Source organism: Leucoraja erinacea, chromosome 6 (assembly GCF_028641065.1).
Source record: "Leucoraja erinacea ecotype New England chromosome 6, Leri_hhj_1, whole genome shotgun sequence".
In the NCBI taxonomy this organism is placed as follows: domain Eukaryota; kingdom Metazoa; phylum Chordata; class Chondrichthyes; order Rajiformes; family Rajidae; genus Leucoraja; species Leucoraja erinaceus.
This window is the reverse complement of record NC_073382.1, coordinates 71,396,856-71,448,018: the sequence shown is the minus strand read 5'-3', so window position 1 is coordinate 71,448,018 and position 51,163 is coordinate 71,396,856. Positions and strand designations below refer to the sequence as shown.

Below are 51,163 nucleotides of genomic sequence, written 5' to 3'. Positions count from 1 at the left end.
GTAAGTACCAGTTAATGGAAAACTGACCATCAAGCTGTGCCTCCCTGAGCAAAGTCTGGGAAAGTCTGCAGATAAAGGAATTCTTACCAGATATCCCCATGTGAGGAGATGAATATGAAGGTGAGAATAATGAACAACTCTGACAGACAAAGGGATGTAGTAACACACTAACCTCTGCAAATAGCAGGTCATCCTTCGCCACTCACGCCAGCCGTGATGGATTACACACCAGCGCCATCTTCCCTCCTTTCAGCTTTCCACGGGGACCATTCTCTCCATGACTCCTTAATCATCCCTTTCTCCCGTTATCTGGCACTTTCCACTGCTACCACAGGAGGTGCAACACTTGTCCCGATACTTTCTCCCTCACCATCACCTAAGGACCAGAACAGCCCTTCCGGATCCTTATTCCTCCAACAATTTTGCATTCGCTGCTTGCAATATGGCCTCTTCTACATTGGTGAAACCTAGCATAGACTAGCTGACAGTTCTGCAGATCACCTGCCCTGCTTCTGCAATGGCAATCCGAATTTCCGATTGCATTCCCCCTTCAAGTCTCTTTCCCATTTCAACACCACCTGTCTGTCTTCTGCCTTCTTCACTGCCATGATGAGGCTACACAGAACAGCACTTCATTTCCCACAAGGGTTAGCCCACAGTCCAGTAGCACAAACAATGAATTTTCTAATATAGGTAATCGAGTTCCCCTGTGTTCCGTTTCTACTCTCACCAGTTCATCCACGTTCTGTCTCCCTTTGTTCAACCTTTTCCATCTATCCCCCCCCCCCCCCACCACCCTTTCCCATCACCCACATACCTATCTATCTGGGTTACTTTCCCCCGTTTCAGCTTTCCTACCCCCTCCTCCACATGGTTTAATCTGCCTATCATTTGGTTCCTCCTATCATCAAGATGCCTCTCTCTTACCCCCCTCTCCCCATCAAATTTATATCGTCTCTCCACACCCTCAGTCCTGATCTGAAATGTCCACAGCTACGGCCCAGCCCGTTGAGTTCGTCCAGCAGTTAGTTTTTTGCTGCTTGTGTGACTTCTGCAGCTGCAAGTGCGAAGAGATTTTCACATCAATATGCTGTACTGCAATCAAATGGTATTCTATTTATTGTATCAAATTCACTCAAAAAAAATTACACCTAAAATATAGATTAACATGCATAATTTCTTAACCGCGCCTTCCGATACCTTATCGTAAATTTCAGGTAGTTTATAATAAATTACATAGGTGAAAAAACCTAATTAAGTGAACAAATCCTCCATCTTTCATGGTTATGTAGCTAAACTGTTCTTAGTTCATCACTGTAGATTGGTTATTGCATGTGAACCAATCATAGTAGAAATTGCATCATTAAGCCCATCTTACTGTATGATTTATACTAACACCCACTTCCTACACTGGTCGGTCTTGGAAGCCATAATGATGAACTAACAACTAACAACCTGCTGTACCGCTATAATATGTGTACAGATTAAAGATGATTTTGAACTCCAGAATGTACAGCCTGCTTATTTACAATCACCATGACAAGATGATGACCTAATGCTTGCTAAATAGTATCAGTATAATTTGCTTTAGTGCTCTTATTGAGAGCTTCCTCAATTTATTTATTTTTAATTAATGTGGACTATATTTTGTTTGTTGATGCAGTATTTTGAAGAAGTTGATTCATTATTGGTACTAGTGTAGATAACGGTGTGTGGGTTATAAGGTTGCAGGCACATTCAGCATGCCATGAGTACATCTTCTGTAATCTATTTGCCGACAATTTCATTATTTGCCGACTATAAAAATAGCCAGTTTACTTCCATGGAGTCAGTTAAACCCACATTTGGTGTAAAGAAACAGTGTTTTTTGTTCTAACACCGTTGTCACAGTTTTTTTTATTGTCACTCTTTGTTCAGCAATCATGTGGGATGACTTAGTCTGCCTCCCTTTTCCATACCCCAATTCTCTCAGTACAGCATCAACTATTGCCATCTTTCTCAATGCCTCTCACCAACATATCTATCTGTTTCTCCTATTTTTGGGCTTTGTTTCCATCCTTGTGTTTTCAGGCTCACATTCTGCTCACTTGATCTTTCCTGATCAACAGCCAGTGGGACCACACAGATTCTGAACTGCAGCAGGCAGATTGAAGGCTGCATACAAGACAGCATCTGACAACAAACCTTGAGTATTAGGGCATGCCAATTTGTTTCCTGCTTATCAAAAACAAAGATTAACATTTGTTTTTCAAGTCTGTAATTCTAGCTTTATTTTCTTAATACCATACCATAAACATGTGAGATAGTTCGCAAGGACACGCACTTACATCTCTATAGAATGTATACGGTTTTTTTCTTGTTAGTTCCCCAATAACATTTTACTCCTTTCATGTCACCAACCCTGAAATGATACTGTATATACTGCATTTAAAACAATTTGTAATTAATATCACTGATGTTAATGAGTCAGAATAAACCAGGGAAATGCTGATCAGTTAGCTTTATATCAGTGCTGGGAAGGTTATTGGAAGGGATTCTGAGGGACAAGATTTAGTTCCATTTGGAAAGGCAAGGCCTCGTTAGGGATAGTCAGCATGGCTTTGTTGTGTGGGAAATCATGTATCAAAAATTTAGTTTTTTAAAGAGATGACCAAGAGGATTAATGCGGGGTGAGTGGTAGATGCTGTCTACATGGACTTTAGCAATGTTTTTGGCTAGGCCCCATATGGTAGGCTGGTCCAGAAATTTAGAACACATGGGATCCAAGGTGAGCTAGACAACTAGATACAACATTGGCTTGGTGGCAGGAGTCAGAGGACATTAGTGGAGGGTTGTTTCTCAGATCAGAGGTCTGAGACCAGTGGTGCCACAGTAATCAGTGCTGGGATCTTTGTTATTTGTCTAGATCATGTTATTAATGATCTGGGTGTGAATGTAGGTGGCATGATTAGTAAATTTGCAGACGATACCAATCTTTATGCTATAATAGACAGTAAAGAAGGTTGACTAAGGTCACAACTGGATATAACTCAACTGAGAAAAGAAGCAAGGAATGGCAGATGGAAATGAACTCTACAAATATGGAATGATGCATTTTAGGAAGTTGAACCAGGGCAAGACATATACAATGAATAGCAGGAGCCTGGGAGTGTTGTTGAACAGTGACCTGTAGATACGTATAAATTTCCATGATAAAGGAGACAGGGTGGTGAAGAAGCATATCTTTTTGAGCTGAACATTGAGTATAAGTAGAACATTTAATTGAACGCCATATTGCAGTTATGTAAAACTGAAGTATTGTGAGCAACTCCAGCCACCACTCTATAGGAAGATGAATATAGGAAGTAAAAGGCTTTTGTTGCATGCTAACCAGCCAAGACAGATAGCCAGTGTCAGTTGTCCCTTGTAGAGGTGTCTAAAACTAGAGGGTATAGTTTTAAGATGGGAGGGAAGTTTAAGAGAATCTGAAGGGTACATTTTTCACACAAAGATTCGTTGGTATATGGAATGAACTGCAAGTGTTGGAGGCAGGAACAGGAACATCAATTAAGGGGCCTCTGGACAGCTACTTGAATGTTGGACTGTTATGCGCCTATGGACAGTTGAGTGAGTTGGAACAATACAGATATCTGGGTGTAGATGGTTGTGCTGCTGTACTCATCTTTCCTGACCCACTTAGGCAATCATACTGTGTTTTGTTCATATGTGTGGAAACTATCTTATCTCCTGGCAGCAGGCCACATATTGCCATGGTACTATAAGAATGATGCCCAGTTAGAGGTCATTGAATCAAGAGGTCATGTTGTTTTCTCTCTTTTTACACCTAATTTCTGAACCATCATAGTTGAGTTTGGAATTACTTTTAAAATGCTGGAGCTGAAATTGAGCTATTTTTATTGTCATCACATACATTCAACCTATTTCATTAATACAGTGGTTGGTTAGAAAACATCTTACAAATCATTAATAAAGCCTCTTGGTTTCCTACCTGTTATCAAACTAGTGTGGATTCAGTTCCAATATAAACTTTGCACTTCACTTAGTGTACATAAGCTTAGGCTGCACGGTGGCGCAGCGGTAAGTTGCTGCCTTACAGCGAATTCAGATCCCGGAGACCCAGGTTCGATCCTGACTATGGGTGCTGTCTGTAAGGAGTTTATACATTCTCCCCGTGACCTGCGTGGATTTTCTCCGAGATCTTCGGTTTCCTCCCACACTCCAAAGACGTACAGGTACGTAGGTTAATTGGCTTGGTAAATATAAAAATTGTCCATAATGGGTATAGGATAGTGTTAATGTGCGGGGATCGCTGGTTGGCGCGGACCCGGTGGGCTGCAAGGGCCTCTTTCCGTGCTGTATCTCTAAACTAAACTAAAGCAAACTTATTAAAATAAGGTTCAAAAATCTAAATTAATGCAGGCATGCAAAATTCACATCTATTTCTTATACCTTTATTAAGCAATAAATGCAAATTGATGTGATAACAAAGACACAAAATATATCAATCATGTTGAAAGTCTTGAAGAGTAAATCTGAGTTATATTTACATAATAAGAGCAGAAAAAATAGTTCCAGCATACCTATAATTACTAAAGTACAGTATTCCAGATTATATATTTTAAAAATTATTGTAAAAAACATGAAAAAAGATAGACTAAGAAAACTGGACAAAATTAACAACTGTGCTTGCAGGATTCTTTGAATGCGTTGTCACTTCACTTTACTGAAAATTCCAATTATAATTAGAAAGAATGAAAGTTTCAAATTTTGTAAAATTAATCCTTTGTTTTTCTACTCATACTACTGTCTTCTTAGAGCATCCTCAGCTAAATTATCAATCTGTACTCATATTTCACCAAAGGTACACCATTAATTGCAGAATAACCTTCCTCCAAAGCAGTGGTATAGTACATGTACATGACGCTTTATGGGATCCACGATCAAATAAGCAAAAGTCTGTTCATGCTTCTTGGTGGAAGGATAACATGTGCCATAATCATCCTATATTACAAAAACACAGGGGTGAGTAATTCGTATCCACATTTGTCACATATTATCAAATAAAAATAAGAAAACAGAGATATGCTGGAAGGCAGTATCAGTCCCAGAGTCATAAAGCATTCTGTATGGAAACATGCCTCATTCACAGAAGGGTCCCAACCCGACTCATCATATATCCATGTTCTCCAGAGATGTTGCCTGACTTTCTGTCCCATTTACAGTACATTTATTTAGTGCTGTCCCCTTGGCATTTAAGTGTTCATCTGTATATTTGAATCTTGTGAGCTAGTCTGCCTCAATCAATCCATTAGACATTGCATTCTAGATTCAGCTTTTGAGTGAGAATTTCTTCTCAGGTCCTCATTGCCTTTCTTGAATAAAGATACTAAATGTACTGTCCTCTAGTCATCTGGTACCTATCCTGTGACCCGTGAACATATAAAAATTACTGTCACCGCCCCCAGCAATCTCTCTTTGCAGTACAGGAAATATTGCTTTGAACTATACATCCAATGCACTTGCAAACAAATACAGATATCACTGCTTTCTTTAATGTTGGAAAAAGAAAACAAAAGAAGAAAATGAATCCTATTAGTTGGGATTACTGACAGACAAATTTAGAGATTAAGCCCAGTCTTTAATTAATTTTATTCTTCAATGAACCTGGAACATTTCTGTCATTTAAGGACAAGTAAGTGGAAGCAGCAAATTAAGTATAAACTTATGATCAAGTTCAAGGCTTCCCTCTTCTACATTGTTCAGTCATGCATGGAGGCAGTTCCACTACCATTTGTATGAAAATATGTTTCCCAATTTCACTTCTACCTGCTAAACCATTTTAGGAGAGTGCCCATTTGTTCTTGGATTACTCCGATTTCATTGGGTCTATTCTGTTGGAATCTATAATTTTAAACACTTCAATTAATCTCTGTTCCACCAGACAATCTTAATCAAACACAACTGAAAATTCATTATAATTCAACCCTTTGAGCACTGATATTACTCTTGTAAAATACATTGCGATTTTCCAGAAATAGTATAGCCTTCCTGAGACGTGGAGTAAAAGATGAATACAATAGCATTGACAGGTTCTGACTAAAGCTCTGTAATTAAAGTATATCCCCTTGCTTTCTAGCCCAATTAAAAGGAAAATATCAAGTATCAAAGGATATATCAATAGCATCTTTTGATTCTATAGTTTATTTTTAAGAAAGTATGCAGGTTTATCTGTCTTGTATCGAGACTGAATGATTTCTATCTGATGTAGTTCTGTAAATTCACTTAATCTTATGCCCTCATACACACTTTCTGATGCTCATATTAGTTGATGTATTTATTGCAGGACCAATAGTGAGTTTACATCAGAACTTATTTTAAAAGATCCAATTTGATATAGAGTGAATAATAATTTGCTGATAACAATATTGCACAGAGCAGAGTTGCATTTGATTCTTCTATCTGCAACTCTCAACCAAATATTAACACCACTACTTTAAATTAGTTTATATTTGCATTTAAAAAGCTGATGTGCATATATTCAATGTTCATCGTAAATGGTTCCAAGAAGTTCAACACTTACACTAGCAGTAACCTTCCACACTGTAGAGATGACACGTATTCCTTTAGTTTCAGGATCTTTCTGTACACTACAAAAGAACAGTTACAGTTAATCATTTGATCCTAACTTTAGATCTGACATGTTTATGAGATCCAATAACAAAATAATTAAAATGGAATATACCAAAGAAATCATTACATTTGTCTGAATGATTCTACTCAGCAACTTAACTTTCGCTTCTGTCTCCCTTGACTTAAATGAAAACTAAAACAGGAGCAGAAGTAATACAGTGCCAAAGGTAAATTAATCTTGCGAATATACAGTAGCTTGCAGGTCATAGTACAGGGCTGCCAACTCTCACGCTTTGAGCGTGAGACTCACGCCCTCAAGCAAACTCTCACGCCCTCACGCTGATCAGAAATTTCTCACGCTCAGTGGTGAGAAATTTTGTGATCAACGAAAATTTCAAAACTCGGATAAACTGCATGGTCCGCGGGTGTTGGAGAGCCGGGGCTGCGGGAGGGATGGGAGCAGAACCAGCAGCGGAAACAGATGCGGGGAGCCGGGACTGGCTGGCGCTGTTAAGTGTTTGCGGCGCTGTCGAGTGTTTGCGGCGCTGACGAGTCGCTCGCTGCAGCTCTGGCCATGGAGCGCTCTGGACAGTGCAAGTCCCGGGCCGTCGGAGGCGTCGGAGGCGTTGCGCCGCTGCCGCGAGAGTCTCTGTGCCGAAGGGACAGACTCTCAAAGGGAGGTGGAGAGAGAGAGAGAGGGGAAGGAGACAGGGAGACAGTGGGGAGAGGAGTGGGGGGGGGGGGAGGGGGGGGGAGAGAGGGGGGGGGGGAGGGATGGGGGAGAGAGAGGGGGGGGAGAGAGAGGTAGGGGAGAGAGAGGGGAGAGAGGGGGGGAGGGGAGAGAGAGGGGGAGAGGAGGGGTGAGAGGGAAGAAAGAGGGAAGAGAGAGGGGGTGGAGAGGGAGGAGAGGGTAGGAGAGAATGGGAGAGAGAGAGGGGGAAGAGAGAGGGGGAGATATGCTAGGGTGTGAGTGGGAAAGAAAGAGAGAGGCGAGAGAGAGAAGGAGAGAGAGAGAGAGGAGAGAGAGAGAGGAGAAAGAGAGAGGGAGAGAGAGAGAGAGAGAGAGAGAGAGAAAGCGCGAGAGAAATAGGGGAGAGAGGGAGAGAGAGAGAGAGAGAGAGAGAGGGGAGGGAGAGAGAGAGAGAGAGGGAGAGAGAGAGAGAGAGGAGAGAGAGGGAGAGGGGGAGAGAGGGAGAGATAGAGAGAGAGGAGAGAGAGAGAGAGAGAGAGAGAGAGGGGGGAGAGAGGGGGGGAAGAGAGAGAGAGAGAAGGGGAGAGAGAGAAGAGAGGGAGAGGGGGAGAGAGTTAGGGGAAAGACAGGGGAGAGAGAATTAGGGGAAAGAGAGAGAGAGAGAGAGAGAGGAAGAGAAGGGAGAGAGAGAGAGAGAGAGAGGGAGAGAGGGGATGAGAGAGGGGGAGAGTGAGGTGGGAGGGAGAGAGAGAGAGGGGGAGAGAGAGAGAGGGGGGAGGAGAGAGAGAGAGAGGGGGGGAGGGAGAGAGAGGGGGAGAGAGAGAGGGGGGAGAGAGAGAGAGGGGGAGAGAGGGGGAGAGAGAGGGGGAGGGAGAGAGAGAGGGGAGAGAAAGAGAGAGGGAGAGAGAGAGGGGAGAGAGAGAGAGAGAGAGAGAGAGAGGGAGAGAGAGAGAGAGGAGAGAGAGAGGAGAGAGAGAGAGGAGAGAGAGAGGAGAGAGAGAGAGGAGGGAAGAGGGAGAGGGGGGGATAGAGAGGCAGGGCTGCCAACTCCCATGCATTGAGCGTGAGAATCACGCATTTCACCAAATTCTCACGCTGATCACAAATTTCTCTCGCTCTGTTGTGAGAAATTCTGTGATCAACGAAAATTTCAAAACTCATATCAACTGCATGGGCCGCGGGTGTTGGAAGCAGAAGCAGCTGCGGGGACAGATGCGGACGATGAGTGGGGCTGGCGAGTCGCTCACTGCAGGTCCGGCCATGGAGCAGCCTCAGTGCAAGAGTCCCGGGCCGTCGGAGGTGTCGAAGCGTTGCGCCGCTGCCGTGAGAGTCTCTGGTGACTCAGGTGACCGGCATGGATCAGGCTGCGGTTCGGTGCATCCTGGAGGACAACCAGTGGCTTCTGGAAGTAAGTACCAAGCACTGGGTAGATACGGTGGAAGATAGTGGACTTCAAATGGGGGTGGTTTAAAGCATATATATTGCATTCAAGTGTAAGTTAAAAGACTCACTACAGTATGCACCATATTGCACAATTTCAATCTGAAAAATGCAAATGTTCCGTACCAATGGGAGGGAGACACCCTCCCCCCCCCCCCGGTCACTATGCTCCCTCGGGCTTGGTCACTCTCAATTTCTCACTCTCAACTCTCACCCAATGTTTTGCAGCCCTGTCATAGAGCCATTGGTAATTTCTCTTTCAGGAAAGCGGATGGCTAAATATGTTCTATAATAATTCACACAAGAAAGTTAGAGTGGTCGGAAGGCGCAGCGCCAAAGACCGGGTTCGATCCTGATGATGGGTGCTATCTGTACAGAGTTTGAGCATTTGCCCTATGACCACGTGGGTTTTCTCTGGATGCTCCGGTTTCCTCCCACACTCCAAAGGCATCCAGGTGTGTAGATTAAATGGCTTTGGTAAGAAAAAAAAAAAAATTCAGAGTCCCTAGTGTGTAGGATTGTGCTAGTGTATGGGGTTATTGCAGTACGGCGCAGTCACAGCGAGCCGAAGGGCCTGTTCCCGCGCTGTATCTCTAAAGCAGAGTAAAGTGAACTGAATGCTGGAGATGGAATACAATGAGGAAAGATGAGAAGGAATACTATATGTTCAGGGAAACAACCAACTGTGGTGGTTTATCATTGTAAAATACCAAGAAAATATACAGAGGCCTTAAAAGTGATATGATATAGTTTCAGTGTTAATGAAAGGAAGGATGTTCAACTGGATAAATAAGAACTCAACAAATTATTGACAGTGGAGCATGAGAAGAAAAAATGTTACCTTTTTATTTGGTAATTTTCATTGCAAAATATTTAAAAAAACTTGTACAAAAGTGACAGACAACACTTAAATATAGTAAACAAAAAAATTGTGAGGAATATCAAAGCAGCAAAAGTAATTCAACGGACAGGTGTGAAGAGGGATAAACAGAAATGAAAACTGGATCATCAATTTTTGGGAATGTGCAAATAATGTGAAATATAAGAGGAGGCAAATGTTCATTTGTTTGAACACGAGTAATAAGATGCAGAAAGTGAAGCCTGCTGTGGCAGTGTATTCCACCCTTGTGAAAATTAATTGAATCACGCTTACATTCGGTTGTATCAAGTCAATATTCATAGAAATATAGAAACATAGAAAATAGGTGCAGGAGTAGGCCATTCGGCACTTCAATATGATCATGGCCTATTCGATATGATCATGGCTGATCATCTAACTCAGTATCTCATCCCTGCCTTCTCTCCATACCCCCTGATCCCTTTAGCCACAAGGGCCACATCTAATTCCCTCTTATATATAGCCAATGAACTGGCCTCAACTAGCTTCTGTGGCAGAGAATTCAACAGGTTCACCACTCTCTGTATAAAAAATGATTTTCTCATCTCGGTCCTAAAAGACTTCCCTCATATCCTTAAACTGTGACCCCTAGTTCTGGATTTCCCCAACATCGGGAATAATCTTCTTGTATCTAGCCTGTCCAACCCCTTAAGAATGTTGTAAGTTTCTATAAGATCCCCCCTCAATCTTCTAAATTCTAGTGTGTACAAGCCGAGTCTATCCAGTCTTTCTTCATATGAAAGTCCTGCCATCCCAGGAATCAGTCTGGTGAACCTTCTCTGTACTCCCTCTATGGCAAGAATATCTTTCCTCAGGTTAGGAGACCAAAACTGTACACAATACTCCAGGTGTGGTCTCACCAAGACCCTGTACAACTGCAGTAGAACCTCCCTGCTCTTATACTCAAATCATTTTGCTATGAATGCTAACATACCATTTGCTTTCTTCACTGCCTGCTGCACCTGCATTCCTACTTTCAATGACTGGTGTACCATGACACTCAGGTCTCGTTGCATCTCCCCTTTTCCTAATCGGCCACAATTCAGATAATAGTCTACTTTCCTGTTTTTGCCACCAAAGTGGATAACCTCACATTTATCCACATTATACTGCATCTGCCATGCATTTGCCCACTCACCCAACCTATCCAAGTCACCTTGCAGCCTCCTAGCATCCTCCTCACAACTAACACTGCCCCCCAGCTTAATGTCATCCGCAAACTTGGAGATGTTGCATTCAATTCCCCTGTCAAAATCATTAATATACAGTATATTGTGAATAGCTGGGGTCCCAGCCTTGTGGTACCCCACTAGTCACTGCCTGCCTTTCTGAAAAGAACCCGTTTACTCCTATTCTTTGCTTCCTGTCTGCCAGCCAGTTCTCTATCCACATCAATACTGAACCCCCAATACCGTGTGCCTTAAGTTTGTATTCTAATCTCTTATGTGGGACCTTGTCGAAAGCCTTGTCGAAAGCCTTCTGAAAGTCCCGATATAACACATCCACTGGTTCTCCCTTATCCACTCTACTAGTAACATCCTCAAAAAATTCTATAAGATTCGTCAGACATGATTTACCTTTCAGAAATCCATTCTGACTTTGTCCAATGAATTCACCACTTTCCAAATGTGCTGCTATCCCATCTTTAATAACTGACTCCAGAATTTCCCCCACCACCGATGTTAGACTAACTGGTCTGTAATTCCCCGCTTTTTCTCTCCCTCCATTTTTAAAAAGTGGGGTTACATTAGCTACCCTCCAGTCCTCAGGAACTACTCCAGAATCTAAAGAGTTTTGAAAAATTATCACTAATGCATCCACTATTTCTGCAGCTACTTCCTTAAGTACTCTGCGATGCAACTTATCTGGCTCTGGGGATTTATCGGCCTTTAATCCATTCAATTTACCTAACATCACTTCCCGGCTAACCTGGATTTCACTCAGTTCCTCCATCTCATTTAACCCCCGGTCCCTTGCTATTTCCAGCAGATTATTTATGTCTTCCTTAGTGAAGACAGAACCAAAGTAGTTATTCAATTGGTCTGCCATGTCCTTGTTCCCCATGATCAATTCGGTTCATAATCTATTTTCCCTTTCCTAATTAAGCTTTTTGTCCTCCTCTGCTGGACTTTGAATTTCTCCCAGTCCTCTGTTAGGCTGCTTTTTCTGGCTAATTTGTACGCTTCATCTTTTGTTTTGATACTATCCCTGATTTCCCTTGTTATCCACGGATGCACTACCTTCCCTGATTTATTCTCTTGCCAAACTGGGATGAACAATTGTTGTAGTTCATCCATGCAGTCTTTAAATGCCTTCCATTGCATATTCACCGTCAACCCTTTAAGAATCATTTGCCAGTCTATCTTGGTCAATTCACGTCTCATACCCTCAAAGTCACCTTTCTTTAAGTTCAGGACCCTTGTTTCTGAATTAACATGGTTACTCTCCATCCTAATGAAGAACTCAACCATATTATGGTCACTCTTGCCCAAGGGGCCACGCACAACCAGACTGCTAACTAACCCTTCCTCATTACTCAATACCCAGTCTAGAATAGCCTGCTCTCTCATTGGTTCCTCTCTACATGTTGGTTTAGAAAACTATCCCGCATGCATTCCAAGAAATCCTCTTCCTCAGCACTCCTGCCAATTTGATTCACCCAATCTATATGTAGTTTGAAGTCACCCATTATAATAGTTTTTCCTTTGTTGCACGCATTTCTAATTTCCTGTTTGATGCCATCCCCAACTCCACTAGGTGGCCTGTACACAACTCCCACTAGCGTTTTCTGCCCCTTAGTGTTTCGCAGCTCTACCCATATCGATTCCACATCCTCCAAGCTAATGTCCTTCCTTTATATTGCGTTAATCTCCTCTCTAACCAGCAACGCTACCCCGCCTCCTTTTCCTTTCTGTCTATCCCTCCTGAATATTGAATATCCCTGGATGTTCAGCTCCCAGCCTTGGTCACCCTGGAGCCATGTCTCCGTGATCCCAACTATATCATATTCATGTTGGGGGGCTATATTTTAATCCTTGTTATTGCACCATTATGACTGGTACATTATATGTCCACCACGGTCCTTTAGCAAGTGTTTGATACAATTTGGCATGAAATTGACTGTTTGAGGATTTTTTCATTTCAATACTACAGCTGAATTATGGCCTCAATGAGCTTCTGTCTCCTGGTGCAGACCTTTCCTTTCAGTCTCTCCTTGATAATTGACCACAAATTCTCAATTGGATTCAACTCGGGTGTGTTACCAAGCCAGTCCAAGTCATGTATCCCTTCTCCTGGTAACATTAGGTCACCATCTTTGATGAGTGGCATGGTGCAAGGTCTTGTTAGAATCTCCCAGATCCCTCTGGAAAAGTATTTAGCGACTCTGGCACCATCTTCTCTGTAATACATCAATACATTGCAGTGATTTCAACAACCAGGTGCAGTGGACCGACAACATAGTAGCTGAAACATCAGGATGTTTGATGAACTGGTTGATGTGGCATTTTCTCACTGGTTCTCCAACTAATCTCCAAACATGTTGGTGACAATTGGTCTGAACAAGGAAATGGGTTTCGTCACTGAATAACACCTTTCTCCAATCCTCACATGTCCACCTTTATATTTTGTATTGCTTCTTGCATTTCATAATTAGAAGTTGCTTTTTCATTGTTTTTTTGACTCTGTGACTGGCTTCACTGGAAATGAATACCTGGAGCATGAAAAACCCCACACACCCTTCCCTTGGAAGAAGGTACATGAGCCTGAGAACTGTTGCCTCCAGATTTATAAAAACTATCCTCCCCCATTAACCATATGGCTCTTGAAACACCCTGCACAACCCTAGCCATCACCGTACCTCAGCACTGAACTATTATGGACTTTGTATAAGGTTCCACTACATACTTAGGCTTGCATTATTATGGCCTAGTTTACTTTGTATAATTGATATGTATATATTTCTTGTGTTGTTACATTGAATGTACCCGTATATCTGCAGCAAGTTGAACTTCATTGTTCTGGTCCTAGTGTAAATGACTCTTGACTTAGATGTTGGTACTAAGAATGGATAAGTAGATATGGCATAATTAAACTTTTTACATCACAAACTAAAATTCCTGCCCATAGCTCTGTTAATCTGCCAACTAGTGGCACTGAAAACAGCAAAGGCCAAATCTGTAAGGGTTAAGTTGAGTTACTAATATACTGGAAGGGTTAAGTTTAATTGCTAATATTGTTTTACAGTATATAACAGGTAATGCCAAAGATGAAGAGTTTAGTTTAGTTTAGAGATGCAGCACGGAAACAGGTCCCTCAGCCCAACGAGTCCGCACCGACCAGAGATAGATATAGAGATAGATAGATATGCCATTTATTGTCACTATACATGTACAGTGAAACTGAAAGCTGCTCGTACTCAGTGCATACATACAATTTAGCACAAAAAACAAATAAGAAAAACATGGGAAAACCCATGCGGTCACGGGGTGAACATCCAAACTCCATACAGACAGCAGAATGGGGTCGGGGGGGGGGGGGGGGGGAATAGGTGCTGTAATTCTGCGGCGCTACATACATATATACAGATGGGGGAAGTCCGTGTTGGGCGGAACTAGTCAGTGCTAATATGTGTGAATTTGAATTATAGTAGATATAATTCTCGGAAAGCAACTATTCGTAATACTGTTGGTCCTATATTTGATACACCTATAGCGCCTTCCAGAGGGCAGCAGGTCGAATAGTCGAAACGCAGGATGGGAGCTGTCTTTGATGATCTTCTTTGCCCTGCTAAGGCAGCGGGAGGTGTAGATGTCCATCAGGGAGGGGAGAGGGCAGCCATGATCCTCTGCGCTGTCCTGGTTACCCTCTGAAGCCTCTCCCTGTCTGCCATGGTGCAGCTGCCATACCATGCTGTAATGCAGTATGTCAGCAGGCTCTCGATGGACGAGCGGTAGAAGGTCAGCAGCAGGTTAGAGTCCAGGTTGTGCTTTGCCTGAGGACCCTCAGGAAGTGCAGCCGCTGCTGAGCCTTCTTGATGACCGCTGTCGTGTTGTCTGTCCAGGAGTAGTCAGCAGCGATATGGGCGCCGAGAAACCAGTAGGTGTTGACCCTCTCCACACACTCGCCGTTGATGTGTAGGGGGGCTAAGTCGGTGCTGTGCCTCCTGAAGTCGACAATGAGCTCTTTTGTTTTCCTGGTGTTCAGAGCCAGATTGTTTTCTGAGCACCAGGTTGTCAACTTCAGGACTTCCTCTCTGTAGGCTGCCTCGTCTCCCTTCGAAATAAGTCTGACCACAGTAGTGTCGTCAGCAAATTTGACTTGCGGTTGTTGTTGTGGGCCGGACTACAGTCGTAGGTGTAGAGACAGTATAAGAGGGGGCTTAGCACACAGCCCTGTGGGGAACCGGTACTCAACCTGCGAGTGGAGGAGAGGTGGGGGCAGAGTCTCACAGTCTGGGGCCGGTTGGTGAGGAAATCCTTTATCCAGGCACATGTGACAGTGAGGAGGCCGAGAGTGACCAGTTTACCAATGAGAATGTCCGGAATGATTGTATTAAAGGCTGAACTATAATCCACAAAGAGCATCCGGACGTAGCTCTGCCCCTGCTCCAGATGGCTCAGCACAGAGTGGAGAGCTACGGTGATGGCGTCTTCTGTGGATCTGTTTTGGCGATAATCGAATTGGTGGGGGTCGAGGTCTTTGGTGGTAGATAGTCTTGATGTGCTGGAGGACCAACCTCTCGAAGCACTTCGTGATTACCGGAGTGAGGGCCACAGGACGGTATCATTAAGGCTGGTGATGTAGACTTCTTCGGCACAGGGACGATTGTGGCTGATTTTAGGCAGGACTTTAACTGCCTGGGCCAGGGAGAGGTTGAAAATTCTGGTGAAAATGGCAGTGAGCTGGTGGGCGCTGGCTTTGAGCACCTTACCAGGGACTCCATCTGGGCCGGTAGCCTTCTTGGGGTTCACTGCCATCCAGCACCCGTCTGACATCGTGTTCCCTGACAGTGAGTGGAGTAGTACAGGAGCTAGGTGAGGGTGGAAACAGGGCTGTAGCAGGTGAGTGCTGCTGTTGTGATGTTTCAAAGCGGGATTCCAAGCAATTTAGCTTTTCTGCCAGCGGCGCACTCAGGTCTTCTGACTTTGTGGCACAGCCTCTGTAGTTGGTAATGTCTTGTATGCCCCGCCATACCTCCCGTGTATTATTTTTGGACAAGTGGGACTCTAGACTCTTATGGTCCGCCTTGGCTTTTTTAATACCACGTTTCAGATCGGCTCGAGCAGCCCTGTACAGAGCTCTGTCACACTGACCTGAAGGCAGCATCGCGGGCTCTGAGGAGTGTGTGGACCTGGCTGGACATCCAGGGTTTCTGGTTTGGGAAAACCCGTATGTTTTTGTCTACAGTCACATTTCCGATGCAGAACTTGATATAGTCCAGCACCGATTCTGTGAGAGTTTCCAGATCCTGGTGTTCGAATATGTCCCAGTTTGGCTGTGTAAAGCAGTCCTGTAGATTGGAGAGTGCATAATCAGGCCAGGTTGTAACAGATCTTATGGTGGGCCTGGCACTGCGTCTGAGGGTAGGCTGGAGAGAGCAGGAGGGAGAGATGATCTGACTGGCCGAGTTGGGGGAGGGGGATGGCTCTTACGCGTGCTTGATATTGGTGTAGACATGATCCAGCGTGTTCACCCCTCTGGTAGAACACTTGACATGTTGGTAGAATTTCGGCAGTACAGTCTTCAAGTTGGCCTTATTAATCCCCGCACATTAACCTATCCTACACACAACTGGGCCAATTTACATTTATACCAAGCCAATTAACCTACAAACCTGTACGTCTTTGGAGTATGGGAGAAAACCCATGCGGTCACGGGGAGAACATACAAACTCCATACAGACAGCACCCGTAGTCGGGATCCAACCCAGGTTTCCAGGGCTGTAAGCACTGTAAGGGAGCAACACTACCGCTATGCCACCGTACCGCCCTTCTACTGACATTATATTAATAAGCTATCGGTGAATGTTTATGCTACACATTGTCATCAAATATGTGTATATGTGAATATCATCAAACTCCAAGGCACGGGCATCTGTAACACCCTTCACAACAGAATCCTTCACAGACGTTAAACAGTACAGATAGGTAATAACATCTCCTCTTCAATGACCATCTATATAGGTGCATCTCAAGCCTGCGTGCTTAGCTCTTTGTTCCACTCGCTTTACACCCATGACTGTATGACTAAGCACAGCTCTAATGCAATCAATAATTTTGCTGTTGACACTACTGTAATTGGCTGAATCACAGGTTGTGATTAGTCAGCATCAAGGAGAGAGATAGAACACCTGGTTTGGAGATGCCACAGCAACAACCTCTTGCTCAACAAGAACAAGGCCAGCAACTGATTGCAGAAAGTGGTTATTAATAATCAGAGTTTTGTCCGAGCCAGGTTTAATAGCCTGATGGCTGTGGGGAAGTAGCTATTCCTGAACCTGGTTGTTGCAGTCTTCAGGCTCCTGTACCTTCTACCTGAAGGTAGCAGGGAGATGAGTGTGTGGCCAGGATGGTGTGGGTCTTTGATGATACTGCCAGCCTTTTTGAGGCAGCAACTGCGATAAATCCCCTCGATGGTAGGAAGGTCAGAGCCGATGATGGACTGCGCAGTGTTTACTACTTTTTGTAGTCTTTTCCTCTCCAGGGCGCTCAAAATGCCGAACCAAGCCACGATGCAACCGGTCAGCATGCTCTCTACTGTGCACCTGTAGAAGTTAGAGAGAGTCTTCCTTGACAAACTGACTCTCCGTAATCTTCTCAGGAAGTAGAGGCGCTGATGAGCTTTTTTGATAATTTTGTTAGTGTTCTCGGACCAGGAAAGATCTACAGAGATGTGCACGCCCAGGAATTTGAAGTTCTTGACCCTTTCAACCATCGACCCGTTGATATAAATGGGGCTGTGGGTCCCCCTCCTACTCCTTCCAAAGTCCACAGTCAGTTCCTTGGTTTTGCTGGTGTTGAGGGCCAGGTTATTGCGCTGGCACCATATGGACAGTTGCTCGATCTCTCTTCTGTACTCTGACTCATCACCATCAGTGATATGTCCTAAAACAGTGGTGTCGTCAGCGAACTTGATGATGGAATTCGCACTGTGGTTGGCTATGCAGTCATGGGTATAGAGTGAGTACAGCAAGGGGCTGAGCACGCAGCCTTGAGGTGCTCCCGTGCTGATTATTATCGAGGCTGACACATTTCCACCAATACGAACAGACTGTGGTCTGTGGATGAGGAAGTCGAGGATCCAGTTGCAGAGGGATGCGCAGAGACCCAGTTCTGCGAGTTTGGTAACCAGTTTGGAGGGGATGATTGTGTTGAATGCCGAGCTGTAATCGATGAATAACAGCCTGACATATGAGTTTTTGTTGTCCAAGTGGTCCAGTGCGGAGTGAAGGGCCAGCGAGATTGCACCGTAGAAAGTAGCCTGTCTGGTTGCATCATGACCTGGTACGTTAATTCCAATTCACATGAATGCAAGAAGCTGCAGAAAGTGGCAGACTTAGCCCGGTCCATCATGGGCAGACCTCACTGTGCCTTCAAAAGCATCTACATGAGGCGTTGCCTCTAGAAAGTGCTAACTATCCTCAAGGATCCATACCATTTGGGTTGTTCCCTCTTCTAGCTTCTACCATCGGGCGTGAGGTACAAGAAGTCTTATGCCCCTGTCCCACTTAGGAAACCTGAACGGAAACCTCTGGACTTTGCGCCCCACCCAAGGTTTCCATGCGGTTCCCAGAGGTTCCCGGAGGTTTTTGTCAGTCTCTCTACCTGCTTCCACTACCTGTAACCTCCGGCAACCACCTGCAACCTCTGGGAACCGCACGAAAACCTTGGGTGGGGTGTAAAGTCTCCAGAGGTTCCCATTCAAGTTTCCCAAGTGGGACAGGGGCACTTCCAGAAGCTTTCGACAAGGTCCCACATAAGAGATAGTATACAAACTTAAAAGTGGTTCAGTATTGATGTGGATAGAGAACTGGCTGGCAAACAGGAAGCAAGAGTAGGAGTAAACGGGGTCTTTTTCACAAAATGGGCAGTGAAACTACTGGGGGTAACGCAAGCAAGGCTCAGGTGCTGGACCCCATTAGTTGCACACCACCAACTTCAAAAATTGATACTTTTAAATAGCCATCAGGTTGTTGAACCAACCCCACAGCCCTAAATCCTACCTTGACAACAGAACACCATGGACCACTAGCATGGATTCCTTTTGTTTCTAATTGCGTTTTGCACAAATGTCTTGTTTTAGTTGCACAGTCAATTGTATTCTTATTCTGTTTTGCAGTATTTTATGTGTAATTTATATATAATTTGTTTTTGTACCTGAACCTCACTGTTTGTGTATATCACAATAAACTCAGAAATAACAGTCAATAAAAATATATTCAAAGGTTCCATACAATTCCGAATGGGTAGCTCACTCCTGAAACCTCCTCTTCCATTTAGTGAGATTATGGCTGATCCATTTGCAACTTGACAAAGCACTTAATAACGTTGTTACATTCTTCGCAACTGATTTCATAACGTTTATCACTTCCTTGACAATGTGTAGCCAAGTTACTGTCTCACTGCAGATGGATTGATATATAAAGAATCAATGTAGTTTCCTGATATTAGGATTAGATTATAATATTGATTTTTGGTGGGAATGATCCCAAAATTACATCTGTGTTTGTTTTTACTGGATTTTGGTTCACAAACTTTTCATGGCAATTTGAGGTTGCTTTTACAACCATTGACTAATTGGTAAAATATTTAGCCCTTAAAATATTACAACATTCCCTGCAACATGGAATATGTTATAGTGTGGAAAAGCACTGGATCCTAAGATTCAGATTCTAATAAATAAAAGCTGTGACATGAATGGCACATGCCAAATATACTTTATCACAGTTTGAAACTGAGAGATTCTATATAGTTCAATGTGAAAGTTATATAACATTTTCAGTGTGTCACCAGTAGTGCTCACATTCCATTAAAAAAAAACTTGTTTCAGAGCATTTTTTTCACAACAGGTATTAATATAGCAATATCAAGCAAAGATATAATTAACCTTAACCTCACTAGAATTGAAAGTGCATCATGAGTGAGTACTAAGGCAAGTTCCAAAGCAGTATCCTAAGAGCCAAATATTATGTCCAATATTGATGTACAAATATCGCAACTAATTTTGTTCATGGTATTGAGATTAATTATAATCACATAACTTCTATAGTTGATTATAGAATTGCCTGTATTCAGGCAACAAGTAGTTATGGAACCAATCAAATGAGCTGCCTTGTGCAAGATAGCATCAAACTTCTTGAATAGAATTAGAGGTATACTCTTCTAGGCAAATAGAGATGAATCTAGAACATTCCCTTCTTGTATTGTGTGGAAAAACATATGACTTGGTAGCTCGTGTGCTTGCGTGGCTGTTCCAGCTAAGTTTCTGGTAATGGTTATATTAGTAATAACAGTTATTGTGCACTAAATAGTTGAACTTGATTATTGGAAATGGTCATTGCGTGTATTTTTATGGCGTAAGTTATTTGCCACGTCAGCTAATGTCTGAATATTGTCTAGATATTGCAACACACACATGGACAATCTGTTGCATTTCTGAAGAAATTGTGAATGAATTAAACAATGTGCGATCACCAACGAACATTCCCACATGATGGAAAGATGGTGATCTTAATGCAGTTGAAGTTGGTTGGACACAGCCTAAGAATTCCAGTAGCAATGTCTATGCCTGAAATGATTGACCACCAATAACCACAACTAACTTCCTTTGTAGGAGGTATGACTCTACCTTGCTTATCCTTTGTTCTGAGTTCTTCAAGAACTCTGTGATAGCGCACTTTATTAAATGAAAGAAACTTTATGACTTAAAAGAAGACCATTCAATTCATTAGGTCCCTAGATTAAATTGAACTACCACACCTAAACACCTTCCAGAACTAGGAAAGAAACATTGTTAGTCGTTAAGTGCACATCCAAATACTTTCCAGGCCTTGAATTTTAAACATCCATCATCCTCCAAGTGAAATAATTTTTCTTCATCCTCGCAAACGATTAAAAAAAATCTATGTCCCTTGTTTACACTGCTCTGATGACATATGCCTTTCCAATTTAATAAAAAGGCATCTACGTCTTTCATATTTACTTATGTAGGCCCTTCATAATTTTATACCTCAATTAACTCAGAATACATAGTTGCCTTGAAATTAGCATTTGAAATTTTAAATTAACAATATTCAAAGACCTATTGCCATGAAAATAGCCTTTAACATGGTTCCATGAAGGGTCCCATTCTCAAATGTCACCTATCTGTGTTCTCCAGAGATGCTGCCTGAATTGCTGAGTTACTCCAGCACTTAGTGTATTTTTTCATAAACCAGCATGTTTCTTCAGTAGCCTATTGTCCGAGATTTCTCTCTTGATGACTTAGTGGAAGTATTGCCTTGTTTATTTAAAACAGATTGATGCCTTTGCTAAGATGGTGGAGAACATTTCTGGCCGATGCATTAATTGTTGTGCTCCAATACTAATTCTAATACTAAACAATTCTAATTGTTTCAAATCATCACTTGAAATCTCATATAAAATAACAAACCATACCAATGGCTTAAAGTAAGGCTATTTTTTAAATGCAAGTTTCCAAAGAACATTGTTTCATTGGCTTGTAAAGCTGATGAACACGACATTAAAAAATGCTTTGAATATATGTTCCCACCCAACCTCAGGCAGAACTTGACTCAACACTAGTCAAAACTTAATTGCACTTAACTCTGCTTGTGGGGAGAGCTTGTTCTGACTCAACCCAACTTTGATCTCATTAAGCTCGACTAGTCTGAAATTGACTGTTGAAATGACTGCATGGGTGGAGATGGAGTTTCTCTAGCGAAACACACGGAGCCGGTGCCCAGCAATGGTGCACATTCATTGCATCAGACATAATGCAACCCTGGCACCTCATGTCTGGGTGCTGATTGGATGCATCACTTACCTAGCCCTCCCAACACAAGGTTCACGGGACACTGCCACACTTGAATCGTTCAGTGATGAGATCACTTTAATTGTGTCCTTACTGCAGGAACACCAGTGGAGAGCTTTGGCCTCAACCAGGTCCATGGTACAACAACAGGGAGAGGATTGTGCCAGGTTCATCAGCACTGTCAGTAATATGTCTCTATATATAACTAGACTAAGTAGGACCCGTTGGGTCCCATGTTCACACGGGACTGCTGGTCCCCCAATGCAATATTCCACATCTCCACCAATTCCATTTGGGGGGTGGGGGGCTAGAATGGACATTGTGGGCTAAATGGATTCTTGGGGTGGCAGCTCAGTCATTCAAGCCTGATGTGCTGGCAGCTCACTCACGGCTGGTGGGCTGGCAGTTGACTCAGGGCTATTCCTTGAAATTCCATTTGAAGCAGGGTGCACGGCCACCAAATTCAAATGCAGTTTCCTACCACTTCAAGCAGGGTGCAGGGCCACCAAATGCAAGTGCAGTTTCATGCCATTTCAAGCAGGGTGCAAGGCCACCAAATTCAAATGCAGTTTCATACCATTTCAAGCAGGGTGCAAGGGCACCACATTCAAATGCAGTTTCATACTATTTCAAGCAGGGTGAAATCACCATAAAACCACCACAAAACCACACAAAACACCACATAAATACCACAGTAGACATTCGGTGTGTTCAGTTGATTCACAGCTCAGACAGAGTCGTGACCTCTCCCTCCTCCATCTTGCAGTGACTGAGCCACACCCACACTTCCGGATTTTATAATTCCTCCCCCCTCCCACCGGAAGAGGCGTGGCCTTCATGGCGGATTGACAGAAGAGAGATTCTCAACATTTTTAAAACACTAATAACAATTTTATTTTTCATTGATGGGACGAATCCTCTGCACCTGATGAGCGGAGGGGGACTAAGTAAGATGGCCTAAAATCACAGCCGAGTTTTATCTAAAATCAATATACAGTGCAAACAGGAAGTTGTCAAGTTTAGACTTTTAATCATTTGCCATTTCAAACCAACCACCACCAACCATTTGCATTGCTTCATTTCAAACCAACCACCACCAACCATTTGCTGTGCTTCATTTCAAACCAACCACCACCAACCATTTGCTGTGCTTCATTTTAAACCGACCACCACCAACCATTTGCTGTGCTTCATTTCAAACCGACCACCACCAACCATTTGCTGTGCTTCATTTCAAACGGACCACCAGCAACCATTTGCTGTGCTTCGTTTCAAGCTGACCACCACCAACAATTTGCTGTGCTTCATTTCAAACCACATTAAGGGCACTCAAGGTCAGTAAAACCACACTCACAGTTTAGTAGACATGTGTTCAGTGTTATTCACAGCTCAGAATGAGAGACTTGACCCTCTCACTCCCTCCATCTTGCAGAGACTGACTGAGGCACTCAACACTTCTGGGTTTTATAGTCCCTCCAGAAGGGGCGTGGCCTTTGGAGAGAGAATCTCAACATTTTTAAAACACTAATAACTATTTTATTTTTAATCGATGGGAAAAACCCTCTTGTCCTGCACAGCGGAGGGGACTCTGAGTAAGATGGCCAAAAATCACAGCCGAAAGTGGCAGCGTTTTTCCTACTTAAATATAAACTTAAATATTCATCTTCACTGTCCTCTAAACCACCAGATTTTATGTCATTAGCAAATGTGTGTGGGGGGGGGGGGGGGGGGGGTTGGGTGTGGTGTGGGGGGGGGGGGGGGGGGTTGTGGGGGCGGGGGTTTGTGAGGGCGGGGGGAGTTATGGGTGCTGGGGTGGATTGTGGTGGCGAGGGTGGGTTTGGGGGCGGGGAACCGTTTTTACGCAAATAGAAAGACCGCATAAACCGGAAGATAACAAGATCAGAGTTTTTGTTATGTATAGATAGATAGATGTGGAATCTCAATTAATTTTTCTTTATCTTGCCTGCCAGGTCCATTTCATGTCCTCTTTCTGCCCACCCAATTACCTTATTAAATGCACACTAACACTTTAGTTTAATTTAAAGATACAGCATGGAACCGGTTTTGCAGCCCACTCCAAACACCAATCATCTAATACTACTAATTTTATGCTACCTCACTCTCTCATCACTCTCTGCATTAGGGGCAATTTTACCGAGGCTAATTAACCCATAAACCACACTTCTTTGGGATGTGGAAGGAAACCGGAACTCCGGAGGAAACCCAGGGGAGGACATGCAAACTCCACAGAGAAAATGTTCAAACTTCATACATTTCATGTGCTCTTTTTACCCTCCTGATACCTTGTTAAATCCACGCATTGAGGGATTTGTTTGATTCTGACTATCTAAATCTGACATATGTCTCTCTTTTCCTCAATAGAGCTTGAACCTCTCTCATCAAACAGGTTTTCCTAAACTTGCACTTCATCCTAACAGGAACATGCATCCCTTGTATTCTTGCTATCTCACTTTTGAAAGCCTTCCACTTGCCAGCCATCCTCATTCCTGCAAACAGACTCACCCAATTAATATCTGCAAATTCCCATCCAATAGTTCAAATAAAGAGCTTCAGAAAATTGAATTATTATAGGAGAGAAAATCAAAACATAATGAAGGGCCTGTCCCACTGTACGAGGTAATTCAAGAGTTCTCCCGAGTTTCCCCTGATTCAAACTCGGAGAATCACAGTAATAACCGCTCAAAGGTACTCGGGGCTCTCGTGGACATTTTTCAATACGTTGAAAAAAATTCACGAGCTTACCGCGTTTCCCGAGTACCTGCCGTTAGCGTTACGAGCCGCTAAGAGACGCCCCGAGCTCCGACGTACCCGCTACGTATATTCTACGTACTTACCACGAGTTTGATTTTTTTTTAAACTCGGGTGTGCTCTTGGGTAAACTCGTATAGTGGGACAGGCCCTTTACACTTTCTGCGACCAAGCACATATCCGAATGAAGGGAAGGTAAAAAATCTTTCACACGTGCTTAATGGACAATATGAGCATTTGAAATCTTCAAATGTAATATTAAAAGATTACAGAGACAGCCTGAGACAGTTTTTACAAACCTGACTATTTCCTTGTAAACTTCCTTGGTGATTTCTAGATAAGAGTCAATTGTATCTTCAAATTGACAGAGCATTCCCCCCAAGCAGAAATGTTTGAAGAGGCGGAAGATAAATTCCTTGCGTTCTGTATCACTGAATATTTGATAATTGTCAGAGTCTTCCAACAGTAATACCTAAATTAAATATAGAATACTAATCAGTGAAACTAAATGAAAAATTAGGAATGAATAAAATATCAATCACTTACCTGCCAGATTAATGGTTGGCACATAATATAATGCAGCACATTACTCAAAGGCCCTTTCCTATTTTATGCATCAACTTTTTCTATTATTCCAAGCTAAAAATACAGGATCCGGTCTTTGCTCTTCATTTCATTTACACAATTGGTCCATTAGTTTATTGATAAATGAGGCAATTATTTTTCAATTTCACAAGATATAAACTGTTCTTCCACCTGGTATTGCATAATGATTAATGATAGTTAATTTAAAATAACACAATTTTAAGATGAAAAAGCATTTTGCAACAGAATACAAAACAGCTGAGTTGCACTGAAATGTAGAACTGCAATGAAAGAAGAGAAGATTCAGATGAATCATTCTGTTGTATTTTACCCTACGGAACACCAACTATTTAAGAATAGGCATTTTTCATAACTATGCTATGAGGGGGGCATTGAGTTCAAAAACAAAGCAATTGTCCTTTGTTTCACTTCATTAAATTGTTTAAATAGGATGTCTAGAGGACTTCAAAATTCAGAGATATTCAGATAGACAACTCACTGATGGTTAAGGCTTCAACAAAACAATCAAATACTAGCAGCACATTGGTACTGCAATTACTGCCGCTGCCATACAGCTCTAGCAACCAAGATTTGATCCTATCCTTACATGTGGATTTTGCATGGGTTTCCCCTCACATTCCAACAGTGGACTGGTAGGTCAACTGACTACCGATTCGTTGGGTGTCATGGATGTTTATGGCCTTCCTCTATCTCACAAAAAAATATAAGAAACAAATCTAAATTTCAGTGGGAGAATCCTCGTTTCAAGAAATGTCAGTGGGATTGCTACGCTGCAGTTTTCCAAGACAAATTGCTCCCCAATTGGCATTTAAATCGTCAATTATCTCCGTATGCAAGCTTAAAAAATTAACCATAAATTTAGAGAAACCGGGGGAGCTTTATAAATTATCTCAGCATCAATAAACAATAAGCATTAACAATAAATCACACTATTACATTATCAAAATAGCAGCTATGCAGACTCATAAAACCTCAAAGAACTAGTTTACTGTACTAAACGTGTTCATACCTCGAGTTTTACTCTCCCCTGACTCTCAGTCTGAAGACGAGTCTCGACCTAATACAACACCAATTCTTTTTCTCCAGAGATGGTGCCTGACCCACTGAGTTACTGCAATATTTTGTGCCAATCTTCAATGTAAACCAGCATCTGCAGTTCCTTCATATACATAGTTTACTGTACCATACAATTCATTTGCAGTGATATGCAACTTTCTTTAACTAAACAGTAACAACAAACTGCATTCGTATAGCAACTTTAATGTGGTAAAATAGCATTTTACAGGAATGTTTCCAAACAAAATTTAGCATCAAGCCATACTTGAATTCTAAAGCGTGGGCAAAGAGCTTGGTTTAAGAAGCATTTTCAAAGAAGGCAAGAATGATAAAGATGCAGAGGTAAACACCAAAATAGCCAATCATCAAACATTGCCACCAACACTATCAATCCAACCAGGAATAATCAACCTTTAAAAACATTAATATTACCTCTCAAAGTACTGCCTCAGTCTTACAGCCACACCAAGAAGTAAAACAGAACCCCAGTAAAATGTAAATGAAGCTCTTAAACTGGGAGCTTTATGTTTTTTGCAGGAAGCATTCCATTCGCTTAAACTTTTAAAATGAATTAATTTTTATATGGCCCCAGCATATAATGACATTTTTGATCCATGAAGGTCTTACCTGTCGAAGCCGATCAGCAATAACAAAATCCTCATAGAATTCATCCAGACATTTATTAATGTGCCCCGTTTCTCGTACAATCTCATTAGTGTACAAACAGTCAAAAAACGACATTGAAACTTGCTTGCAGGGAATTTCCTCTGCTTCTACTTTCTTAACTTCTACTCCTGCTGACACAGAATTGAAAATAAAAAGAAACATTGGCCAAAGAATTCATTTGGAAAGTGTATGCTTTTTAAACGCAAAATGACTGATGTAAAAATCAACAGGAAAATATGACCACAACCTTACTGCACATTGAACTTTTCAAAATATGATATTTGATTGGCTTGTGTCATGCAGATGACATAGCCACAACTGTAGAAAATAGAATATACATGGATTATGTCAATTCACGCACAATGCTTAGTTTCCAATTTTCCCTGAAAGTGAAGCACTGAAATGTAACTGAGGGAGTCTGACCACTTGCAGTAAAGGAAATCTTAACTGCAAATATACTCTCCATCTGTGCAATTTATAGAGTTCATCAAATATTTACAAGTTTGTTGAGGAACAACTTGGAACCGATTCCACTTCATCCCATGACATCCTCCTCTGTTTTTAATACCACTACCAGAGGAAAAAGATTCTAATTATCTATGCCTCTAATCACTTAATATTCCCTCAGTTTTCTTTGCTCGATGGAATATAAACTTCCAATCTCCTATCCAATCTCTCCCCATACTAAAGTCCTTCAAATCCAGGCACATCCTGGTGAATCTTCTCCAACACAATCATATCCGTCCGATAGTATGGTGACCAGAATTACACGTAATGCTCCAAGTGCCATACAGCAGGTGTTTTGTGAAGTTGCAATGTCCCAACTTTTATAATCTACTAGACTAAGTGGGACCCGTTTGGTCCCAGCTTCATCACGAAAGGGCTGGTCCCCCAACGCAATATTCCACCTCTCCACCAATTCCAATATTGCTGGCCAGTGAGAGTGGGGGGTGGCTTTCTGGAGCGTGTTGTTGTGGGCTGCAGGGAGTGGTTTTCAGAGGGCTAGTATGGACATTGTGGGCCGAATGGATTTTTGGGCTGGCAGCTCGGTCAATGCGCACACACACACACACACACACACACACACACACACACACACACACACACACACACACACACACACACACGGCGGTAAACTTTCTTGAATACTCACACGGCTGAGCGCAGCATCTACACTTTGGGGCTTCCACTGTCAGCGGCACTTCCGCAATCAGCGCGACCTCTGGACTCACCAGAAATAACGCAATCAGCGCGACCTGTCCACTAAGCGGAAGTCACAAAATGAGCGGAACTTTTGAACCAAACACAGTCGGACCTAATAAAACATTTATTTCTTCCAAACACAGTCGGACCTAATAAAGCATTGCAGTTTCAAGCACAGGCAGGACAGCAGGCCAAACAACTCATGGCATTGTCATTAAGGGCTAACAAATCATTTATTGCAAGTACATTACAGACTCACAGTTGAGTTGATTCACAGCTTAGAATGAGAGTCGTGGCCTCTCCCTCATGATCTTGCAGAATGACTGAGTCATGTCCATGCATCCGGGGTTTCATAGTCCTGCCCCCCCCCCCGCCCCCCCTGCCCCCCCCCCCCCCACCCGGAAGGGGCATTACCTTCATTGTGGTGATTGACAGGCAAGTGGATCTCAAGGTTTTTTAAACACTCATAACTTTTTTATTTTTCATCGATGGGGAAAATCTTTGGGGCCTGCTCAGCAGAGGAGAACTGTAAATGAGATGGCCCAAAACCATAGCGATATGTGGTAGCGTTGTTCTAAAATCAATATACAGCACAGACAGGAAGTGGTGAAGATGAGACTTTTAATTATATAGATGTCGCAACCTACGAAGGCATGCATATCATATGTCTTCTTCACCATCCTATCTACCTGTGTTATTTCTTTCAAGGAGCAATGACCATGAACTGCAAGGTCCTTCTGTTTAACAACATTCTTAGTGCCCTTCCTTTTTCTGTATATGTCCTACTCCTACTCCCAAAATGCATTATCACACATTTGTCAGGATTAAATTTAATCTGCCACCACTTTGTCCCCACTGCCCAAATTCCATCTGATTTATATTTGTTATATAATCTTACACAACCTTCCTCATTAACCACAACACCACCAACTTTTGCGTCATATGCAAACTTATGAACCATATCTCCTTCACTAATAAGTCGCTAATAAATATCACAGACACAGGTGCACCATTTGTCACAGACTTCCAATAATAAAATGAATATTCCACAACTACCCTCTGCTCCCATCACCTTCTCTAACTTCAGATAGCCTTTGCATTCTCTCTCCATCCCCTCCCCATTTCCAGTTCTCCCACCAGTCTTACTGCCTTTGCCTACATTCTATCTATGTCCCATCCTCTCCCCTGGCATCAGTCTGAAGAAGGGTCTCGTCCCGAAACGTCACCCATTCCTTCTCTCCAGAGATGCTGCCTCACCCGCTGAGTTACTCTTGCATTTTGTGTCTAGCTCCTATCACCAAGTCAGTTTTGGATCCAATTAGCTGACTCACCTTGAATCCCATATGCCTTATCCTTCTGGACCAGCCTATATGCGGGACATTGCCAAACGTCTTACTAAGGTCCATATCGACAAAGTCTACCACTCTTCATCAACCTTAGCACCTCATCAAAAACCTCAAATTAGTGATCTGGGATTTCTCCCACACAAAGCTGTGCTGACTATTGTTGATCAATTCCTGTCTTCCAAATGTACATAAATCCTATCCCTCAGGAATTTCTCCTTCGGACTTTCAATAACTTTCCTACCATTGAAGAAAGACTCATTGGCGTGTCGTTACCTGGCTAATCCCATGCCCTTATTAAATGAAAGAACAACTTCAGCTATCCTTCGGTTTGTCCTATCTCTATGTTATCTCCTGGTTCTCCACTGTTGTCAAAGTTTTCAGCAATTTGTTATGATGTCAGATACAAGGTTTTGATCATAGTCTCACTTTATTTCTTATTTTTAATTTTCTATGGGACCAATGTTTACTTCAGCAACTATCTCTTGTTATATAAATGGAAGCTGTTTTTGCATTTAACACAAGCTCATTCACCTTATTCAATTTCTCCCACTAAATTATCTTTGGCGAATTTCTAAATTCTTTACAATCCTCTAACTTACTAGTCTTCACAACAATTGTTTTCTTTCAATTTGTTAACATCCTAGATAGACACAAAATGCTGGTAACTTAGCGGGACAGGCAGCATTTCTGGCACAGGCTCGGCAATCGTTTCGCTGAACACATCTGCTCAGTCTGCCTGGGCCTACGTGAACTCCCGGTTGATAAATAACATCCTAAACTTTATCTTTCCCCTTTAACTGAGATCATAATCTGAAATCATGATCATATTGCTGCACTGCAGCATGATTTGTTTTGGATAACCTACACACTGCTTTTAATTATAGAGCAGATGAAGTTTCAGATGGGACTTTTTCAGGAAATTATTCTTCTAACTATAATCAAAATGTCAAATAGAATTGTGTATGCTTTGAAACAAGCAAATATGGAATGCTTCAATCGTTATTTCAATATGTCTAAATAGATGATCTGTGGTGGTCAGGTAGCATGTTTCTTGGTATAGACAGTAGAGAATTCACTGAAGTCTGAATGGCCATGAATGCAGATCTCACCAACAAAAGCAGATTGTCAATTAAGGGTTCAGGCAAGGACAAGTATCTCTGACAAGCACAAGGTCATTGAGAATATAACAAAACCAGAAAAAAGTGGGAATAGTCAGCAGGTCAGGTAATATCTGTGGAAGAGTAACAACTTCTAAGTTTCAGACCAACAATTTTGCATTAGGTGTGGAAGAAAATAAAGTATTGCTTAAAATGTTCATAAGAAGGGAGAAATGAAAGAAAAAATAGATAGACATATGACAGGACGAATGGAGTATATTAAATTATAAAATGCATGATAAAAGACACTTGAGTACATTGGGATAATTAAGAAAACAAATGTTAGATCTAAAGAAGTTAAAAAGTGGTATTGGAGAATAACAACATTTATATGTCCCACTTTTTCTCAATCCTTTGCTGCAGGAGAGTTAAGATTGTTTATGTGTCTGATCTATTAAATGGAAGAACTAGAGCTCCTGAATACAGATGAATAATTTCCAAATAGAAAAAAAATATATAGAAGGCAAAATAAAGAAGATAAAATAAAGATAAAATATGTTTCAACTATGATCTCAACAACAGCAATTTCAAATATAAAACTTCATTTCTCATAACTTTGGAGTGAAAAATAAAAGAAGAAAACGTATTCAAAAACCTCAGGACAAAGCCACTGGCCAATATCCACCATAGCCCCACAGATACCAATAGCTATCTCTGACACATTCCACCTCCCAGTTGATCTGCCTCTGCTGTATCCGTTCACATGACTTTTCACACCTGTGTCTCTTGGATGTCTTCCTTTATTATTAACCATGGCTCTCAATCCCCCCCTCCATTATTTCCTGATAACATTCCGCATGTCCTAACTTTTATAATATCCACTCCTTTCAATTATATTTCAGCACCTGACACATTTTCCCATCCCCTTTCAGGAATTTTTGTAGGGATTGTTCTGTTTGTGACATAACATTTCCAATGCCACCAGAGGAGATGAACTCCTACCCTGTGGCTTCATCCAAACCAGCTTGCCAGGGACTAAACAGCCCTACCACACGAAACAGAAATGTATTTACATTTACTCCAGTTTAGTTTATTGCATTTGGGCTCACAATCTGTCATACTCTTTATCTATTCTTTTTAAAGCACTTTTTCTTGGGGGATACCTGCAGGGCTTTGGAATTGGGCTCACCCACCCAGCAACCAAAAGTTTTATTTTAAATATTGTGTTTCTCCATCTGAAACAAGGGAAACCATGTAAGCTTTAATGCAAGATGATCCTTCTAGGAAAACTGGAGGAATTACCTTTTGTAGTTGGAACGTTAGGGGCGTTAATGAGCCAATTAAAAGGGGTAAGGTCTTAGCCCATCTAAAATCAATTAATGATGATATAATATTTTTACAGGAGACGCATCTCAAGGATGGAGCTCATAACAGGCTGAAGGCTAACTGGATTGGCCAACTATATCATTCTACTTTTCTTTCTAAAGCTAGAGGTACTGCAATTATAATTTGTAAAGGCATACCATTCAAACATAAAGCCACTAAAACCGATAAGGAGGGTAGGTACATTATAGTATCTGGGGAGTTATATTCAACCCCACTTACTATGTACCCCCAATTTTGACAACCCACAATTTTTTAATAAGATAATTAATGTAATCTCAGACTTAACCCAGCAAAATCTGATAATTGGAGGGGACTTCAACTGTGTTCTGGACCAATAACTGGATAAATTCTCACACCAAAGGAGATATAATACAAAATCATAATCTAGGGAACTCCTAAACACTTATATAAAAAATACAAATATATAATCGATGTATGGAGGATTGCAAATCCATCCGGAGAGAATATTCTTATAAAACGTATACACGTATTGATTATTTTCTGGTGGACACAAAACTAATCCCTTTTACAACAAATCCCAAATATCATAATAATGTTATTTCCGATCATTGTCCATTAACATTCTCCTTAAAATTAGGAATGCGTAATAAAAAAATGTTCTGGAGATTTAATCCTCAAATATTAACCGATCCAGCTTGCTGTGAATATTTGAAGCAACAGATGGAATTATTTTATGAGACAAATGACACACCAAGTATTTCGGCCTCTTTATTATGGAAATCTTTTAAGGCCTTTATTAGAGGTTCTATTATCTCATATCAAGCGTATCAAAATAAAAAAAAAACAGGATGGAACAATTGGAATTAGAAGAACAGATTAGACAGCTTGATTTAGAAAATGCTACCGATCCTTCTATTGATAAACATAATAAGATAGCTGTATTAACATTTAAGTTAAATCAAATTCTCTCTGGAAAAGTTATCAAGTTATTTCAATATACTAAGCAAAAAAACTTTGAATTCGGTGATAAACTGCACAAACCTGGCAGTTGAGAAAAATGGAAAAAGATCATACCATTCAAAAAATTAGATCAGAAAAAGGTGAGCTGCTTATACTCCCTAAAGATATCAATTAAAGATATTTACAATTCTATCAAAATTTATACACATCTAAAACTTCAGTAGAAACGATAAAGTTTTAAAACTTTAAAGAACAGACGTTACCACAAACTTTAGCCAAATCAACTATTACACTGATACCCAAAAAAGATAAGGATCTCGATGAGCCAGGATCATATAGAGCAATAGCTCTTTTAAATACAGATCAGAAAATATTAGCTAAAACCCTGGCAAGAAGACTAAGTATGTTAGAAAATTAATACACCCTGATCAAACTAGGTTTATACCCATGAGACACTCGTTCAATAACTTGAGATGCCTGTTTAATATAATGTACTCATACAGAACAATAAAAGACATCAATTATTTCCTTAGACGCAGAAAAAGCATTTGACCAAGTAGAATGGGAATATCTCTTCACAGTATTGCAAAAATTTAAACTAGGCAAAAACTTTATTTCATGGATATAGTTGTATGCTGCTAGCGGATGTAGGCTAGCAGCAGATGGAGGGAGGTGGACTCGAACATTAGGCACGGCGTGTGCCCATCCAGGAGCACGACCATCTTGTTTAGGAGGCTTGATGGCCACCAGTCGTCTAGGCCCTCCATATGAAGGAGCCTAGCAGCACACTCCATCCTGCTGAGCCCATAAATCAGGAGCAGAAGCTCCTTAAGGCCGAGGTATTTCTCAGTGGCCGGGGGGGCTGCGAGGAAGTCTGTGACCTCTCCGGCCGTGTCCTGGTCAAGGGCCCCCACCAGGTAATAGAAACGGGTGTCATCTGCTGTCATGCCCCGCAGGTGGAATTGGGCCTCCGCCTGCTGAAACCAGATATGCGGCCGGGCGATCCAGAAGGTAGGTAACTTCACCGAGACCGCGTCGAGAGACAGGGCCGGGTCGGCCTTTGAGGAGGATAGTTGGGAGGAAAGTCTTCTATATACACACCACTGTTCTCTTAATGTTAGGCACTCGCTAATACAATTTAAAATACTGCATAGACTTTATTATTCAAAGTAAATTGAATTAGATCTTCCCAAATGTCTCTCCTATTTATGATAAATGTCTCCTCCAAGAAGCAACCATAACCCATTCCTTTGCTTCCTGTACAAAATTACAAAACTCAGGAGGGGAATTTTTGATATCTTTTCTAAAATACTTTAAATAAAATTGGACCCCGGCATAAAATTGATCACACCAGGTATGTCAGAGGCCTGTTCTGAGCTAACATTATTTCAAAGACGTTTCCTTAACTATGGCCCGATAAGGGCGGAAAAACAAATACTTAAATTTTGGAATCAGAGAACAGTCCCTACAGTGAAGATGTGGATCACAAACATGTCTGAGACACCACATCGGGAAAACATTAGGTTTGTCTTGGCTGAAAAACCAGATCAATTTCTCAAGACCAAATTCAGATTCACGTTATTCTTACAAGAATAGCATGGTGCAACACAAGGGGTGTTGGGGGGACGAGTGGCAGGTACATCTCCACCTTTCTTTTTCTCTTTTCTTATTTCTTTATTTTTTGGCCACACTACTTTGGTAGTTTAGGGGTCTTTCCTTTGTTCTTTTTCGAGCTATCTTTTCACTTTTTCCCTTTCTTGTTCTCTTTTTCGTTTCTTTTTTCCATTGTCAGGTTATTAGGTTAAAAATGAAGTTGTACAATAATTGTATAATTTTAGATGTCAAATGTTTTATCTTTGTACAATTGCTTCTAATAAAAATAAAAAATAAAAAAAATAATTTAAAAAGTATTACCAGCAATTCTGTTTTTTAATTTAAAATGGCAACATTTAGTTCAATTCAGATTCACATTTACATCAGATCACGTATATGTTCACATGGACTGGTGTTTTCCTGACAACAACTTTTGTGCAAACATACATTCACCATACCTAGAGTTGTCCATTCACAAGTTGAAGGCGAGATCATTTTAAGATTGGCCACAACATTGAGATCCTTGAAAAATGCCTATGGATTTATACAAGATAAACATATTTTATAAATTGATATAAAAATACTTGCTAAATTACTTTGTAAATTTTAAGCTAGCTTGTGCATTTTAAAATTAATATACTGCCTATAATGTATTTTAAGATCATATTGATGAAATAAGATGCTATATGAAAACTGTTTTTGGTGTGTTGCTATCATTGCTCTACACAGATTAATTTTAACTGCAGCTCTTTCAGCTGAATTTGGTATGCCAGAGAGGATTCTCATGAACTTCTGCAGGTGTACAGTAGAGAGCATATTAATTGGTTGCATCACAGCCTGGTTCGGCAAATTGAATGCCTAGGAGCGAAGAAGAGTGCAAAAAGTTGTGAACACACACATTTTACCCCGGTCATTGGGAAGAAGGTACAGGAGCCTGAAAACTGTAACATCCTTCCAGGATCAGGAACAGCTTCTTCCCTACAGCCATTCGGCTATAAACACTGCAACCTCAACTGCAGGCTATTACTGTTATTCTTGCACTATTATCATTTGTTTGTTTTTTATGTGTACGTGTAGGAAAATAGTATGGAATTGATAAGCATGCAAGAGCGAATATGCTACAAGAAAGTGAGCGGAGGAATGAGATTAATCTGAGAGCTGGCATGTTGATGGCCTGAGTGGCCTCTTTTTCTGCTATGAGAAATAATATAACAATGTAAATATATAAGGTGTGGATGATGATATCTAGTGTTCAATCAATTGTTCCACAAATTGGAACCTTGAGACATGGGGACTTTGGAAATCCAAGGAGCATGCTCAGAGATTGGAGTCTTTGATAAGAGATCAAGGCCAAAATAGCTGGAAAAAGTGGTGCGGTGAAGGAAAAAGTTGAGTGTACTGGTGGGAGATTGGAATGAGAGAAGCTTACTTTGAAAAAATGTCAAAGTGAACCGCCCTGAGTCAGGATTCTACTACCGGGTTGGAATCTGCTGAGGGACGTTCCCTTTAAATCATGTCACCACTCTATCCCATATTTATTAGAAAGCATAAATGTTCAAAAGAACATACTTAGATGCTTTTAATTAAAACTATTAAATCATTCTGTATTTCTCGTACTGTATATGGACAAGTAATCCTTTAGTGATGCAATCTTTTAGTCGAATATATTGGTGCACACGCTCTGCCATGCTAAATTTTGAATAGAACTGATGCAGTGCAAACAACACTAATTAATGTAAACAATTATCATTTTTATATTGATACGAATAAGACTATTCAGGGGGAGATTACTCTTACAGAATTATTCTGAACTGACATTTGAAAGGATAATTGTGCAGAAATTATGCATTTGATATAAGAAAAACAATAACTGCAAGAGATGAACGAGTACAAAATAAGGACTATTACTAAATCAATAAATCAAAGAAAGCTCTTTAAAATTATGTTCTCACCAAATGAGATTCTCTTGCAGATATCTGAAGCAACAATTTAGATGCCAAAAATAGCATGAGCAAATATATAGCTTGGCAGTTTATAAGAAAAGATAATGAAAATACAGCAGCACTTACCTGTATAAATGTATCTTTATCATAAGGCTGAAAGTACTCATCAAAACTGAAAGCTTGGACTATGATCCTACCCTGCATTGACCTAACGGGATAGAAAGGTAAATACTGAGCAAAAAGGAAAATTACTTTATTAGAATTATCCTTAGCATCAAGCATTTAAAAAAACAAAAAGAATTTAGTCTGACTTAAAATAATGAGCTCCCAAGTCAGGTAATTTTATTTTAAAAGTACTCTCTTCAAAACCACTTAATCTAGAGAGTGCATTGTGGGCATCCATTAAGTATAAAGTACTGCTGTAGATTTAGGAGGAACAACAGCAGCAACAGATTAACAAGAGATACCACTGATTGGCTCTAGCCCAAGTGTGAGGAGAGGGGTGAAAACAGTTGAAAACTGAGGAATTGGCTGTGTAAATTGGTAAATCAGGCAATTTTTCAGTCAATTTAAGCAGGACAGCTCTTTGCGAGCGGCAGTGAGTGAAGTGCCCTGTGAGAAAAGTGTGAGTCTTCGGAGAGGAGGCTGAGGAGAGGAGACCACGCAATATGCTTGAGAGGCTAAGGATTCTGGGAGAGGCAAAGAGGTTTGCCACGCACTGCAAGGGAGCAGTGGACCAGACAGGAAGAGCGGACGGAATTACCACTAGACAGCCAAACCAGTAGGTAATTTACGGCTGGGGTGAGTACTTTCCCATTTATAGGAGGTAGGATTATATAAATAAGGGGTGTATCAATACAGTAGGGGATTCTTAAATAGGACCAGTTAATTACTTATATAAGATGGGCGGTCAGGAGATGTGCCAATACTGCGAGATGTGGGAATTTGTCGACACCATTGATGTAGAAGATCCCTACAGCTGCAGTAAGTGTTTGAGGCTAGAGGAACTCCAGCTCCGCATTGATGAGCTGGAGACCCAACTTCATACGCTGCGGTACATCAGGGGGAGGGGGAGTATTACCTGGATGTTTTGTGCCAGGGGATGGTCACACCGACCAGTTTAACTAATTCAGTAGGCAGTGAGCAAGGAAAGGAAGGTGTGGCCATAAGCGAGGCAGGTAGGGGGAACCAGGAGGAGATGCGGCAGGAGCCACAGCCCTTGTCCCTGACGAGCATGACCGAGGCTCTTACTCAATGTAAGGACGGGATCAGGGGCTGTGGGAGGGATGAGCAACCTGGCTGCAGCACCGTGGATCAGGAGGCCATTCAAGAGGGGGGAGTTAGAAGAAATGCCGTAGTGATAGGGGATAGTATTATTCGGGGGGTAGATAAGGTTCTCTGCGGCCAGCAGAACATGTCCCGAAGGCTGTGTTGCCTACCCGGTGCTAGGGTTAAGGATATCTCTGCGATGCTGGAGAGAAATTTGCAGAGGGAGGGGGAGGATCCAGTGGTCGTGGTCCATGTGGGGACCAATGACATAGGAAGGAGGATCTGCTGAAGGAGTTTGAGCAGTTAGGGAATAAATTAAAAAGCAGAACCTCGAGGGTACTGATCTCCGGATTGCTACCTGAGCCACGGGCCAAATCGGCGAGGGTACGTAAAATTAAAAAGCTAAATGCGTGGCTCAAAGACTGGTGTGGGAATAATGGGTTTGGTTTCTTGGGCCACTGGCACCAGTACTGGGACAGGGGGGATCTGTTCTGTAAGGACGGACTTCACCTGAACGGTGCTGGGACTGGGGTCCTGGCAAATCATATAACTAGGGCAGTAGAGAGGTCTTTAAACTAAGTAGCGGGGGGGAGGTATCAAGGGGGGTAATAACGGCAGGGGTAGAGGAAATAGAGCAGGGTATCGGTGGGGAAGCGGAAAGTCAAAATGTGACAGGAGACAGAATGTGTGAAGATAAAGCTTTAGATGTAAAAGGGGCAAAAACGGAAAGGAAGGGTAGTAAAAATCATCTGAAAGTGCTTTATCTAAATGCACGGAGTATTCGTAATAAGATAAATGAATTAACGGTGCAATTAAGTATATATAGTTATGATATCGTGGCCATTACGGAGACATGGCTGCAAGGGGATCAGGACTGGGAGTTAAATATAGAGGGGTACTCGACAATTAGGAAAGATAGACAGGAAAGAAAGGGAGGAGGGGTGGCCCTTTTAATAAGGGAGGGAATAACGACAATAGAGAGGAAGGATATTGCGTTGAAGGATCAGGATAGTGAAACAGCTTGGGTACAGATAGAGAATAATAAGGGGAAAAAAACACTAGTGGGTGTAATTTATAGACCTCCAAATAGCTGTGACGCTGTTAGTCAGAACATAAATCTGCAAATAGTTGACGCATGTAAAAAGGGAACTGCTGTAATCATGGGGGACTTCAATTTTCATATTAATTGGGCAAACCAAACTGGGCAGGGTAGACTAGAGGAAGAGTTTATAGAATGTATTAGAGACGGGTTCCTAGAACAGTATGTCACAGAACCGACAAGGGGGGAGGCAATCTTGGATCTGGTCCTGTGTAATGAAGCAGGATTAATTAAAAATGTCATAGTTAGGGACTCGTTGGGAACAAGTGACCACAATATGGTCGAATTCCATATTCAAATAGAAGGGGAGCAGGTTGAAACTCAGGCTAGGGTGCTTAGTCTAAATAAGGGGGATTATGAAGGTATGAGGACTGAGCTGATCAAAGTTGACTGGGATAGCAGACTCAAGAATAAGACGGTACATGAGCAGTGGTGTACGTTTAAGGGTATACTGTATAACCTTCAAGAAAAATTTATTCCTATGAAGAAAAAAAGGGATAAGGGTAAGAACAGTCAGCCATGGCTCAGTAAAACTATAAAGGATAGTATTCGGCTGAAGGCAAGGGCATATAAGGTAGCCAGAGATAGTGGGAGGGTAGAGGATTGGGAAGCATTTAAAGGTCAGCAAAAAATAACTAAGAGATTAATTAAGACGGGGAAAATAGACTATGAAAGGAATTTAGCGAACAACATAAAAACTAATAGTAAGAGTTTTTATAGCTATATAAAAAGAAAAAGGGTGGCTAAGGTGAACGTTGGTCCATTGGAGGGTGAGACTGGAGAGTTGTTGGTGGGGAACATGGAAATGGCAAAGGCATTAAACGAGTATTTTGTATCAGTCTTCACCATAGAAGACACAAAAAATATTCCAACGCTGGATAAACAGGGGGCGGTAGGAATGGAGGAGCTAAATACTATTAAGATCACCAAGGAGGTGGTATTAGGGAAATTAATGAGACTGAAGGAGGATAAATCCCCTGGGCCTGATGGATTACATCCAAGGGTCTTGAGGGAGATAGCGGTGGGGATTGTGGATGCATTGGTGATAATTTTCCAAAACTCCCTGGAGGCAGGAACGGTCCCAGTGGATTGGAAAATGGCCAATGTAACACCTATATTTAAAAAAGGAAGTAAACAGAAGGCGGGTAACTATAGACCTGTTAGTCTAACATCGGTGGTGGGTAAAATGTTAGAGACAATTATTAAAGAAACACTAACGGGGCACTTGGATAAACATGACTTCATCGGACAGAACCAGCATGGTTTTGTGAAGGGGAAGTCCTGTTTAACGAATCTGCTCGAATTCTTTGAGGAAGTAACAACCCGGGTGGATAAAGGGGAACCGGTGGATGTGGTATACTTGGACTTCCAAAAGGCTTTTGACAAGGTGCCACATAAGAGACTATTGCTAAAAATAAAAAATTATGGGATTGGGGGTAATATATTAGCATGGGTAGAGGATTGGCTAACAAATAGGAAGCAGAGAGTGGGGATAAATGGTTCGTACTCGGGATGGCAACCGGTAACTAGCGGGGTTCCGCAAGGGTCGGTGCTGGGACCCCAGTTGTTCACAATTTATATAAATGATTTGGAGGAGGGAACCAAGTGTAATATATCAAAATTTGCGGACGATACAAAAATGGGAGGAAAAGTAGGGGATGAGGAGGATAGGAAGAGTCTGCAAAAGGATATAGATAAGCTAGGTGAGTGGGCAACAACTTGGCAGATGAAATTTAATACTAATAAATGTGAAGTCATTCACTTTGGGAAAAAAAATGATATGGCAAGTTATTTTCTAAATGAGGAGGAGCTGCGTTGTAATGCAACGCAAAGGGATCTAGGGGTATTAGTACATGAATCACTGAAAGTTAGTATGCAGGTGCAGCAAGCAATCAGGAAGGCCAATGGAGTTTTGGCCTTTATTGCTAGGGGGATTGAGTATAAAAACACGGAGGTCTTGCTGCAGCTGTACACAGTATTAGTGAGACCACATTTGGAATACTGTGTACAGTTCTGGGGTCCATACTTAAGAAAGGATGTACTAGCCCTGGAGGCAGTGCAGCGAAGGTTTACAAGATTAATTCCTGCAATGAGGGGATTGACATATGAGGAAAGGTTAAGTAGGCTGGAACTCTACTCTTTGGAGTTTAGAAGAATGAGAGGCGATCTCATTGAAACATATAAGATCGTGAGGGGCCTTGATCGGGTGGATGCACCGAGGATGTTCCCAATGATCGGGGAAACTAGAACTAGGGGACATAGTTGCAGAATAAGGGGGGGCTCTTTTAAAACTGAGATGAGGAAGAACTTCTTCACCCAGAGGGTGGTTAATTTATGGAATTCACTGCCCCAGGGAGCAGTGGAAGCAGAAACTTTAAATGTATTTAAGACTAAAATAGATGTTTTTTTAGCTGCCAAGGGGATAAGGGGCTACGGGGAGAGGGCAGGGATATGGACCTAGGTATGGTTAGTATAGTAAGACCTGAGTGATCTCCTGGACAAGTGTCGATCGCCTAGATTGGGGTCGGAGAGGAATTTCCCGGATTTTTTTCCCGAATTGGACCTGGGTTTTTATCCGGTTTTTTGCCTCCCCCAGGAGATCACGAGGTTCTTGGGGTGGAGAGGGGTGATAGCGGTATGAAGGGGAGGGTAGTGTCTTGTGTTCTGTGTCTTGTGTCTACTGTTTGTGGGTAAGTGTGTCTGTTTAGTGTTCAGCCATGAGCGAATGGCGGTGCAGGCTCGATGGACCTGGTGGTCTGCTCTCGCACCTACTTTCTATGTTTCTATGTTTCTAAAGATGTATGACAATATATCCCACCGATATGGTCATCAGGGACACCCAGCAGTTTCCTTGACTTCCCACATTGTGCAAGAAGAATATTGCATCATTCTATCTGTCACTACGTCTGCACTGAAACCAAGAAAGAAAAAATACCACAACAATCACACACAAGAAACAGCAGACCACATCTTTAGCTCCTGCGACCCTTTGTTCAGTTTTTGCTTAGCCTTCTCGCCAAAGCATCCTGAGCTGAGCTAAACCATCACACTTAACCTCCACACAGATTTACTCCCAACACGGCCACTTCACAGCACTTTGTTTTCTTTTTATTGGCTGCACAATTAGGCAATTTTGATCAGTCAACCAATCCACCAGCTGCCTTGTGAAATTTCCCTTTGCTGCTCTCACTGAAGGTGACTGTGGAAGTGGTTAGAAGTTCCAGCGGACAGCAAATTCTCGTTCTCACAGACCAGCAGGAACACAAGCATAATGTTGGAAGAAGGGCCGCCAAATTTCTCTTCAAATCATTTTTGCATTTCCATTCAAGTTTTGTATTTGTTTTGGTATTGGTTTATTATTTTGCGTGTTATCTAGGCTAATCATACATACAGTGTTCTAGCTACAGAGAAAATGCAGTTAAAAAATTGCAAGGGCCACCACAAAGTAGTGGGAAATTCATCCTTAGCAAAGGAGATGGTTTGTTCAAGAGCTCTTTTCCCAGCCTATGCACAAAAGCCCTGGTTGTCCTGATGAAGCTAATGACTCCAGGATTGGCTGTACAAGGGCCCGTACAAGGTATACTGGGAGATCAGTATAGCATATGAAAGGTCCAAACAATCCTATGATAACAGCAGGGAAGAAGCTGTTCTTGAATATGTATTTTCAAGGTTTTTATAATTCTGCCCAACAGAAGAGAAAATGACTGGGGTTCGAGTCATCCTTGAAGCCTTAATATCCCAGACTTTATCTAGATTCATGCAACAAAAAAGCAGGCCATACAATCAATGAGGCTTTGATAACAATAGTCAATGAGAACAGACCCCATGCATTGTTAACATACATTATATGGGTAAATGAACAGTCACAACTGAATATGGACATACACCAGAAACTATACACTCTAGAATTTAGGAGATTGAGAGGGGATCTTATAGAAACTTACAAAATTCTTAAGGGGTTGGACAGGCTAGATGCAGGAAGATTGTTCCCGATGTTAGGGAAGTCCAGGACAAGGGGTCACAGCTTAAGGATAAGGGGAAATCCTTTAAAAGCGAGATGAGAAGAACTTTTTACACACAGAGAGTGGTGAGTCTCTGGAACACTCTGCCGCAGAGGGTAGTCGAGGCCAGTTCAATGGCTATATTTAAGAGGGAGTTAGATGTGGCCCTTGTGGCTAAGGGGATCAATGGGTATGGAGAGAAGGCAGGTACGGGATACTGAGTTGGATGATCAGCCATGATCATATTGAATGGCGGTGCAGGCTCGAAGGGCCGAATGACCTACTCCTGCACCTAATTTCTATGTTTCTATGTTACCTGGCCCCTCATTCATGTGCTCAACCAGAATTTCAGTTAGCTTCTAAAGAATGCAACAAACATTTGATTTTGGCAGTAAAAGAATGGGGTGTGACCAAAGCGATCAACTTGATCAAAGCGATCACAGACACACCAGTTAGTTGGCCAGGCTTCCTTGGCAGGACTCTTGTAAGCCCCCAAATAACTCATCCACTCAACAGGGGGTCCATGTTACAAAGCCTGACCAGGATTCCAAAGCATTTCTCCTAACTGATCCTTATCAAGGTTACAAACTTATGGCAGAAAAGAAGCCAACAGGATCTGTGACTATGAGCAACATATAATTATTGTAAATGAAGAATACAAACTCCCTGTGCAATCTGTACAAGCTGAACCCTGCCAAGAAGACATATGAATGGTTTTGGGTAACTAAACTATAGATTTATAATCTTCAGACCACATTTCTCTGAAGCCTCTGCTAAAGCGAAGAATGCCTTCAAGGACTCATGAACCTTTGTCACACACTCTGCAGCTACAAATTGAGACCTGAATAGAAATGCATGCAGAGCCCTGAGATGGTATTTATGCTCTATCCTGCCGAATGTCTTCTCCTGGTCCAGAAGAAGTGGGACTGGCAGACCACCCCTCTGAGAAAGCCTGGATAGAGTGGATGTGTAGAAGATTCCACTAGTGGGAGAGTCTAGGACCACATCATAGTCTCAGAAAGGACGTTCCTCTATTAGGAAGGAGATGAGGAGGAATTTCTATAGTCAGAGGGTGGTGAATCTGTGGAATTCATTGCCACAGAAGGCTGTGGAGGCCGTCAATGGCTTTTTTAAAGGCAGAGATAGATAGATTCTTGGTTAGTCTGGTAGGGTCTCGACCCAAAACGTCAATCATTCCTTCTCTCCAGAGATGCTGCCTGTCCCGCTGAGTTACTCCAGCATTTTGTGTCTATGTATTTAACCAGCATCTCTGCAGTTACTTCTTTCCTACATAGATTCTTGATTAGTACAGGTGTCGGGGATTATGGGGAGAAGGCAGGAGCATGGGGTTAGGAGGGAGAGATAGATCAGCCATGATTGAATGGCGGAGTTGACGAGTAGACCAATTCTGCAACTATTACATGGAAATTAACCCCATTCTGCCCTCCTGTCACATGGACTCACTGGCCTGGCCCCGTCCTCTGTGACCCTGCTCCGTTTACACTGCCCACCCTCCCCGCGGCTTTTACCATTTCGCCAGAAGATCGCTGTTTTTTCTCTCCTGCATGAAGTTCATCTTCTTGTTGCTCAGATGCCTGAAAGTAAACGCGGGCTTGATGCCTCTGTCCGCCGCCATGCTCCTAGCGTTGGCCGGTTGCTAGGAGACGGCCGTCCGAGCCTGCTTCCTTCCCCCGGCTCCTGGCGCCGTGACGACAGTTCCTGTCTCCTGGCCGGGCTCACCCGCACCTGGACACTGGTGTCGTCACTGTCATTGTCATTGTCACCCGAGACATGTTCGCCCCTAAAGGTGGAGGCAGGAGACCACAATCCCGACACATCAAACATGTCCAATGTCTTCTGGACCCGCAACTGCAGAGTATGTTTGCGTTTTACGTGTGACATCGCTTATGTAAAAGCATTTATGTATAAGCATTTAATGATCACATCTATATCTTAGAAAATAACAGAAAAATAGGTGCAGGAGTACTAGGCCATTCGGCCCTTCGAGCCAGCACCTCCATTCAATATGATCATGGCATCATCCTTTTGGGAGACAATTATATTTTTCTCCTAAACGTATCACTTAACATTTATCGGGATTGGAATTCATTTGTCAATTGCATTTCAATTTTACAAGATGTCTCTACATTTTCCTTTGTACTAATTATAGTCCTGAATTTGTGTAATCTGCGAGATGTGATAATGTACTCCTGGTGCCTGGACTTTTCCCATTCTCCAGCTCTGACCTAATCTTTCTATTACAACTTGATGTATTCAAGAGAGAGTTAGATAGAGCTCTTAGGGCTAAAAGAATCAAGGGATATAGGGAGAAAGCAGGAACGGGGTACTGATTTTGAATGATCAACCATGATCATATTGAAGGGCCGAATGGCCTACTCCTGCACCTATTTTCTATGTTTCTAACTTTAGTGGAAGAAACATTTGACCATGGTTTATCTAAGAAACAAATACAATCCTGCATCAGTTCTTTCCCACTTTTTGACCTACTATTAACTTCTAAACAAGAAACTGTTGGCCGAAGAGTAATAGAAAATAGCACAAGACTGTATTCCAGAGAAAGATTTTGGTCGTCTGCAATGCTACATAAAGACCTATATAAATCCTAAATTTTATTTGACACATTTTTAATTCATTGATAGAATATGACAATCATCATTATTGATATATTTTGCCAATTCTTAAGTAGCAACCACCACAGCATTTGGACATTGGTACCAGCTATTGTAAATTGGCAGTAATTATTAATATAGCAGGGCTTGTTTCTATATGGCTTTCCAAATGTATCTATCATTTGGCTTGTTACAAGAAATCTTATTGCTCAACATTTCTGCACCAACAAAGAAATATCTCCCATTCCTTGGCATCTCAAATTTTTAGGGAAACAATGGTTATCTTAATCTAGAGCTCAGCTAGGACCCATGAAATGGAAGTGGCCAAGGATGCCGATCACAGGATCTTTGCAGGATGCAGGGTCGGAAGAAGTGTAATTAACTTCATTAACCACTACTAATTTCCATCCTGCACACAAATTAACTTTGACCGTAAGGTCATAAGTGATTATAACTGATAAGAGCTGAATTGGGCCATTCGGCCCATCAAGACTGCTCCACCATCTCTCCCTCCTAACCCCATTCTCCTGCGTTCTTCCCATAACCTCTGACACCTGTACTAATCAAGAGTCTATCTATCTCTGCCTTAAAAATATTCATCGACAGCCTCCACAGCCTTCTGTGGCAAATAATTCCACAGATTCACCGCCCTCTGACTAAAGAAATTCCTCCTCATCTCCTTCCTAAAGGAACGTGCTTTAATTCTGAGGTGATGACCTCTAGCCCTAGACTCTCCCACTAGTGGAAACATCCTCTCCATATCCACTTTATCCAGACCTTTCACTCTGTATGTTTCAATGAGGTTCCCCCTCATTCTTCTAAACTCATCTCCGACATCTCTCTACCATTTCTTGATCTCACCGTCTCCCTCACAGGAGATAGATTATTAACCGATATCAATTATATAGCTACTGACTCCCACAGCTATTTAGATCACACTTCTTCCCACCCTGTCTCCTGCAAAGACTCTATCCCCTACTCACAATTCCTCCGTCTATGCCGAATCTGCGCCCGCGATGAGGTATTCCATACCAGGACATCTGAGGTGTCCTCATTCTTTTGGGAACGGGTGACTCCTCTCCCATCATGGATGAGGCCCTCACAAGGATCTCCTCAGTATCCCGCAGCTCCACTCTTGCTCACCCTCCCCCCAGATGCAACAGGGACATGTGACGGTGTCCCCCTAGTCTTTACCATTCACCCTATCAGCCGTCACATACTGCACATAATCCTCTGACATTTGCACCACCTCCAACGCGATCCCACCACTGGCCACATCTTCCCATCTACACCCCTTTCCACTTTCTGCAGAGACCATTCTCCCCGCAACTCCCTGGTTAACTTATCCCTTCCAATCCAAACCACCCCTTCCCCAGGTACATTCCCCTGCAACCGCAGGAGATGCCACACCTGTCCCAATACCTCCTCTCTCGACTTCACCCAAGGGCCTTGACAGTCCTTTCAGATGAGGCAGAGGTTTACTTGCACCTCCTCCAACCTCATATACTATATCTGCTGTTCCAGGTGTGGACTCCTATATATCGGTGAGACCAAGTGCTCGCCGATCGTTTTACTGAACATCTCCTCTCATTACGCCTAAACTTACATGATCTTCCAGTTGTTAAACACTTTAATTCTCCCTCCCTTTGCCACACAGACCTTTCTGTCCTGGGCCTCCTGCGCCGTCAACTTGAGGCCCAATGCAAATTCGAGTAATAGCACCTCATATTTTGCATGAGCATCTTACAACTCAGCGGTATGAATGTCGACTTCTGTAACTTCAAGTAACTCTTGCTTTCCCTCTCTCTCTCTTCCTCCCCCATCCTGGTTCTCTGACCAGTTTGACTGTCTTACTAATTACATTTTATCTTCATTGTCACCTTCCCCTAGTTAACAATGATCTATTCTACATTTTCCTTGAACCTCTTCCACTTTGATGTCTCGTTTTTACGCTATACATTTCCATATCTCTGAGACTCCCTCTTCCCTGACTCTCAGTCTGAAGAAGGGTCTTGACTCAAAATGACACCCATTCCTTCTATCCAGAGATGCTGCCTGTCCTGCTGAGTTACTCTGGCATTTTTTGTCTATCCCTAGCCACGATGGTTCTGTTCATCCTGGCCCTGTCAGGTACCAGGTTCTGGGATATGTGATTTGTGCAGGAAAATGACAAAGACCAGCAGGGGCGCCGGGGAGATGGCTGCCCTGCCGGCAGTCAGTGCGTTTTTTCATTCTTTTTGTTATTTTTTAGGGTGTTAAAAGTTTGTTTTAATGTTCTTCAGTTTGTTTTATGTGGGGGAGGGGGGAGGGGATCGGGGGAAACTTTTTTTTTCAAGCTCTTACCTTCCCGGAGATGTGATTAATTTTTCGGATCACATTCTCCGGGCGCTCTGCGACCTTCCATCGATGGAGCTGGAAGCCGCCTCGGACTGTCATGAGCCCCACCAAGGGGCGTGGACTTAACATCGGAGCTGATCCCTTGCCTGGGATCACTCCCACCACAACCACCGCGGAATCAACATCAAGGGCTCGCAGTCTCTGGTGAGGCAAGTCGGGAGCTCCAACGTCGCGGAAGGTTCGACCTGCCCCGACGAGAGGTTCGATCGCCCGCCGCGGGGGAGCTGACATGCCCCCGATGCGGGAGCTTGATCACCTCTACGCGGAGGGCACGAACGCCGCCGGCTACGGGAGTCAAGATCGTCCCGTCAACGGGGGCTCGAGGCCCACGACCGAGGAAGAACAGAAGGAAGAGACTTGAACTTTATTTCGCCTTCCATCACAGTGAGGAATGTGTAAGAGTCACTGTGGTGGATGTTCATGTTAAAATGTGTTTTTGAGTGATCTGTTGCTTTTTATTGTATGACCTGGCCAATGAAATTCCTCATATGTTGCAAAACCTACTTGGCGAATAAAGTGTGATTCTGATTCTGATTCTGATGATCTAATTGAATCGAGCAAGAGGGTACGAATGGCGTATATACTGTTCCTCATTATTATGGATGAATCCTGAACCTCACTGCCTGGCATGGTTTGAGATGGTCCTGAGGCCTGGCTGCAGGTGAGTCCAAAAGCTCAGTACCTGGAGTGCCCCAAGGTTTGGCATTGGAAAGCACCCAAGCCCAGGAAGTAAAGACTGGATGGACCCATCCAAGGGGCCAAATGCTTTCCATGTCATGCCCATTGACTATAATCTAATTTCAACACCCACATATCTAAATAATGCAGGAGTTCCCTACTACTTTCACAGGTTTTTTAGTTTTTTTCGTTTTAGAATTACAGCATGGAAACAGGTCCTTTGGCCCACCAAGTCTGCACCGACCAGCGATCCCTGCACATTAACACTATCCTACACACACTGGAGACAATTTACATTTAAACCAATTAACCTTCAAACCTGTATGTCTTTGGAGTGTGGGAGGAAACCAAAGAACTTGGAGAAAACCCACACGGTCACGGGGAAAATGTACAAATTCCATACAGACAGCACCCATAGTTGGGATCGAACCCGGGTCTCCGGTGCTGTAAGTGCTGCAAGGCAGCAACTACCGCTGCGCCACCATGACACCCACATGCTCTCTATCTAGTTCAGCTCAGCTATCTTGGGGCTATCTACACCCATCTACTTCTTGACGTCAATGTGATGAACTGCAGGAATGTTTCAAGATCGAGTTTGATTTAGCTCTTAGGGCTAAGGGAATCAAGGGATATGGGGAAAAAGCCAGAACTGGGTACTGATTTTGGATAATAGCCATGATCATATTGAGTGGTGCTGCCGGCTTGAAGGGCCGAATGGCCTATTCCTGCACCAATTTTCCATGTTTTTATGTAATCTGGAGATGTCACATCTGCCATTGCCTGAGGGAAGGGTGTATTCCAGGCATTTACAATATCTTCTCATCTCCTGCCTTTGGCCACAATTTAAAACTTGATCATCAACTCAAAATAACAATGTTAAATAGCCTTTGACAATGGAACACACGAACTGTGCAAGATCACTTTACAATCCATATGAAAACCTTACATTTCACATAACAAACCACACCAATGTAAACAGAATTCATTTCCTCTGATTGGGAGACATAGTGTAGATTAACCAAACTCGTTGTACATAATTCAAGAAGGATTGCTGCAATGCCGCCCGTGGAGTACTATGTGCAGTTTTTATGTGTGTACCTAAGGAAGGAGATATCAAAGCCTTGGTATCAATGCAACATTGTTTCACTAGATTCACTATGTTGAACAATTGAGTAATACTGGCCTACACTCAATGGATTTTTGAAGAATGAGAGGGAATCCTATTGGGACAAACAGTTTTCTGAGAGGAATTGATACGGCAGATATTGTGAGGCCGTTGAGAAGATTTTTTCCTCGCACTGGGAATACAGAATTAAAGAGCATTGTCGTGGTGTGAAGAATTAGGCATCTAGAAATGATTTTCATACCGGGTCACAAAATTTTAAAATTTGCAATGTTGCAAAAAAAATATTCACAAAATTGCCTAATTTTTACAAGCCTGGGGATATACTGTATATGTGTGTGTGTATGTGTGTATGCACCTGTGCGTAGCAGATCAATTTCAGCTCTTTTAAACCGAGTGCGATTATTTTCCATTATTATCACATACAGTAAGTATTCAAGGAAAAATAGAGAGAGATGGACATGCAAACAAGAGGCTTTTCTTTCTTACTTGCATCAGCATTGTGGCTTCTCTTCTATTATTCACTGCAGATTTTCATACATTTTCTAAGAGGGGAGGGGCTGAGTGAGGCCAGAGGATGCTGAGAGAGAAAGGGACTGAGAAGGAGGGGGAGACTCTGTGATGTAACTCAGGTGGTCGGTGCGAAGATAAAGGCGCGATCATACAAGTGTCTAATATGACACCATCTCTTTGTTCTTAGAGAGAATAAGTCTTTGTGGCAGAATGGGGTTTCCAATCATTTCGGATTACCTTGCCACTGAATTGAGTCAATGTCATGTAGTAGCCATTTTGCACCAGTAATTCCTTGTTAAAAGATGTGTGGGCATCTTCCACTCTTTATTACTGGAGACCAAGCAAGTCATCCTCAATTCTGAGGGGCTGCTTAAGGAAAAATATACTGTATATAAAAGATAATGGAAAAGCCTAGTGTAATGCAGCCTTTATAATAAAATTGGAGAATCAATGGAAAGATTGATATCTATTAAACTTTGAAACAGAGAGAAGCAGCCAACATTTTTCCTGGATCCTTCATCAGAAAAGTTTGATTGGTTTTATGGTAATACTGAAGTATTTTATTAATGATGGATTGTTTATTGGATTCCATTTTGGAGCCCAAAGTAAGCCCTTTCTCTAAAGAAAAGTTTACTTAAAACAAAATGGCACAGGTTTTATGATTATTTTATACTCAGTATCTAAAAACAAGTGTATTTTTGTCTGGGAATTCCTGTCCTAACTCCATGTTCCACTGTGTTCAAAGAAATTAACTTCTAATATTACTTAAAAAAAATTTACAGCAACATTTAGGTAGGACAGATTGCTTTGTTCACAGGAGGAAGTAATTTAATCTAAAGGCCTTTTATTCCTTTTTAAGGTTATTTTGGCCGCAACACTTTGCTTTGAATCTGTGAATGTCTGAAAATCAAAATCTAGGTAAGAGAGACACAGCTTCCATGTTTTTTTTTGCGTTACCTGCCCAGAAATTTGGGCCGCTTCTTAGTTATGTTGAAGCTATCAAAATGATAGAAGCTTATCACACAATTCCTGAAAGTTTCACACAACTCCTAAAAAAGTGCTGCTGATAATTAGATGATTCCAGTGCAGGGAATTTTTATGTGTGTATCTGGGTGCCTTAGAGTCCACAGGGAAATTGATCTCATTTTGTGGAAGGATTTTTGTTCTCCTTGTAG

General features: G+C 42.1%; 1 protein-coding gene across 2 annotated transcripts; it reads right to left on the bottom strand.

The window, feature by feature from the left end:
- Positions 1-2,210: 2,210 nt before the first annotated feature.
- Positions 2,211-44,339, bottom strand: LOC129698290 (cilia- and flagella-associated protein 300-like). Of its 2 annotated transcripts, none has more exons than XM_055637356.1 (7): positions 44,177-44,339; positions 36,405-36,486; positions 34,794-34,869; positions 26,751-26,920; positions 24,761-24,933; positions 6,581-6,647; positions 2,211-5,001 (listed from the first exon to the last, which is right to left on the bottom strand). In XM_055637356.1, the coding sequence occupies exons 1-7, from the start codon at positions 44,281-44,283 to the stop codon at positions 4,870-4,872; spliced, it is 807 nt and encodes a 268-aa protein (XP_055493331.1). In that variant the 5' UTR covers positions 44,284-44,339; the 3' UTR covers positions 2,211-4,869. The 2 variants fall into 2 exon arrangements, with proteins under 2 accessions (XP_055493331.1, XP_055493332.1); XM_055637357.1 differs by having other exon boundaries at positions 2,220-5,001; positions 26,751-26,917; positions 44,177-44,337.
- Between the last annotated feature and the right edge of the window lie 6,824 nt (positions 44,340-51,163).

Bases quoted from the DNA above. Each gene is read 5' to 3' on its own strand.
- LOC129698290 (XM_055637356.1), bottom strand. From the start codon at position 44,283: ATGGCGGCGGACAGAGGCATCAAGCCCGCGTTTACTTTCAGGCATCTG. The intron at 36,487-44,176 runs GTAAAAGCCGCG...CTATCCCGTTAG, and splicing joins AGCGATCTTCTGGCGAAATG to GTCAATGCAGGGTAGGATCA. The intron at 24,934-26,750 runs GTAAGACCTTCA...TATTTAATTTAG, and splicing joins TTGCTGATCGGCTTCGACAG to GTATTACTGTTGGAAGACTC.